General features: G+C 34.7%; 1 protein-coding gene across 1 annotated transcript; it reads right to left on the reverse strand.

The window, feature by feature from the left end:
- Nucleotides 1–37012: 37012 nt before the first annotated feature.
- Nucleotides 37013–43436, reverse strand: SLITRK6 (SLIT and NTRK like family member 6). Its single transcript, XM_010196220.2, has 2 exons — nt 43092–43436; nt 37013–39844 (listed from the first exon to the last, which is right to left on the reverse strand). The coding sequence occupies exon 2, from the start codon at nt 39827–39829 to the stop codon at nt 37307–37309; it is 2523 nt and encodes an 840-aa protein (XP_010194522.2). The 5' UTR covers nt 39830–39844; nt 43092–43436; the 3' UTR covers nt 37013–37306.
- Nucleotides 43437–72089: the final 28653 nt, after the last annotated feature.

The following is a 72089-nucleotide window of genomic DNA, read 5'->3' on the forward strand; positions in this document are numbered from 1 at the left end:
TTCAGGAGAAAAATCTGGTTGAGTGTGTACTCTCCAGAAGTCACATTTCCTTTAGGAAAGACTCAACTGCTCTTGCATGAATTCCTTTTAGTCTAGAAAATAGGAGACTGAGGAAGTATCTTATTAATATTTACAAATATCTAAATTCCTTGGAGGTCTTCAAGACCCACCTGAACATGTTCCTTTGCAACTTGATCTAGGTGGACCTGTTTCTGCAGGAGGATTGGTCCCTTCCAACTCCTACCATTCTACGATTCTAGAATTCCTCAACAGACTGTAGTGATTATCTTCTCCACTGTAAGCTCTTCCAAGTGTCTACCTGCTCTACTATATTCTTCTTCATAGGATGCATGGAAATATCTCCTCCACTGTGGTCCCCTCCACAAATGGCACGGAAATACTAGGTCTATTTCAGTTTCTCTCCATAGGTTACAGGGGAATCTCTGATCTGGGGCCTGAAGCACCTCCTCCCCCTACTTCGCCTCTTACCTTGATGTTTATAGGGTTGTTTCTTACTTTTATTTTCTCTCCTTTTCTCTCTTTGTGTTATATTCTGTCCTTTCTTAAATGTTCCTAGATGTGTCATCACCTTGGCTAAGGAACTGAACCATGCCCTGTGGTGGGTCACATGAACCTATCTGGAACTGTCTGTGTCTGGCACGGGGCAGCCCCAGCCTCCTTCTAAAAAGATCACTCCCATAGCATAACCCCTCCCCATCTGCCCTCCCCCTCCCTCCTAGCTTTGGCTTGTCAATCCAAAGTAGTAGTGTTTCTAATACAGCTCATAATAAACTTCACATTAAATAAACATAGAACAGCAATTCTTGTGACTTTTATTTCCTGAAAGGTCAGATTTGTAGGTCTTCCTACAAGTACTACATCAATATTTCAATTAATATTATGCCTTTAAATAAATGTATCCCACATTTTACAAAAGGCAATAAAAATCTAAGACTGTAGAGTGATAACTGTCTCCTTTTGGCTGTCATGAAAGAGTCACTTCTTATAGTTTGGAATCATTTTTCACAATACAGCTATTTCGAGAAAAACAGATTTGTTTGAAGAGACTTATAGAAAGTTAATTACATTAGCAATCTAAGACTTCACATTTAGAGAAGCATTCAGGCATCAAATTGTTTAGTGGTTTTCAAATAAATGGCAAATAAGAATGACATTAGTATGATGGAGAATGCTAAATAAATTTCAGTATCTCTGAAATTTAACATCTCTGGTGCTTACCTAAGGGGTAATGAAGAGCTGAGATGAACAAATCAGTGGGGCTGAAGATAAAGTATGATATCCAACAGTGAATTAATATAAAAATCACCAGGTATGGCATAGTGCCAGTTCTTCAGAGAGATTTAACTAATCTAATTAGGAGATAGAAGTGAGAGAATAAATTCAGTGACTGGCTATCAGCACCAAAAACAGAAAGAATATTGAGTAAAACAGCTGTAAACAAATACACTCAAGATCTTAAATGATAACCATATTGCACATACTGTCTGCTACTTTACCAGTACTGAAATTGGCTTTGATTTTCATATGAATTCAAAAGACATAATTCAGTAGACTTGAGATTTTACAATGAATTTAATGAAAGTGTATTTTATACAATGTATATAAATCACACATAAGACAGCCCAGACAGATGAGGAAAATGTAAGCAACTGATTGGAACTGCTTCTAAACTAATTCAATGATGTAATTTTTTTATGCTTGCTTCAAAAAAACAAAATGAAATCTTTTTTCTCTCATATATGTAACAGCAAAGTCAGAGTTAACTTTAAATTCACTGTCCCTTTTGAAACAGAAGTAAGTCTGTTAAAAGTCTTCATAACATTGACTGAATAAGATAGTAGAAAGCATTACCCTAAGGGATCAGAACAGAGTCTATGATAAAGAGAAGACGGAATAATCTTTTTATTGACTCATACTTTAAAAGACATGGAAAGCTAACTTTTCACTGATTTATGAACATTAGCATATAATGAATTTTCAATTACACAGTGCATATATGTATCCAGTTACAAAATACTATTAATATTCTGTTTTCTTCATACTTTTGTTTGTTTGAAGCTTATGTCAAAAATCATACGTACATACATATATACATACATACATCAAAAGAATTTTGTCATATTATTCAGGGGAAAAGTAATGAGTTTTGCACATATGAATACTTCAGAAACAGTTAGCTTCTAGAGTCCTATTCCTTCTAGTTCTAATGTATACAAAGTGGGTAGCCATTGTTGTGGCAGAATTAGGAAGTTGAGACTTCTGCTTTACCTGAAAAGCTTAGCTAAAGTGCAGCTTAGCACTGCATTTGTTGCATATCTGTGCCCATTAAAAGACTAAGACACATCTCACCCTCGAAGCTCACCCTTTTTGGTGTCTGGATGTTATTGAGGAGGAAAGAACCCAAGCTGAACTTCTGTTTTCTGTCACTTATCTGCAGAGTTAACTTTTGTCAGAAATAGTAGTAACAGTTCCATATGGATCTTTATCTATACATATTTAGCATTTAATTAACATACATTCTTTCAGTATAACAAATTCTTGTAGTTAATACCGTTACACATATATTAAGATGCAATACTTTCTTCATTCTGATCCATCTATAACATAGAATTTAATTCACCAAGTTCAAGTTAGTACAGAAACATATGTTTCCATATCTTGGTTTATGACTAGATTTTGGACAGTTTTACTATGTTTTCTTAATAATTCAATGATAAGAATGTAATGCTAATAACTTGTATTGATATAAATGCCTGAAAATGTATATACATACTTTGTGTATGAGAGGTCTTGGTAGGACCTGCATGAATAAATATAAAACACCTACAACTTCTGGTAACATTTGCTATTTAGACAGGAGTCCTCTGTGGCAGAAAAATAAAGATCAATAATATGTTAAAACATAGTTCCTGGCTAGCCCCCACATTTGTATTTGTGTTATGTCAGTGTCATCATAATTCAGCTGTGCTAACACGTTGCTCTTTTCTGGAAATTTGCAAGTGAGAGACAGTTTTAAACGTATTTTTAGCTACTTTATCCTGTCTAAATTCATGTTATAGTTGACTAAATAATGATTGTCAGAACTAGTTACCTGCAAGAAAAAACTAGCTAATAGTCATTTGTACAACTTCTTTTTATAGTTTTTCTTACATGATTTGTCTTGCTATAATGCAGACTTAATGATCTGCTTCACTTAATTGCTAGATTGTTACTATATGAGGAGATGGTAAACAGTAGCTTTCTAACCTACACAGTTGTTAATATTAACTCCATATTGAGACTGAGTCTAGAGATGGTTTTAGAACCTATGAAAATCATGAAAAGCAGTATACATTTTGCAAGTTTTCTTCTCATGTCTGCACCTGAGATTACTACTGAAAACTCAGTAGGATATTCATGCAAATACAGACCAAAGCTTAGTGATTTGTCTGTAAGATCACACAGTGCATTGCCAGGTGACCATTCCAACCAGCCAACGGTTTCTAGTGACTGGCCCTTTTAAAACATTACCCCTCTGTTTTCCTGCACTTGGTCCTCCTGAATCATATCTGTCTTTTCTTTTCCCCACATTTTGTAGGTCTAACATTTCTGTATAAATTAAACAATTAATTTTAAGATGAACAGTTAATATTCTAACTAGATAAGTGATACACTAGGGCCGAAACTCTTGTAGGTTTTACATAAAAGAAGTGATATTCATGCTGTCTATTTAATGCTTTGTTGAATAAGATGACACTTGTTAAACAAGTCTGTCACACTTTTTACATTGTTACAGCATGATTTTTTTATTGTAGAAATGTGATTATCATCAAAGGTGGCTTAAAATATATACATTTATGTCATGAAAAGTATCCTTATATCAGCATTCAAAATCACTTTCTTACCAATTATTACAAAATAGATTTGTTTTTAGATTACTTCAAGTTTTGGTTTAGTGTTTAAAAATATATTTGAAAATAATATCTTGGTTTTAACTTTTTTTAAAAAATATTCTGTGTTTTGTTTTTACTTCAAGTTCCTCTTAAAAATATGTAGGTTACATCAAATAGTTATTTTGTCTGTCAGACAAACTTGTATTAACTCAGTATTCTTCTTAACCCACTGTATAATTGTGAAAGTCTTTCACTCCACCAGTCACTGGTAGATGTAACACTGACCTTTCTTGTGAAATTTCTGGTGTCAGACAGCAAATGGAGTATCAGTGATGTTATGCTCCTTTTCCTCTTAATTATCATAACTTGAAATCTGCATAATTTTCTGAATATCGCAATTAGATTTAAACTCTTACTTAAGAAGAAAGTAAGAATTCCCTTTAGATATTTTTTTCTTTTTAATCCCTGCATTATATAAATATGACTAATGAATCTTACTTTTAATTTCCAGACATGGAAAGGTTTATGTGCCAAGAGTTTTTAAGACTGAGCAATACACCTATTAAAACACTTCTGCAAGACAGTCAAACTGCTCCACTGTTGTAGCTGCACAAGTCATTAAATTACCTCTAATAGTATCAATAACATTGGTATAAACCTGCAAAGTTTTATTCTTAGCTTTTTCCAAGAAGTATAATCTTGTCATGTTTTTTTTACACATCTGGAACAAAATTAATGGATTGAGGATTTCAATCTCTGCCTTAAAAAATGCACCACCCACTGGGATATTGTATATTCTCTGGAATGTTTTCTGTCACTCCTTCTGGACACATTTTGAATGTTAACACACATTCTTACACTCATTTGTGCTTGGCTTTCATATAGTATGCTTGTGTCTCTATAAAAGAAGACACCGTCCTAGAATCAGAGAGCCTTTTCTTAATTGGTGAGACTTTACTACAGGGTTTCTAGACATTTGGCCACATGATGAGAGAATAGATATTGGTCATCAAAAGTTTGTCTCTCAAGCATGATATTTCATGATAGCAACTAATTTCAAAAGGCAATTTCTTTGGAAGTTCATATTTCTCAACAAAACACCACTATTAAAAAAGAATCTAAGGCTGCTGACTGTCCCCTTGTTTGCCGGCATGTAATTCTATTTTAGACAATAATATTTAAAGACACTGTAGCATTTGTAAATATTTGGTATTTCAATTGTATTATGTCTTTAGAGGATAAAATGAAATATTTCCGAAGTGGCATTTTTTAATATATTACTTGCCCTTCCATTATTCCCATTCTGAGCATTTTAAAATAGGTATATTTATTGTTTCATGATTCATGATCATGTAGTATACCATATGAATATATGTATGAATAAAAAATACAGTGTATACAAACAACAAAAATTCAACTTAATGAGTTGTAGCTCAAATCTTGATACTGCTATCTTGAAGTACAATTCAGAGGTAACATGTATGATGTAGATCAAAGTGTACAACGTAGCTGAGAGTGAGTGATTTAAAGCCTTACAGGTCTAGCACACAAATTAAAAATGTCATCACATTCTACTGAGAAAGATTTGTTATTGTATTTTTAAAAGTTCCCTCAAATGTTATCATTCCTCCCAGCTAGGTGAAAGAGCAAGAACAGTACAGGAACTATAGTCTTTTTACAGTCTACTAATGACCTACTTATGAGTCACTACCAGTTTCTCTTTGGTAATTACAATTTTGAAATCATGTCTAATCATGTAGTAAAATAACACAGAAAATATTTATTGAGAAAGAAGACACATAATTAACTTGTTAGGAACAATTACATGAGTTTTATGAGATGAAGAAAAAACTAATGTAAAATTATATAGTCTGGAGAAAAATCTTAAGATAGCTAGATGAAGACTTAGAAATTTAGATTTTTATTTTTGCTGAGAGAAATGGTTTAGTGGTGGGCTTGAGAGTGCTAAGCTTGCAATTGTACTTGATGATCTTAAAGATCTTTTTTAGAACGTAAATGATTGGAATTGAATTTTTAATTAATCTGATTTGTACTGTAAGGCCACAAGCATCAAAAAAAAAAAAAGCCAGAAAGTAGATTACAAAGATTTTACAAATATAGAAATAAATTAATTCAACAAGAGGTAGTTCAAGGGAACAAATTAACTCTCACTGATTATTTATGTGTTTTTACTATTATTATGATGGCACAGAACAAATGCAGTTAAGTAAAATAGGAGCTCAAAAGTACAGTTAAAAGCAGAATCTTTCAAAAGTAAATTTCTTCACTTGTTAACTAGTAGTCAGTAACAACAAAAGCAAAATGAAACATTTTATCTTGTGAGAGATATGTTTCCATGGTTCTATACTATAGATGACTTTCTTCTATTTTACTTTTGTTAACTAATTCACCCTTAAACCATCTTATTTCTTGTGCCTTCCTAAAGTAACAAAGATTTTTCTACAAACGTAGTCACAGTCTAACAATATTGCCAGCAGTTGCTAAATATGAAGTCCAGAAGACTCATATTGAATGTATTATTACTAGCACTGGAAAATGCAAGTTGGCTTTCTTTTTCCTTTTGCCCCCTTTATTAACTTCTGTGTATACACAGATTGTGAATGTATGTGTAGAGGAGAGAGATATAAACCAAGCAGAATAATCATGCCTCTTTTTCTGCTTAAACAGTTCCTGACAATCCCACATCCTTGGTTTAGATGTTTTCATTAGCACTTCCACTTGTGACAACAGTATTGTTTTATGGTTTGTAAATTTAGCCTAAAACTATTTATACTTATAATTTAGTTGAAGTGAACTGTTGAAAAGTGATAAGACATGTTATATTGAATTTACTTGACAGCTACAAAAGACCAATACTTTATTTTGTGTGTAAACCGTGGCTTCTGGAAGAGTGACACACTCAATTTATTTATTTTTTTTTCTCCCTTGGATGAAGACAAGATTCTCTGTATCTGAAGGATGGGAGAAATCATAACGATTGGAATCTCAATTGTCATTACTACTGAGAAGTAGTAGTCTTTGCATTCACTGTGTACTCCCACAAAATCCTTCATGGAGTTGTCATGGATTTGTATTCCTGTATAACAGTGAAACCCCATCTTCCCACCTGTACCACCCATTGAAGGGAGTTTTAGAGATATATTACTTGTAGCGTTGTTGTAATGTGTTTCCACTTTGTCTGAGATGAAGGTAGGAAGTGAATCACTGTTAACCCCCCCATATACATATATATGTACATATATATATATATTTAAAGCCAGCCATTTTTGTCTTATAGAATCTGTACAGGGATCAAAATTTCTTTACATTATTTTCCACAAGCTATGATATAAAACAGGGAATAAAAACTAGCTAAAACAGGAACAAAAATATAGGACTGTTGAATAAAGGTTTAATTTTTTTCTTTAAAATGTAATTTTTAAACTGATATATATTCTGGTGATTAAGATGTGGGTCTAGGCTTCCCTGCTTTAGTGTTTACACACAAATACTTCATTACCTTTGGCCCAGAAACAAGTCTTTCTTACAATGCCTTTCTTCATATAGCCTGGAAGGATTGTGAAATAACTGATTCCTTGGACTATATCTGCAGCAGTAAATAAAGGATAGCCAATAAACAAGCTGAATCACTGTATTTCTGATCATTTTTACCACGTAAGTGATTAGACGTTTGCTGACTATGTACTGGACTCCTCCAGCCAGCTTTTTACAAGTCAGATACATAGAATCATAGAATTATAGGGATTGGAAGATCTACAATAAGTACTGCCTGAGCTACCTCTGAGCTATATGCACATGAGATAGTGTTGTTTGATGACAGATAGATCTCTTCCTAATTTTTAAGTAAAAGATTAGACATATCTCTAGCTTTAGCCATATTTTAGAATGAATTTTTTAAAGAAGTGCTGCCTTTTATCACATTTTTCTACACATTCTCTCATCTTCTAAAAACTACACACACTCATATGGCATACTCCTCAGCTCAAGAGGGACAGGGAACTTCTGGAGAGAGTCCAGTGCAGGGCCATCAAGATGACCAGGGGACTGGAACATCTTTCATACAAGGAAAGGCTGATGGAACTGAGGCTGTTTAGTCTAGACAAGAGGAGACTTGGGAGATGGGAGATCTTATTAACATTTATAAATATCTAAAAGATGGATGTCAGGAGGTTGGGACATCCCTTTTTTCTATAGTAGCTAGCAACAGGACAAGGGGTAATGGGATGAAGCTGGAACACAAAAAGTTCCACTTAAATATAAGAAAAAACTATTTCGCTGTGAGAGTGACGGAACAGTGGAACAGGCTGCCCAGAGGGCTGACAATTAGTCACCAGCAATGTCCTTCAGGGCTCAATACAAGGGCCAGTTCAATTAAATGTTTGGGTTTTTTTTGTTTTTCTATCAATGACCTTCATGTAGCAGTTGAATGCACCATTAGCCTGTTTGTTGATGATATTATATTGTGAGGTGCTGTAGACTGTCATGGGAGACAAGAGGTCTTACAGAGGGATCTAAACAGAATGGCTCACTGGGCAATCCAAATGTCAGATCCTGCACCTAAGACTGAGTAATTCTAAGCACAAGTATAAACTGGGAGAACTGTGACTGGAGAGTAGTCCTGCAGAAAGGGGTCTGAGCATGCTAGTTGACAGTAGTCTTCATACGAGCTAGCAGTGTGTCAGTCTGCCCTGGATGCCAAGAGGATAAACCACATCCTGGAGTGCCAGCTGGCCAAAAGAAGTGATTATACTACAGCATTTGGAGGGCCCTCCAAAATGATGAGATACCTCAAACATCTTTCCTCTGAAGAATGGCTGAGAGAGTTGGAGTTGTTCAGCCTAAAGAGCAAGCTCTAGGGAGATCTGATCGCTGTCTTTCAACACTCAAAGAGAGGTTACAGGAAAGGAAGGGAGAGACCCTACAAAGGCCTGTAGTATCAGTAGGAAGGACAACATTTTTTAAACTGTAAGAGAGTATTTTTAGACTGGACATGAGGAAGAAATGCTTTATGAGAAAAGTAGTGAGACACTGGAACAAGTTGTCCAGAGAAATTGTTGATACTCTGTCACTGGAAGTGTTCACAGCCACATTGGACAGGACTTTGAGCAATCTTGTCTAGTTAAAATTTGCAAGCACGTGTGGTTGGACTAGATGATCTTTAATGGTCCCTTCCTACCCAAATGATTCTATGACTCTATGATATCCTTAATACCAATTTGAAAAAAGTTACTAAACATCTCTCTAGAGCCTATAACCCAGTTTCATTTATATATCACAGGAAAAAACAATCAATAAATCAGAGATCTAGATAGATATTATGAAGGAAATTTTATTATAATAACTGTTACTCATATTCTACCTTTAAATCCTTTAAATCATTAATTAACTTCAATGGAGAGCAGTGAAATCATGTATGTGTATCTATATATGTATGTGTATGCATAACTCTCATTAGAAATTAGTCTCAGAAATTGACCACCGTTTGTATAAACAATCTTTAGTGTTGTAGCCCAGAAAATTATGAGGAAAATTTTAATACATTCAGCATTCTAAGAGTTAAAACAAGATAAAGATGAAACCTGAATTCTTCAAGCTATGAAAAGACAGATGTTAACCTCTCCTGAGTCCTCTTACAGCCACCTGCCCATCTCAGTACAAAAACCAACACAAAACATAACACACTTTCATATCTATAGAAAGCCTTTTTAAAGATTAAAGCTTTGCAGTATCTTTTCTTCATGAAAAAAAAAATCTTTTTACCTCAGTGAGATCTCCTTTTATAAGTGATTTCTATTGTGTGTTAGATTTCTTTTTAATGGCAGTGATTCAGCTTATGGTTTTTTTCTAACATTTTCCCCACAAATAAGAAGCAAAAGTTGTTAAAATTAAATAGAGGTGGCTACAAGCTGTCATCTGTGTCGATGTGAAGAACAAGGGCAAACTTTCCATGGCTCCCCTTTGAGAACAGAAGGACCTTTTTTTTTCCTGAAATTCTGAAAGAACTCTAAAGGATTACACATATAGTCTTTCTTTATAAATGAAAGATGAAAGTGCTGCAGCAAAAAGAATCAATGTCCTGTAAAAGAATAAATAAACAAGTTCTTATTTGAGAAAAGATTAATGACAAAAGCTAGAGCTATATATGCACGCCCAAAATACAATGTTCTATAGTATACTCCACTTTTGTATTTTTATATAGATGCTATGTACTTTTAAGTATCATTTTATCAGAAAGTAAATTTTGTGCATAGGTGCTGTGAGCATGAGTGCCACTTAAAAGTAGGAACTATTCTTATCTTTGTCATCTGAAAAAATAAAGTATATACTTTGAAGGTTGAATGTAGACTGAGAAATGTAACATTCTGTATGAGAACTCCATGAGTATGACTAAATCTGACTTTTAAGAACACACGCTAGGAGATTTGTGACAGATGAAGTTATAATTATGAAGAGATATTTTTCAGTAACACCATGAGAAAAGCTTTTTATTGATTGCAGACTATTAGGAAAATAATATTTTAGATAAGCTGTAGTTTGTTAATTTCTGAAACTTAAATTTGAAGTTATCATTTATTCTAATGCCCCAAGTAAAGACATGCAGTCACATCTCCTGCAAGATAGAATGTGTCATGTTTCGAATCTGTGTTAAACTTCTTTAATAAAAACTGTATGTCTGCAATGTTTTTTGCTATATCATCTTTCATCCAGAATCTATTCTCTAAGATTGTGAAAATGAATCCTGGGATCACTTCATAGATATTAAAGATGAAAGGTATCTGCTCTTTAACAGTATGTATTAGCACCACATCATAATTTCTAGCAGGTATGACAGAAGAATATTAAAATAACCATATACCAGAAGAAAAAAGAGTTTGGACAATGATGCTGTTTCATGTAAAAGTTCAAAACTGAAGTGTAAGGAACTATTCCATTAAAAACCAAAGTATTGTTATTGATATAAATATATATATTAATTTGCATTATTTTTACAAGAAAATTAACATTTGAAGAAATATCTAGCTTTGAGTACCACTAGACTAATTTTGCCTTGCAATGAAAATCTTGTCTTTGTATACATTTATTATGATTATTTTAATAGGAGAGCAAAATACTACATTATGAAAATTCTTTGACAATTAGAATCAAATTATTTGGAACTCACATTTGACACCTCAAAGTCTGACACTAAATCTAGTGAAGTTACCTCTGACTTTCATCACATTTATGTAAGAAGTCTGAGTACAATCATTCAGGTAATATTAGACACATTTTTTTCAGAACTAGAGAAGTTATCATGTAAATGTGCCTTTCACTTTTCCTTGTCTGCAAAGGAAGTCTTTGGGAATCAACTTAGAATCAGATATTCTAAAATTAAGGTAAATGGAACCTGCCCTAAGCATCCCTTTGAGGTCATTCTACTGGATATTGAATAGAACTTAGTCTTGGTTTAGAAATTTAGATGACATCACACCATAAAGAGTTTAGATTCTTACACAGAACAACAATTGCAATTACTTGATCTCACAACACGTTTGTACTTGCTTTATATACACTCATAATCCATTCAAGTTTTTACTTTTTGTGTTTAATCAGAAAAAAGTAATTGGATAGCCAGTGAATAGTGGTATTTTCTGATGTAAAAAAACCAAAACAAAACACGTTTATTGTGGTAAAATACAAAAAATGTATTTACTCAAGTGAATTATTTTTATTATATTATGTCAGTTTAGATTATGTCTTATTAGGTAGGCATATTGTAGCACTCTCACATACAAATCTTGTTCAATTGGAATATATGAGATGTATTTCTTATAAAAATATTTCTAGACAAATATCTCTTAAGGTAGAGTTTTTTTTAAAAAATAAGACTTTATTTTTTAAGAACAACCTAGAATCAGCATGTTAAATAAGTTGAAAATTATATGAAGGTATCCAAGTGAATTGCTATCTAATAGCTGGCCAATTGCAAGATGTTCAACAAGACCAAATGCTGGTTCCTATACTTGGGCCACAACAACCCCAGGCAAGGCTATAGGCTTGGGATATAGTGGCTGGAAAGCTGTCTGGAAGAAAAAGACCTGGGGATGTTGATCGACAGCCAGCTGAATAGGAGCCAGCAGTGTGCCCAGGTGGCCAAAAGGGCCAATGGCATTCTGGGCTGTACCAGAAATATAATGATCAGCAGGGCCAAGGAGGTCATTGTCCCCTTGTACTCAGCACTAGTGAGTCTGCACCTCGAATACTGTGTTCAATTTTGTGCCCCTCACTACAGGAAGAACAAAGGACAAAGAGATCCTGGAGCATGTCCAGAGATGGGCCATGAAGCTGGTGAAGGGTCTGGAGAACCAGTCTTATGAGGAGCACCTGAGAGAGTTGGGTATGCTTAGCTTGGAGAAGAGGAGACTGAAGAGGAGAGGAGAGGAGAGGAGAGGAGAGGAGAGGAGAGGAGAGGAGAGGAGAGGAGAGGAGAGGAGAGGAGAGGAGAGGAGAGGAGAGGAGAGGAGAGGAGAGGAGAGGAGAGGAGAGGAGAGGAGAGGAGAAAGGGAGTTACAGGAATCGATCTCTTCAGTACTGAATGATAGAACATGATGAAATGAATTCAAATTGCACCAGAGGAGGTTTCCAAATAATAGAAAATAGAGAATATACCAAAGCATTTAAAATATAAATACAAAATTAATTACTGTATTATAAGTGTTAAGACATAAAAAAAAGAGTTTGAGATATTTAATGCAAGAAAATCTTTGAGATAGTCATTCAGTGAGACAGAATTGTGATATCTGTGATTAACATTAATATAATTTGTATTATGATGACATCTAAGTCTATGGTACATATGTGATCATATCTCCTTTTAATAAATTCTGTACAAACTCCTACTATCTGAAAGAGGTAAAATAATTATCAGGAAAAGGAAGCGGGCAAAGGAGCAGGAAAGGGGAAATAGAAAGGGAAGGAAAGGAAATTTAAAGATCTAATAATGTTCCCATTTATCAAATAGGAATTCAAAGTATAATAAGTACTTTGCTCAAGCTCATACATATGTAGGAAAGTATTTTTTTATCTCCTAAATACTAGCATCATGAATTATCTAGAACTCATTATCATTTTTTACTAGAATACTTACCATTAAATTGTCACACTTGATTTTTTTTGTTTTGTTTTTTTGTTTTTTCTCTACATAGCTTTCCTCTTTTCCTGTATGTTGACTTTCAGAGAAATTGCTTTCTTGTTTCCTATCTCTTTCTATGGGTTGAAGGGAAGACCCAGGATTAAATCTTCTCTGACTCTCTCTCAAGCCAGATAGAAATGAAATTCTTCAAACCAAGGAAGCTCAAAGACTGCAAGAAATGGTGACACAGTTCAGCCATCATCACTCACATGTCTCTATGTCCCTACATCACAATCTTTCAATGGACTCAATTTGGCTTAGTATACTTTTGAATGTCTTCCAATATGTATGTATGTCTAACAACCACAATTCAACATTTTCAAAAAATCACAAACTATGAAAACCAAAATAAAACCAAGACCTTGTTCACTTCTTCCTGAGGCAAATGAAAGAGGAAATGCAATTAAACTTTAATGTGAACTGCATTTACTTTTAGAGTAAATGTTGTTTTCAAAAACAAAGCCTCCTTGGTGTGAAGTGGTAAAATTATGTAACTTTAAAAAGTCACAAATTCTCTTTACTCTTGAAGCTAGGTCACAGTTACTTTGGACATGGAAGAAAAGCTAGACAATAAGAGAGATTTAAAGAAAAAGTCGTTACTTAAATCTAAAACTGTAGTACCTACTCCTCTGCAAGGGAAGTGAAAGGAGTTCATACTAAATCAGGCCTTACAGTTACTATTAATATATTTTTCCAAGTTTGAAACCCTGAACAACTTAGCAGCTACCCAGTCAATACTGAAAAACCCAGCTTTAGAAATAATATAACACACAAAATGAAATTGTACTAGCTGTATAATTCTAAAATGCTTTTGATGAAAGATTGTGAAGTGCCTTTAAAGAAACCTGACAGGTTGAAGTACTATTTGTACAATGAAAATCTGAGCTTGAGTTTCCTTCCATGTATGAAAGATTGCAAATGCACATTTCTCATCCTCATGACAGTGACTTCAGCACTAAACTGGAGGCTGTCAGTTGGGTGTAAGAAAAGGTAGTAAAACTTTCCTTCTTTCTAAAGAACCTGTAGCATCAGCAGACTATGTCAAGATTTAATGGACTAGGAAATGAAAGGAAATGTGAATGTATCTTTTTAGTTTAGAGTTGTGACACAAGCAGAGATAAAAAAAAGCCCTTAATTTCCCATCCCTGTTAGATAAATTATTAAAAATTTTATTTTAAATTACTTTCAATATAAACAACTGTAAATAACACTACAAGCAAAGAAATAAAACTTGATAATTTCAAATCCCTTCCCCAAAACATCCTGCTGGCTTTTGAATATTCTCAATCAGGTAATTTTAAATTATTCACTGCTTAATGACCCGTCTTAGGCAGAAGGCGAATAAAGTGTGATAGAATTATAAAAAGTTTTAAATTTAGATCCTTAACACCTCTAAAAAGACAGCAAATGTGTCTGTGAATTCCCATAATAAATAAGATAAATTCAGCCTTGAATTTCTGTTTCACAGATGAGACCAGAGTTAACAAATTGTTTTCAAAAAGTACTAATGGTTTTTGAAACACTAGTTTCATGTATCTATTTTCAATCTAGTACTATGAATTACCAATGTGAGATCAGAAATAAGAGACATTCTGCTGCTCAGCACTTGACTACTGGCTGCATGATTGTACTGGTAACTGGAGATCATTTTCAGGTGTCTTCCTCACAATGTACACTATGTAGAGAGTCTTGATTTCTAACATAGTGTCATTAGTCGCCTTCCAAAAACACACCTGAGCACAGTCAACAAAATTCCTATTTATATCTAACTAATTTTTATGTACTGTACAAATACATATAGTTGCCACAGAATTTGCTAGAGAGAGCTGGATACAGTTGAGTGTGTGATCAAAAAAGGTAAATTTCATTTTACAATGTATAAGCCTTCAACAGAGACATAATATGTATATGTAACCCATTCCACTGTTAGAGAGTGTAGTAGAGGGCTGATCATTCTCCACTGACTTGGAAAATATCCAGGAAAGTTTATATAGGTTAAACAGATAGCTTTTATAGAGTTAATCCATTTCAAATTATGAGTCCATGTCCACAAGATGGTTAAGCCTTTCCTCTTAAATAAAGTGTGGCAATGCTTGTTCAAACTTGTTATGATCCAGAGTTTTTACCTTTTAAAGCTGAGTCTTTTGCAAGAATTATGTAAATTCATTAATTCAAATTCTAATACATAACTTCAACCCATAATTAAACTTTTTTCTTTTTATTCAATCATCTGGTAACTGTTAAAACAGAATGACCCCTGGCTTTTTGAAGCCCCTTAGGCAAATAACATTATTTATCTATAAAATAAAAGTGATGTAGTGATGCCTGTCACTAGAGAGATATTTGATAAAATGTACCACTATATATATATTTATATAAATATGTATTATATAACATTGGATAATTATGTATTCTACTATATTTATATAAATGCATATTTAAAATGTCGTAGACTTCAGGAATACCTATATCTAGGGTTGTGAATGCAAAAGAATATTGCCTGATAAAGTATACATTCTGTGAGTTGTTAACACTGACTGAACTTAAGTAACACATATATTGTGTAAATATAATTATTGTGCCTGTATATATAAAAGAGTAATGAATAAATTCTTTCCAAAAGTAAAATGCAGTACTTAGTTCGAAATAAGAACAACCATTGCAGTGACTGTTAGTGAAAAAGAGCATCACAGAACCATATAGACTAGAATATTCTGTTACAGAGGTTGTGAATATAGAAGGAGTGAAATATACAGATAGAAAGAAAAGGGTAGATGTAGCTCATGAATTATGTTAATTATAGTTATTTTTAAATGGAGGGGTTTTTGTAATTTTTGGGGGTTTGGTTTTGTTTTAGGGGTTTTTTGTTTGGGTGATTTGGGTTTTTTTTACCTTTTAAGCTACATTTGGTAAGGAATTCAGCTCTGGATAAAGGTAATCAATGCAGACACTAAAACTCAACCCATCCGAACAAATTCAGGTGATCAAAAGTTCATCCTATTTCAAAGCTTATATTCAAGACACTCAAGTCATTGGTCGGAGCAAGAATTTAAAGCTGAACTGCCCATTAATACTTCACTTCTATAGTTTCTTTCTCTCTCCATAACAATGTGGAGTTTATATTGGTCTGTTTGTCACTACAACATCCTTTGATCTATTTAAGGATTATTAACACATCTCTTCTTCAGTCTAAAGAATCCTGAGTCATTCCATCTTTCCTTCTGGAAATTCCCTCTAGGCTCGCTGCAATTATTCCTCAACCTTTCTGAAGAACAGTGTGAATTTTGTGAGTTTTTTCACAAAAAAACTTTTTTTTTTTTCCTCGTACTTGCTGCTGGAGTTGTTCTATGAGCAGAAGGGAAATGAAATTCAATGTAGCAAAGAACGAGAGACTCTGTAACTAGTAATCTAATAATGAGACAAAATAGATAAAGAAGGAATATCCTCATGAAAATTTTTCTTTTAGAACACACTATGATGACAATTCCAATGAGAGTTTTCTGTATTTCTCCACCCTTCACATTATATAAAATTGAACTATTTTCTGAGATTAGTTAAGATTCGATCCACATGTATTTATTGGTAACTGTTACAATATTTTCTTTGTTAGTAGCATCAGCGAATATACCATAAATGCCAGTCTGTATGCTTGAACTTGTGTATATCCCTAACATGAGTGTATGTCTGTAGACTGGAATATCTTGTATACTGTTAGTAGCTGAGTGGGTTTGTGTGGTCAGGTTTTGGTAGCAGAGGGGCTACAGGATTGGCTTCTGTGAAAAGCTGCTAAAACTTCGCCTGTAACTGACAGGGCTAATGCCAGGTGGCTCTAAGATGGACCCACTGCTGATCAAGGCCAAAACAATTAGTGATGGTGTTAACACCTCTGTGATTAACATATTTGAGAAGGGGAAGAAGTTGCTGCACAGATAGAAAAGCCAAGTTGATTCTGTCTTGCCCTTGATGGTAATTGCTGAGTGATTTCCCTGTCCCTTTTTAACTTATGAGCTTTTGTTATGTTTTCTCTCCCCTGTTCAGTTTAGAAGCAGGAGTGATAAAACAACTTTGGTGTTCTAGCCAGGGTTAAACCACCACAGTAATTTACTTATGGCATGAGACTATACATATAATTACTGTGAAACTTTATACTTACTTTTTCTTAGTACATAGCGGACCAGGAAAATAGTTTTGTTACCTCCACTGCGACTATGTTACAATTTTTTCTGACTTGAGTTTATTTGGAAATTAGCTCCTCCAAATGAGGAAGACATAAGTGTTTTGTCAATTGACAGACTTGCATAGAATCATTGTAAAGATAAAATTTTTAAAAATGTGTTGTTTGGGGTTTTTTTACTAAAATTTCCATGTTGTCACTGACAGATTTATCTAGTGCATGAATATAGAATTTTTTTACATTTATTATCTACACATTGTCCATCTATAGTCTCCTTTGTTCTGACTTTCAAGTTATCTGATAAAAAAGAGAAAAAAATAATACGTACTATGATTTATTCTTTTGTATGAAAAAAATTGTTTTGTTTTTTTAAGATGTAAAGTAAAGGTGTAAGACATCTGATAAAGTCTGGAGAAAGAAGCTTGCAAAAGCAAGATGTGAAGAGTGAAAGTCTATAGTTTAAATAGAATTATATAACATTTTAAAATATCTCAAATTGCTTTTTGAAGTTCCAAATGCCCTGCTCATTGAAGCACAGGCAATGTTATGTTTTATATTGTAGCTAGCAATGGGACAAGGGATAATGGGATGCAGCTGGAACACAAAAAGTTCCACTTAAATATAAGAAAAAACTATTTCACTGTGAGAGTGACGGAGCAGTGGCACAGGCTGCCCAGAGGGGTTGTGGAGTCTCCTTCCTTGGAGGTCTTCAAGACCTGCCTGGACATATTCCTATGTGACCTGATCTAGGCGAACCTGCTTTAGCAGGGGGATTAGGCTAGATGATCTCTAAAGGTTCCTTCCAACCCCTACCATTCTATGATTCTATGAATGTTATGATATGCAGAATGAATGTCCCTGTGTCATGCCCCACAGCCCACCTTCAGCCACTGAAGTATCAGTATCTTTGTTGGTTTTGGCTCACAGCCCCCAGTCTTTGCTTTGTGTTTTCACTTAGAAGAGAAGTTCAGATAATTTACTATAAATGTATAAAGCTCCAGGTGTCAATTACTATGTAATGGTTTGCCTATAGACGACTCACATCTTTGAGTGCAGGTACATACGGCATTTGGTATAGTTTTTTATTTTTTTCCTTCTAGTATTCTCCAGCTTACTTTTCCTCAACTGCCCTTACCCAGGGAACTGCTCTGAAGAATAAGAAATGTGATACTACATAAAGAAGAGAAAGCATATTCTTTACACACTTTTCCTCTCCATTCAGCTCACCTTACTTCTGTGGTTTTGCGTTTTGATCTTGCATAGACTAATCAAAGTGGTTACAACATTTTCAGTATAAGTGCAAAATTTACCCTGTTATGCAAGTATGATAGATTACATTCACTACATAGGTAGCTGAAATAGCAATATGCAATAAGGATAAGTTAGTACACCATTTCTAGTAAACACATACGTTCTATTTGTTCTTCATATGCTTGTTGTATGAGTAATTCCAAGCCTTTTTAGTAGCATTGCTACCTTTATCCTGTGTGCGTGTCCCACTTTTAATAGAAAAGTCTATTGTTTGGGGTTTTTTTTGTATTTTTTATAATGGTTAAACTAGAAGCAAATGTTATCAATTATATGTAATAAACCAGCTACATGAAATGTAGTGATGTAGCTTACTGAGAGATATGATAAAATGGAAGGTACCTATACATTTTTATCTGTCTCTAAAAGCTTGGAGTCCTATGCATATATACATACATTACTTCTCTCCAAAGCTATAATCATTTTGCAATGAAGTTAGTAAGACACTTAAAGCTTCAATACATAGTATTAGGTTTTATTATTCTTAAGATAAGTTCCATGAGTTAAGCCAATCTCAATAATTTAGATGAGCTTTACACATCAAGCCAATCTTAACTGCTTAACTTAGATTACAATTGTGAATTATTATATGCTATATTGTATTCATAAAAAGCATTTTATCTTATATTATTTTGTAAAAGTTGTAATGTATTATATTCAATATTTCAAAACCTAGGTTCAGCAAATGAACATTATTCTACAAACAAGACCTGAGTGACTTGCACTGAAGTCACTTTTCAAAACTTGAAAAAGACCTAGTGGTTGTCTGGGATGTTTCACTCATATGCAGCTTTAGGTAGCTATGATAAAGGTGCTTACATCACTGAGTAATCCATAGAAAAATCTTCATTTTTAAAGCAGATTTTTGTGATTTACTTTAAATGCCTACATAGTGAAGAGACAATGTAGCTCTCTCTCAGCCACTTAAGAGCCTGGGATGAATCTTATTTTACATCTCTTTTGCCAATTGTAAAATGAGTCCTGTCCTTCTTCTCACAGGATCATGAGATTTAAATCTGAAGAACAGAGTTTATAGATGAACATTTACCTTTGGATATTGAAATAGAGTTGATAAGTATAATTTTTAAAAAAATAATTCTGATATACAAACCACTAATGAATTACTCATAACATGAAGAATTATATAGCTCATAAAAGGACAGACAGAAATAGCAGATCTTTAGGGTCATGAAAATAAGGAACTTCAACCTGGATCTTAAAGGCAAGTGTGTCCTAAAGTCAGGCATACTTTAGCTCTTCTATAGAGAAATTTAAAGTAAAGATACAGAATTAAGACAATATTTTCAATGTTATACTACTATGGAAAAAGGCACAACACTCATGATGATAAATAAATGAATCCAAGATTTTATAAATATTTCACATATTATAGAAAAATAAGACTGGGAGCATAATAAAGTTTGAACAATAGTACTACTTTTTTGTTTTTCTTTTTCAACTTTAAATTTGCAGTGCCAGCAGTATGAAGTACACAATATTACTTTAACCTAGAACTGCTGAATTTTGATTCAGCTACTGAAAACAGTAGCTTTGAAGTTCTTTTCATTTTAAATGAGAATTTGATCTCTTTTTTTTTAAACTGATATCAATATAGACTTTATGTTCACCATCAAACCCATATGTTCTTTCTTCATTTGACTTATTTATTTTCAACAAAATATTACAAGTGATGGGCTTTTTCCTATGTAAAAAGGCAGTGGAGCGTAGTTTCTGTGTTTCCACTAGGAGACAAAAAATTAATTTGAACATTGTATTCCTTGCCATGGTTTATAATATAGATAGATTTACCTTTACAAAGAAATCACATTGCTACATAATCAAAGTGTTAAAAAGATTCCTAGGTTCCTTTAGAGAAAAAAAGTCACAGTGCTCTTACACTAAAATTTATATTCCCTTTGAACCAACAATAATATTTAAAAGAAGTAGGAAAAAAAAATAAAATCAAAAGACAAATATAGTTAATTCAGACAGTTTACCTGACATCTCAGGAATTATCTATAGGGAGACATTTACTCTTTGTTGTGAAACTGATGACAGGAAATTAGTAATGTTCTGAATATTTATCAGGGTAGTATATCACCCTGAAGAGAACTAGATATTCAGTTAAAAAAAAAAGCATTCAGTGAAAAAAGACAAGTACAGATCAACAAGATGTTAATAGGATATCTTACCTCTATGTAATTACTAGTATGTATATGTTTTGCAGGCTTTGATTACTAGTCCTTCTACCATGAATAAGTGTCTTCAGAATAGTTTAAGTGAACACTACCAACAAAATAATCACATGTCTTTACATATGAAAATATCTTGCACAACACCTATTTCAAATTAACTGTAGACAATAAGTAAAATACTCTTTGTTAGACTATATTAAAATAAGATCATCTGCACACTTAGGAAGGAGAATATAGAGGTAATGACAGGTGGACAAGACTAAATAATACTGTCAAGCCCAACACAGAAGCCGTCAACCCATCTCCACAAGCCCAAAGGAGCACAGGGAAGGCAGGAACTCAAGGAATTAGAGGAAAGTCTGTCCCAGTAGACCCACTGCACCAATGTCCAGATTTGGAACCCATCAAGAAGTCAAGGGGAGCAGTTCTCCAATACCACCTTGAGATTAAGGGTATTTACTGCATAGAAGTATGAGACATATTGTGAGATGTAGGTGAAGACCTTTTTGAGAATAAACAAGACTTACTATGGATTTCTGGGGGAAGAAGGTGAGGAAAGAGAGAGATGGAGGTGCCAATAACTGAAGTGAGACCTCAGACGATAAGGTCATCTGTGTCTGCGGTGCCAGGAACAGGAATAAGTGCAAGTATGTGAAGGAATATATGAGCACTAGTAAAGAACAACTTGATCTAGTCAGTGATCATGTGAAGTAGCCTGGGAGCTAAGGATATGTGCATGTCTCTAAGGGTGAGATGGCTGTTAAAGGGACCAGAAGTGTCCCATCCAGCTGATGGAGAGCCTCTGAGACCTAGGAGCTCAAGTTGGAGACATGTTTTTACCTAAATATTTTTTTTGTGTGTGTATGTAGGAATGTGGCACCTGCAGAGGATCCATAAAAAAATATGTCATTGACTGAATGTCCATGGTCAGCTATTGAGGTATCAGGCACATGTGTGGTTCTAAAACAGCAGTGGTCTCTGGGTCTGTTGTATCCAGATTGCGATTCAAAGTCAGCTACCGAGCAGACTGAGTGTCTGAGTTCTTGAAGGGAACTACATTGCATGTATGTAATCATGAACATAAGTATTTTCAGCTAACAGAACTTCACTCTAATCAGCCAAAGAAGGAAACAAGATGAGGACTTTGTCATTGGTGCATGTTTGTCAAAGTTCTGAGTGTAACCTGCTGTCAGGTCTGTGTATGTTTATGTACATGTATATATGTATATGTGTGTATAAACATATATGAGTTGTTTGTGTGCATCAGTGTGTGCTTGTGCCGACTAAGAATAGCTCATCCTTGGTACTTGACCTGGGAGCATGAGACTGTGGCAACCTCAATTCTATTGAGTTGCCAAATTCACGTCCTGCTCCCTTGAGCCCCAACAACCCTGAGAGTATTTGCAAAAGTTTCCATTAATTTCTTCCTCTCCTCACAAAGGATGATGATGACCATAATCTGAGGTTAGGAACTTTTCTTTAAACAGTTATCCCTAAATTTTGTCTGCGAAATAAAACAAAACATCAATGGGATAGATAATAATGTTATTTATAGAACATTGCATTGTGTACAAATGTAAAGTGACTGTAATAACCAGTAGATGTGAGCATTGAACTTCCTGTCCCTTTTCCGGTACTGTTTCCTAGGCCATGCAGCTGATTCTTGAGAGTGAGAAAGAACCAGAGAGAAGAAAAGCCTTGTCTGTCCAGTGGTCTGTATATTAACTGACTTCCTTCAATATATAAATCTTTAAATCCACAAAGTGGGGAGACTTATCTCAAACAAAAATGACAAGCTAATTTCTTTTTGAGGCATCACGGCAAATGGGCTTTTGAACATGACATCAAGGAAAACTGAGGTAAGGACTGTGGTATAGACATAATTTGTTTAAAAAGGCACAAGGGACAAAAAAGTGTATGGGCCTGTGTGTGTATGGATCTACACATGAATGCTTGTGCATATTTTCCACATTTTAGACATGTACAAATTTCTTTAAGTGTACTGTTCACTCATTTCCATTCAGAAAGACAAATGTTACAATAGCATTTACTTTGAAGGAGAAGGTCGGGTCCATCTGTCTGATATACTAGATGAGGTCTAAGCTAAAGAGATAACTTGTGGGATATTTTTATCTGCTTAACAGTATTGCTGTTCTGCAGTCATTACAATGAAAATGCGATGTGGAACAATACACAGAGAACATCTGCAAAAAAATAGATACGTTTTAAATGGTTTTGTGAATACATACCCTGTGGTTAGATACAGCTGTAGAATTGTGTTTGAATGAAACTCGAGGTGACAGTCGAGGGAGCATACTAATTTAATATCAGTTGATGAATTAAGAAACTGTATTATTTTTTAAAATCACTTAGGAAGTCTCCTCTCAATCCCCTTGGTTGCCTGGTTGATTCTTCTGGACAGTATGTCAAAAAAATTTGGAACCACGCACTCTATACAAACCACTGTGTCTGGTTTAGCCTCTTTTTCACTTTCTAAAGCAACTTAAATCAAAGCTTTATATTTCCATTCAAATAAGTATGTTCTCTGTGTGAATTTTCTTTTGGGGACAAAACAGTACTGATTATCACAAAATGTCTTCTAAATGGAATACACTACCTTTAGCATTTATCACTTTTAAATATATTTCCTTTCATAGAATATGCCAATGACATAAAGTTCAAGCATCCTTAATGGTGAAAGGATTGCATCAAATGGAATACAGTATACCTGCTAATTAATTTTCTTTCTTGCTTTTGGAAGTGATTGGAAGAATCAACAATGTCTAGAGTAATGTATTAGAACTCTTCTCCCTGAGAAAGATATGAATTCTCTCCTACTGCAATAGTAGTAATAGCACGCTATGCATATATAGTATTCAATCTATGATACTATACTTCCCTGTCCAGGCTTCAGAATTTAAGTTATATACATGTATATTTAGTCACAATGACTATAGGAAGATTTCTGCATGCCTTAAAACACAACAACAATTGTAACTTTTGGCTATATAAAAATAAATATGTCACCATCGATCTTACAATTCTACAGCTGAATTGAAGCCCTTGTTCAAACAATGTGTTAATTGTACTCACAATGTTCTTGACAGACACTTGTCCTTTAAAGACTCTCATAACAGAGATTTAACAGCCTCTCAGTGTATTTAAATGTTTTGATATCTTTATTAGAAAGTTCCATGGTGGTTTACTAGCTATATCTAACTTCATTGTCACCCATGAAACTGTAAGGCTATTGTTATTTTTGTATTTTACAAATTATTCCTTTTTAATCACACTATACTTTTAGGTATTAAAAAGAATGTTACCTTGCTCATTTCACAGTTTTATATTTGTTAAGATAAATAGTTTCAGTTCATTCAATCTTTTCATGGAAGTTGTATTATCTAGAAACAGACAATCTTTTTTTTTTTTTTTTTTACATCCTCTGGTCTTTTTCCAACTGTTCCAAATAATTCTTGAAGTATGGTTCAATAGGACTAGGAACAGACAATAGACAATAGGAATTTATCTGAGGCTTTTATAGTTTTGAGTAAATAGAAAGTATTGCTATTTGTTGCAAACCTGTTTGCTTTGCAAAAGTAGTCTTTAATCACAGTCAGTTCAAGAACCACTCACTCTGAAAATGCAAATTTTTACAAAATGTCTATCTAATAATTTTATTCTACTGGTATTTGGATATCCTATTGTTCTGCCTCAAAAAAAAAAAAAAAAAAGCTAACAATTCTGATAGTTAAAAGTATTTTGATTCCTTTTTTTCTTTTTTTTCCCCACTCTTTTTTTTCCTCCTCTCTTTTATATAAGCTGTAAGAATACTCCTCTGGAGATATTTAGAAAAAAAAAGAATGAACAGGGCTTTTACAGATTTGGTCATTTAGGTTAGATTTACCAAAGGGCCTTGGAAAATAAAGAAGAATCCACTGTAGGTTGCCCCTTTGTTTTCCCTATTCATCTCTGAAAGTCAATAAGAACAAGTATCAAAGCCAATTACTGGGTTTTTTTTCTTCTCTCCCCAATATTCATGCGGACACAGTCACTGTACAGAGGTGAAGGAAATCAAAGACACATGCTCCCATTTCAGAGACATTTTTATTCCATATAGATTAAAAAAAAATCCATTTTTCATAAAGCAATATTTGATAAAATACTTAGTTTTTAGAGGGATATCCAGTATCTACCAATGTCTTTGCTAGTATGAACGAATAAGACTGTGAGTAATGTTAGAGTAAAATATTGATAACCATGGAAACTTTGTAAATTTCTTACTTAAACCCTCAATGATTGTATTTCAGAAAGAGCAAATCTATAACATTTCTTTTTAATATATTAAAATAGTAGGCCCTCATCCTGCAGTTGCTCAAGTCCTATCCTCTGTAGGTTTTTATGATCAGTATAGTGCATCTATGTAGCACTATACACTAATACCTTGTATCCTATAATGTCTACAGAGTATTCAAATATTTCTGGGTGCTTTACAGACATTGAAGACATTTTAAACAAATTTTAAAAAAAAAAGTTAAAACTTGCCATTTAGGTCAAATTTCCAGAACAGAGACCCCTTAGGTATTTTCTCTTTCTTGTGATTTAACATTTTCATAGCTCCATTTAAGAAGAATTACCTTTGTTATTGTTATATCTCAACATGTATCAGGCACTCCACTGTATATATGATTAGAAGTAGCTCTTCATTGGAATAGTAAATGTAGATGAATGGTATAAACTATGGGGAAATACAGAATGTTTTATTTCTTAAATATCATCTTCATAACTTAAAAACAGGTGTATAATGGGGAAAGGATTTTTGCTCTGGAAAAAAATTGTAAATCATGAAATATGTATTCATTAAAAACATACTGTCAGTTTTGCTGATGAGAAATTGGTTAGTATAGTAGAAAAGTCTTCCTACACAAATGTTATCTTGGTGCTTAAACTTTACTGTTTGTTTCTATATTATATGTATTACTTAATTCTACTGATGTTTACCTGGCTCTCTGCTTCACCAGAAGATTTTCTCAGTTTCTACTCAAATGTTGCTATAGGCAAAAGAGAAGACATCATAAGCATGGAGCTGAGAATTTGTTACTCCAATTAACATTTAACTGTACAAAGGTCTAAATTATCTAATACAGAAAATCTTCACTAGTAACACAGGTTTTTATCAAATCAAGAAGGAGTCCTGGTGTCAGTGGCTGAAGAGAACATAGAACTCTGGATGTAGGGAGAGTCTATCAAACTCTGTAATAATTTAAGTAGTTCTGGGATTTTATCTTTGATAATATGCTTAACATGCACTACCAGTTGTGACAATAGTATTTGATAACTGTTATACACTTTTTTCAAGAAATAATCCAAACTTGTTACCTGTACTTGAGCTTCTTGAATTTGAAGGTTAATCTGTTGATGGGTGAGACAATTTGTGTATTCCAACACATGTTTTTTAGGAGCCAATAAACAATAGGAAGAATAGAAAAACTGATCCATCACTATATCCACAAGTTAAGAAAGAGTAATAAGTGAATAGGTAGAAAAACACACATACATCTGCTAGACAGATGCTAGCACAACAGCTTATTTTGTTTCCTATCAGATTTTTTTTTGTATTTTGGTGATGGTAGTAGGAAAGAGAATTCTCTTTAGTAAATGTCTCACTGGTAAAGCTGTAGACTAGGTCAGAGGATGATGTTCAGATGGAAATAAAGAAACAATTGTGTACCATTAATATGAGAAACAGCTCTTATATTCCACAGCAGTTGGTCTTTAAAAATATCATCCAAATCTAAGTATGCACAGCTTTGTGATTTTAATCTAATTCTCCATTCTGTTTTCTAAATGATATAGAAAGTACTAATATTCTCTAAAAGGGATGGGTATTAAAGTCTTTGTCAAGTTTCTAAATTATTTCCTTTTAGCTCTTTGAACTATCCTCTTGAGCAACGAATTTTTGCATTATTTGAAATCCCTTGACAACTGGACTAGTATATTGGTGACATGGTACTTCTATGATACAATATGCAAAATGAGCAGAAAGGATCCAAAATAACTTTGTACAAAAAGTCAATAACGAACTACAAAAAAATTATTGAATTTTCTTAATTCTTATTATTTCATATCACAGAAAACTACATAGCTGTTTTGACTTGGTACTTTACAAGTGGGATAAGAAAAAAACAATCAAATTCAAACCTACAAAAAAAAAATGAAGAAAAAGGAAAAGCCTTAACACATAGGCTGATTTTGTATTTGCCTAATTTAAAAAATTAGACATTTCTCAAAAGTAACCATTTATCTTTTTCTTGTGCTCAGTTTTCTCTGAACTAGTTAGAAGGGAATTACAGTGAAAGATTTTGATCCACCACTAGAAACTGTTCAAGGCTGTGAGAATCAATGGCCTAGATTTTTCAACTATCATGTGACCATTAAGTGCATACAGAAATTCATTTCCTTCATGATCTTCTTTAGTAAACTGGCATAATCTACCAACAATCACTGCAGAGTCTCACAGGTCTGATAGTCTGTTAGTAGGGGTGATCCTAATCAGCTGTGCATTTTAAGATTTACATACTATGAACATACAGTATGAACAGCTGGCTATGAACATATATATATGTTCGTAGTATGATGGCTATGAACAGCCATCCTAGGTTAAATTAAAGATCCTTTTAGTATCCAGTCCCCAAAAATGACTGAAATACATATCTGCAGAAAACTACATGAAAAAGCCAAATAGAATTGCCTGTATTTTTTCCTCTAAAACTATAAAGAAGTATCTGATTCCAGATAATACATAGCATACCATACAACAAATGTGACAAGTCTGATTACTCATTAACAGTAGTCTGAACAACTGCAGTTAGATCAGAGAGCGGTCTGATATTATTTCCACTGTTCAGCATTAATGTTGCCCATATTTCCTTTTCCTTAACAACACTCTGTAAGAAAACATAGAATTTGAAAGTTGAAGAAAAGATGCATAATCCATTTCCTGAAGTTCATTTGAAATCAAAGAGGTTTCCATTTGAGAAAGTATATGTGGATAAATAAGTCCTTTTAAGTAGTCGAATTGAAGGCTCACATCACATGTAAATGAATTAATATCTTTTTCAGTCATCATATTTCCTAAAAAAAAGCTTAGATTCTTAATTTCTAATTGGAAAAGAAAATCACACTTACAGTAATACCTTCTGTAGTTCATTACTCAAAAGTAGACAATTAGCTAATGTGATGATAATCAATATGTAATAAATTAACAATAAATATAACCACGATGATGTCTTTATTGGAAAAGAATTATATTTACTTCAATCACCAAACCCAAGAAATTTCATGTTGTTTAAAAATTCCATTGATAACAGCTGTAAATCATAGCTAAGTGATTTAAGCTGAAGAAGCATTAAAAAGCTGTGTGTACATTCAATATCACTCAGAGAATATAGTAAACAAATAGAAAAGATAATACTTTTAGGATAAATTGTTAGGTTTACTGATTTTAAATGCTACTTAATTGTACTTGGTATGGGATTTTTTTAGGAGTGCAAAAGTTCTTTATGAGATTACTGTTGCCAGAAGTGTCATAAGGAAATTAAAACACATCATCCTCAAATCCTTCACTGTAGAACTAAATAAATTGTCATGTGACTTTTAACAATTAAAAGATATTTATAGCAAATAAATCCTGATTTGATTAAATCAGAGAAATTTAAAAGAGCACCTTGCTCCATCTGCTGCTTCATAATTAGAAAGATTAAAAGTAGATTATGTTTTTGAGGAAGAGAGATTATCATTAACTTTGAAATATGTGAATTACACCACCAATATGTCAAGAAAGCAAGATTCATTCATTCAATTAATACAGAAATGGATTACTTGTCAATAGTTTCATATAATTTCAGCATTTTATTGAGAGATTTGAAATTACTTATCATGTAAAAAAAAAAACCAAAACACAAGACTTTTAACAGTAGACTTGAATAACCACAGTTCACATGTCTTCTGACTAACATCAGATAAGTATTATTTAATTTGATACAGCATTGATATTACTGTTTATCTGTATCTTATGGAAGTTAGATGAAGGGTTTTATTTCATTATGGTAAGTATTGCATTTTTTCTCAAATTCATATTCAGGAAGCCTCTGCATAAAAACATAAAGGCTCTTCTATTTTGACCTCAAACGTTTTTGGAAGAACCATATTAGAACCACAGATATTTTGACTAGAAGAGAACTCTGGAGATTGCCCAGTCCAGCTTCCTGCTTTGAGCAGGACTTTTCTTCCTCTAGACCAACTCTGACTTTATATGGCAAAGTTCCAAAAACCTCCTGAGGGTTGAGTTTCCAGGAATTCTTTGAATAACATATTTCAGCACTGCACTACCTCTCCCAGTAAAGGTTTTCTTATTATCCAAATATTCTTTACATTTTAGCTATTGATATTGACCTTTATAATCTATGTTGTGATCTTTACATACTAAGCTGTTAGAAAAAAAATGAGGCAAAAAAAAGACAAATTTAACTTCTTTTCAGGAGATAGTGTTATGGGAATCTGCAAGATAATTTTTGTAAAGTTGACTTGTGGTTTGTCCCTATAAAGAAAAATCACTTGTCTACTTCCTATACTTACTGGTTGGAAAAAGACTCAGTGCAGCAACATCTCTATGTTTTTGCACACATTTTTCTTCTGTATATATATATCTGTGCAGATAAAACCATAGACTTTTAGGATGTTAATGCATAATTCCAGATCCAAAACTTTGTTCACCAGTGCTAATAGCCCTTGCATAAGGATATGAACCAAAATATTGGGAGGCATGATTTTCTTATAAAATAATTATTTTATATAAGAAAATAATACAGCTTCTGTTTTTTGTGTAGTCATTTTTATGAATAAAAATAATAATGAAATCTGAGTCTTCAAGAAATCCAGTTGACTTTATATGACATCTCAGCGCTTGGAACAGTGATAGATTTCAGCCTATAATAAACATTGATACAACCAGCTCCATCTATACAACAAACTTTAGCTCTCATAATATTTTATATGACAGCCTGAAGATAGCCATCCTTAACACAACATTTCCCTTGAGGTAATCTGAATGAATGAGTAGTAATTAGACAGCAATACCAACTCATTCACTCCCTCCTGAAGTGATGTATTACTTAAAGATACTTGTATCACATAAGGAAGTTAAAAGATCTTTATCTTATTCTTCATTTCATGATATCTCATCAAGTCACAGAATCACATAGAATGGTAGAGATTGGAAGGGACCTCTAAAGGTCATTTAGTCCAACCCCTTTGACAAAACAGGTCTACCTAGATCAGGTCACTCAGGAGCACATCCAGGCAGATTTTCAAAACCTCCAGAGAAGGTTTCCACAACCTTCCTGGGCAGCCTGTGCCAGTGTTCTGTCACTCTCTCAGTAAAAGTTTTTCCTTAAGTGAAGCTTTTTGTGTTCCAGCTTTTATCCAGTACCCTTAGTCCTATCACTGGACAGCAAAGAAAAAAGTGTTGCCCCGTGCACTTGACATGTATCTTCAAAATACTTGTATTAATGAGATCCCTCCTCAGTCTCCTCCTATCTAGAATGAACAGCTCCAGTTCCCACATTCTTTCCTCATAAGGAAGGTGCTCCAGTCCCCTGATCATCTTGATGGCCCTGCCCTGGACTCTCTGCAAAAGTTCTCTGTCCCTCTTGAGCTGAGGAGACCAAAACTGGACACAGGACTCCAGATGAGGCCTCACCAGGTAAGAGTGAGAGGAGAATCTCCCTCAACCTGCCGGCCACTGATGTATCCCAGGATGCCACTGGCCTTCTTGGCCACAGGGGTACATTGCTGGCTCATCATATATTCAGTTTATTATCAGTCAGGACTCCCAGGTATCACTCTACAGAGCTACTCTCCAGCAGGTCAACCCCCAGCCTGTACTGGTGCATGGGATTGTTCTTTCCCAGGTGCAGGACTCTGCACTTGTCCTTGTTGAACCTCATGAGGTTCCTCTCTGCTCAACCCTCAAGCCAGTTGAGATCCCACTGAATGGCATCACAGCCTTCTGGGAATCAGTCAGTCCTCCCAGTTTGGTGTCATCAGCAAACTTGCTGAGGATACACTCTGTCTCCTCATCCAGGTCACTGATGAAGATGTTGAACAAGACTGGCCCCAGAACCAACCCCTGTGGAACCTCACTGGTCACAGGCCTCCAATTTGGCTCTGTTGATCATCATCTTCTGGGTTCTGTCATTGAAATAGTTCTTAATTCACCTCACTATCTTTTTAAATACAACAGCTCTGATTTATTGATATTTTTCAGTCATTTTTGAATCATATACAATGTTGCAGAATACGAAACACATCAGTCAGACAAGAAGAGAAATTAAAATCTTTAACTATTACTCAAAGACTCTTCCTCTGTAACACATGAACTTAGAGGTTTTTCACAGTCCTCTAAGTGCCCAGATATTTAAGATGTCTGGATGTCCAAAAACTAACCCAGAATTATCAGCTTAAAATGAAAGTTTCGTAAGGTTTTGAGAGATTTTTTTGGAGTCTAATCTAGCACATATGTTCAAACGATTGACACATAGGATCTTAAAAAGTGTAATTGTAGCAACCTCCCATTTACAAAAGAACATAATTGCATAGACTACTAGTTAGGCCAATCCCTTCTGTTAATGTCATGTATTTAATTATCTTAAGTCTAAACTTGTTAGATAATTACATCTCATACGAACTGCGTGAATCACAGGGATGAGAATTCATAACGCTCTAATCCCCAAAAAGTTGATATAACAAAGATACAAAATAATTCACCTTTTTTTAATCTTCATGTCCAGTTAATTTGCTTTTTTTTTTTTTTTTGCAAAGGACACTACACAGTTTTATCAGGGAAAGATGGAAAAAGTATCAGATTATATTTAACAGTATTTTTTTTAATACGTCTTAGTATGGAACCACTTAATAAGTATTTAAACTAAATCTATGTCACTTTAGAAGTGTTATGTTGTCTTTGAATTTAAAAAAAAGTAAAAATGCTCAAATGTCTCTTAATTTAATAATAAAAATAATGCTTTTATGAGCCAATAGAAAAAAACCTGTATATTTTAAAGTGAAAATTTATGCCAACATTCTCTATGATCTCTCAATATATGAAAGGTTACAGACTTCTTTCTGTGTGAACAATTATTTGTCTACTGTTTCGTAGTTTACTTAGTAATTAATTACAACTGAGATAATTCTAAAAAATTCTTAACATGTAAAACAATTTATCTTAAAATTAAATACTCTGGATGATCTAGAAAGGTGAACAGCTGAAGTTGCAATAAATAACATTTATCCTTGAAATATAAAACCAAATTGTTTTTATTTTCTATATTTCATCACTTCATTGAATGAACTAAAAGCAACTATGGAAGTAGTCCTTCCAATAGTAATAGGAGGAAAATATTGTGAATATTGTGAAGGTAATATCTTAAACGCAAAACTTTGGTAAATGTCTTATGAAATGTGCTGTGCACATGTACTTGCACTCCATCTTGGTAAAGCTGAATAAATATAATATTTTTTAAAAGAGATTCTTAGTCTTATCTTCCTTTCATAGAGCTGAACAGCATCTGATGCTTTACTTTTTCCTCGAGGATAGCTGCTTTCCATTAGATTGTAGCTCTTAAGAATTTGCTCATTAGTGTCAAAGAGCCAAACTTGACTGTTAGGAGATGTGTAGGAACGAAAATGTCATGTTATATCTTTTCAGTATAGCCATATTAGTTCCAGCTACATTTCACTTATGTTTCAAGGAACAAAAAGATTTGATATCAAGTCTTTAAATATGATCTAAAGTACCATAAACTTCAGAAAATCAAAAAGGAGTGGATCTTTTGATCAGTAATAGGTAGATTTTCACTTTCTTAAACTCATCTGGCACTAACAACAAGTGCCAGAGGATCTGACTGCTGAAGTCAACAAATACATTGAAAAACTTCTCCAAGGAGTAGGTTTCAATTTCAACAGTGGACAATACTGCCAGAGTATTGTCCACACATGAGCAGGAAATATATTAATGGAAATGAAGGTAGTCTCTGTTGGTGAGCACAAGGAAAAATAAAGGTGTCAATCTTAAGAAATTTTCTAAGTTGATCTTTTTCCCTTATTGTGATTTCACTGCATCTATGTAAAACTTATAGATTGTGTTGTTTTGACCGATAAAGTACATTGCTGTAGACAACGGCATTTTCAAAATGACTTCTGATGATACTTGTGATGGAAACTTCAGTGTCTGTTTTCCTTTGCCATTATGCTTTTTCCAGTGTAGTAGTATTTCTCTCATGGTAAATCCCCTTTTTATTAACACACCAAAAATGGATGTTTGTAAGGTGATTTGCCATACTAGACAATCATCTTTTCAGTTTAGCATAATAGACAATTAATAATCTCTATATAGGTAGGTAAAATAATATATTGTAAACATCTTCTATTTGTGGTCATATTGAAGACTTCTTTGTTATGCAAAGAAATGACAAAACTTGATACTCAGATTCCAATCAAAGAAACAATGATTACAGGTGAAAAAAGTTTTAAATTTGAATCTTGTAGTTTTGACACATAATTGAAAAATTATGCATTCACTTCTGGTCTGGAATTTGGTTAAAGAAAGGTGAATATGTAATTCTAATCAGAAAGAATATGTGAAAATATTGGACCATTTCTGAACTTTATGTGTGAATTTACAGATTTTCTTGGAAATAGTTTTTGGGTTCGGGATTAGGGTTTTTGTTCAAAACCTTGAAGAGGCATCACTGCAAGTATTATATTCAGTTGAAAAGTTTAAACAGTTTCAAATTTAAAAGAAAAAAAAGCAATAAATGTTTAAATATCTGTTTATTTAGGGAACAGGTTTATAGTGTTATTTAATATATTTCTTCACTCAAATGTGAGGGGAAAATGGTAGTGTTGGTTAGTTTGAAATATCCTAACAACAACAACAACATAGCTGCCATGTACACCAGTGTGACTGATAAAGCATTGTTCTCCCACTCAATTAAACTATCATGCTGATAGGAGAAAAATAGATCTACTCTGTTGCAGACTGTCAAATATGCTTTAACTTACAATCTCCATTATTCTAGCTAAGTGAAATCAAACTACTTAACTGGGCCTGTCACTGGGGATAATATAGTTTAAACAAAAAAGAATCTGAATAATACTCCCAAGTTTCCACAAATAATGATAACATTAAGGACACATTTCTAATTGTTGTAATAAATTGTTCCAAGAAACTTTTAGAAACAAATATTGCATCCTTCATTCTTTGTATGATACCTTACTTATGTCATGATAACGTTTTTATTAGATATTGATACTCAACATCTGAAGAAAAATCTTATAAAGCCAAATTCCTATTAATTTTTGTTATAGCAATATAAAGTTTCCTCATAGCTGGAAGACCACTGAGAATGTGATTAAGTGGTAAGGCTATAGGTAGACCCTTTTCTCCTCATCACACAAACTTTCCCTACATGGCAGTCCAGTAGGCACAGATGATGGGAAAGTGGTTGATATGTCACATTCTAGTGATTCCTGGGTACTACAAAACTACTGGTTGTGTTGCAGACTTCCACAGAGTACAGTTGCCCTTGTATAATGATGTGAATCTCCTTACTGAGGGAAAGATATAAGCTCTCTTTAATTCTGCTGAGTGATGCTCTGATACAGCTGTATAACTGTGTTGCTTTGACATAAATTTAGCTCACTTTTCTTTCTGATACTTTGAGACTGAAACCAAGAAGAACGTTTTGCCACACAGTTGTCCTCGACATTTTGCCAAGTAAATGTTAACAACTAAGCAAAGTGACATCTGTGCATGTGGCAATCGTCTTTAGTCTGAAGCTATCTCTCTTAGATCTAAGCCCGAGGGCTTGAATCATTTCCCTGCATCTTGCCAATTCCAGACATTATTTTTACACCCACTTTTTTTACTAATAGAAATAACTACTGAAATAAAAGAACCTCAGAAACCAAACTCTGTTATCAAGTACCATTTACATTTTTTCCTTTGTTTTTCTTCAGACTAATTTGAGATCTTTGAGAACTTAAAAAAGAACAATATTAGTGGATCTGTTTCAATACTCAGTTTTCCAGTGTCACTTCATTGACTAAGTTCAGTTTTTCATCGGATCTTAATAATTTCAAATAACTAAATTGGGGTTTTTTTTCCATGTGAAACTAAATAATTTAAAGTTAGCCATCTAGTATTATTGTGATGCTCTAAGCCCTCCCACCTTTGCTACAGTTGCTCAGCCATATTGGGGCATGGATTTCAATAATCTCTACTATTTGTCCATTCATATATCTTCGATATGCAAGGACAACTAAAATGACACTGGATACCCAAATTAATGTAAAGTTACTGTTGCTGCATTTTTGTCTTACTATTATTTGCACAGGAATAAACATAGAAATTAAATAAATATTGGTTGTCACCAGATTTACTTCTAAATTAAGATTTTCTGAATGAAAGGATTCTCAATTAAGAAAGATGAAATAAAACCTATTCTCAAATTACTAACATTTTGCTTGTTGAAAGCCAGTAAGTGTGACTTCAATAGCAAATTGATGGCACCTCAAAAACTTTTTTAAAAAGTTGATTTGTTAACAGAGACATGTAGTCAGATCCTCAGTTTACAGAAGTTAGTTTAGCACCATCAAAGTCATTCTCTCTGAAAGTATGAAAGAATTGAGAATCTGACTTTCATGTAAAATACAGGAAATTTTTCTGTCAGATACTTACATACAAAGATTATGAAGAGCTCATTTTGTATACACAAATAGGTAGGAACTAAAGAAGATATCTTTTTTTCTTTGAGATTATCGAGATTTCCATGACAAGTTTACATATGTAGACATAGTAATTAAGCTGGTCTTTTGATCTACAAATAGAAATTAGGGAAGAAATGTTGATGCATAGTTAGTTTACAAAATATTTGTTTAGAGGAAGATAAATGCAGGTCAAAATTTGTGTTTTGGCACCATGTCAGTCATGTACAGAAATTGAATGGCCTTACTGCATTCAGTCCATATGACAAGAGTAAGAAGTATTGTGTTTAATTCCCAAACAGCTCTAAATTAGTGCATGCAGAAATTGCTGCCTTTTTAAAAAGTGACTTTTAAGAAAAAAGACATTTTAAAAACTTTATTTCTTTTTCAATGATAGAGAGCATTTCCTTGGTTTATTTGAAAGGCAGCCAGGAATAAACTTTTTCCTTTTCTTGTGAGTTGAAAGAAAAATACAAATTTATACAGAATAAATAGTCAATATAAATCTAACTAGAATCCATTGTAAAAATAAACCTGCAGTGTTCTATTAGTTTTTTTACCTATTTTCCCACAGCACTTTATTTTCTTCCAATTTCAGAAAATATAATATATTTTTGTACAAAGAGCTAAATACTATTATTCTTCCTCCTGTATGTATTGTTGCTGTTAATTCTGTCTGGAAGTTACTTTTATGTATGGTGGGAAGGGACCTGTTTTTGCACATGGAAGTTCCTAGCCACAGCAAACTCATTTCCTCCAAGAATATTTAAAGCCAGCACAGAAGTTATTTATATATGTGTATATATACATCTATATATAAAAAGAAAACTTATTAAACATATTTACAGCTGATTCTCAGTAGCTTTTCAAATTGCTCAGGATTATGAGTCAAAACACCAGTGATGCACAACATTTTATAGCAGCAGCTCAAGAAGATTGTCCCAACTTAGGTAAAGCTATCAGATATGAAAAGTAGCAAAAAGGCTTGGATTTATCCTCTTTGAAGATGCTGGATTTCTTCTTCTATAATCTGGATAAACATAGTTACACAATGCACATGATGAAGTTCTGTGTAAAATACTTAAATATTTGCAGGCTCTGAGAGCATACACAAAAATCTTTTATTTTTTGTGCATTTTTTTACTGTTTGTTTTTTCTCTTTTTTTTTTTTTAACTGCCATTTAATATGGTGGTATTTCATCTCCCTAAACATTTATTGTAAGGATATGTTAGGTGTAGTTGTAGACAATGTTTATGTATGCAGTGCATGTACTAGCCTAACAAATACACTGTAAACTTTATAGCTATAAACACAAGTGGGTGTTTTTTTTTTTGTTTTTTGTTTTCTTTTAAATAAAAGAATCTAATTAAACTGAGGAGAAAAAGAAATTATAAATATAACATTTTTTTTTATCCATAGGTTGGGTACAAAATAGAGAGTGACATACACACCTTTTTAAAATGCTGAGGAATATTGCAATAAGCAATCTTCCTCCCACAGCTCAATCACTCAAAGCTCATGTTTAACTTGGGGTGAGACATATTGCCTGCACACAACTCCATGGCTTCCCACAGTGATCCCTGAGGTTTTTTTTGCTAGGATTACTGCTGTGCTTAAGTTCTGAATGCTGACATATTACTATAAGGCACTTTTATTTACAATTGTTCCAATTTAAAATAGAATTACATAAATTCAGCCCCAGCCCAAAATATTATCACTTCATGTTTGCTGCTCCAGGACTTCCAGGTAGTCAGGCTCAGCGTGTAAATTAGCCTTGAGTTCGAAATACTCATTTTTAGTTTGTTCTAGAAAAACCTTTCTTGGCCTGGAGTACATGAGTGTCTCCATTAGCTTCAGCTCCTCATGTGTTCCAGGATAATGAACTTCCATGTCTGGCTGGAACTGGACAATATTTTTTCTTAGGTACTCTGTGATTCCTAGTTGCTGCAGTTCTCTCTCTTTTTCAAGAAAGTTTCTATACAAACAACTGGCATCCTGAAAAGGCAGAAATTCGGCAGATTGATCTGTAGCTTTATATTTGATGTTTGAACCTGTAAGAGGTGAACTGTTCTCTCTTTCCAGGAGACTTTGTCGGAGATGTCTGGAATCATTAGCTTCCTTATCACTTCCCTCCTCCTGTTGCTCAGTATGTTTGGGGCTGAATGATGGGCTGCGATAAACCTGAACCATGGGAGTAACTATGCGTTGCTCATAGAGGGTTGCAGCTGGGCGCTCCATTGTGTGGTGTGTTGTTTTATGTCCATACATGCTGTACTGAAGGTGAACTGGGCTACTATCCCTCATTTGTTCGTCTGCTTGTTTCTTTTTCCATCTTCTTCGTCGATGCAGGACAAGAACAACTATTCCTGCTGCACAAAATACAATAGTTATAAACACAATCAGAAGTCCTAATATTAGAACAGAAAGTGGAACAGCATCTGTAAGGGACCGTAGGATGGTGTCTGCAGTGTTGGTAGTAGTAGAAGAAGTTGTCACAACTACAACACTGGCAAAGGTTGGTAGGGCAGGGCTGTTTATTAAACCTGGACACAAGACTTCACTGTTCAGGGATTTCAATTCCTTTTTTGCTAGGTGTCCTGGAGATTTACAAAAAATATCACCCATCATTGCATTCTTACTCAGTTTTTGTATCCATTTTTGCAGTCCAACTGAATCACAGGTACAGTCCCAGGGGTTGTCTTCAAGTTCAATTTGTACTAGCCTATGCAGCTCATCCAAGACATTGCTCACGGGCAAATGAGCAAATTGATTTGTTTTCAGGTTTAATCGGGCAAGTGGAATCCCTGAAAAGATATGAGGTGGCAAAGTCTGCAGAAGGTTGTTATTTAAGTAGAGGACCTTAAGTTTTGGCATTTCATTAAATGTCCCTGGCAAAACTTCTTTGATGGCATTATATTCAAGATACAGGTATTCAAGGTGCTGAAGTCCAAGAAAGAGATTCTGACTTAGCTTTGTAAGATGATTGCCATTGAGATATAATTTCTGCAGCCTAGTCAGATTCATAAAGGATCCTTCCTCTAGGATTTCAATGCGATTGTTCCCCAGGTGAAGCATTTCTAGGCTGGCATAATCCACCAGATCAGATTTCAGTAATGTCTGAATAATGTTTCCAGCTAGAATAAGCTTTTTAGGATTTGGAGGAGGAGGTCCTAAATCAGACAAGCTTTCAATATTTCGCTCCTGGCAGTGCATGAGTACTCCTGAGAGCATATGGCTGGTGCAATGGCAGGGTACAGGACAATAGATTCCTGGAAACTGAGTAGTAGGCTTTGAAGTATGAAGCATTAAACTTGGTTCTTTAGTAGGAGCTTTCAGGATAGGAATCACCTTAGTTGGTAAGTGACTATCACTGATAGAGGTGGTTACAACCAAGGGCAGTGACCCTGAGGGATCTTCAAGTTCATTGACAGGATGAGTGGGACAAAGTGATTCTTTTTTCAACCGGCTTAAGATGCTGCCTTTGATAAATGGAGGACTATTGCATACAACATCACCTATTATTGATTGAGGGGGCATGTTTTCTAGCCATATCTTCAGCTGCAGCAAATCACAGTTACAGGCCCATTTATTGTCTTCCAACTGAAGGTCTAATATTCTACCTATGTGTTCCAAAAAGCCAACATAGGGTAGTGTCTGTAACTGGTTTCCACGAAGATCTAAATGGGTCAACGGCACAAAGCGAAATATGTTTGGAGGAAGATACTCAATGGCATTATCATTCAAAATAAGCACTTTAAGTCTGTTGAGCTTGCTAAAGGCACTTGCATCTATCACTGTGATGAAATTGTTGTCTGCTTGAAGAAATTCCAAATTTTCCAATCCATTAAATGTATCCTCTTTAAGTGTTTCTAAGGAATTGTGATTGATATGAAGTTGCTTAAGAAGGCTGAGACCATTGAAAGCCCCAGGCTCAATATCTGCAATGTTATTAAAACCAAGATGAAGAGAGATAGCATTAACAAGGATAGCAAAGTCATTCACATGTAACATAGTCAGGCCATTGTTTAACAGATTAAGGTGGAAAGGCCGTGATGGTGGGACATTTATTTCTGAAATCATCTTGATGCCTCTTTCTTCACAGTTTATAATCATGATATCATCCTTTTCTTCACAGGAACACAAACTCTTACAAGATCCTCTCACTGACGAAAAAGAACTCTTTGACTGGAATGGATCAGATGCAACCACAACGGAATATAGAATAAGAATCCAGAATTTCATCTTGCCCAGAAGATTCTATTAAAAAAAGAAGGAAAAAAAAAAAAAAGGAAAAGTAATAGTCATGATTTCACATGATTGATTTTTTTTGTTCTGGGGTAGGGAGGAGCAATAATTATTCTTAGTACTTGTCATTGAGCTACCTCACTTTTCAAACAGCTATATATTGTGAAAAACATTTAAATGGTTTTTTAGGCAAAGAAAAATATATTTAATTTAATGCAATTAATCAATGAACACAATCATAATGGGAGTGCTTCAGTACTTTGATGCTGATACACTGAAGTAGGAGATAATCGGGAGTGTTTTGTCTTTATTTATATATCATATACAGCGTTTTGCCACTGGACAGCAGTGATAAGTTACTGCTCGAAAAAAGGTAGATCAAGGTTAATATGGTATTTTTAACTGCTGCTTTGTGACACCAAATAGCACTACAAATCTTAAGAGTACCTTGCTAAGCTCAATTTAATGTTATCAATCTGATAAAGAGAATAAATAAGATTTGCTTTTGTTCAATAATGTTTTGTGAGGAAAACTCCATTCAGTCAGGACACAGAGAATCTCTCCCTTGGTTCAGCATTATGCGTGTAAGTCAAAAGGTATTTCCTCTGCAATCTTTGTACTCTCAAACTGAAAAGGAGGTAGACAAAATAATTCTTTTACTATATGTTATAGTTTGTGAATATTTAGTGAAAACAGGAACACAGAACATGGTTATGAAAGGTATTTATATACAATAGGGACATAAAATAATTGTGTACACAATTAAAATAAAAGAGAGAACTGACAATGCAGTGTATGCCAGAAGAAATAGACAAAGGGTAAACATATTTTTTGATACTGATTTTGAGACTACTTCTAATTATTAAAATTATTATTGCCACAAAAGTTTTGAAATGTATAGGAATAACTGCTTTCTGAATTAAAAAGGAGCATCAGTATCATCTGTATGTTATGTAAAAAACTATCATCTGGCAAGCTGATTTTGAACTTTGCAATAGCTGATAAAGACATTATAAGGTACAACTATGTAATCAAAACCAAAATTGATATGGTAAAATCAAGAATTTGTTATCATTGATTTGAAGTAATTTATGCTACCCACCATTTGAAGATTCTCTTTTTCTTTCTACCTAGGCTGTTTAATTAACAAGAATAATGATAATTCTTGATATATGAAATGGAATGTAAACATTGTTTATAATATTTAATTAGATATTTCCACTCATATTAAAAACAAAACAAAAAAATCTTACAATGGAATGGATTATTTAAAATGTAAGAAGTTTTCTGGGATGTGCTATTTATTCCAAGACTGACCTCATCAGGTTTGTTCAGTAATTCATGTAATAAAAGGCACTTGATCTTTCAAAGTAAAATATTGAAATATGGAATAGAGACTACCATAACACAATTAACCATGTGAAGTGTTAATTGCTGAGAGATTAAAACATATTACATGAATCTATTCAATTACATGCATGAACATTCTTATAATGTGGTCATATGATTTGATATCTCTTCAATATGTACATTGATTATCATATATCTTTGTTACTAGCAACACCACTTCTCAAGACTGCTCTTAAAATAGATTGCAAAGATTTATGCATGTAGGTATTGAAGTGTTATTGTATGAGTATTACACATACACACAAAAAAGCAACAACAGTAAATGTGTGTACAGTGAATTGTGCTTTTCTTGATTAGCAGTTCCTTAAGTGGAAGTAGATGTATGAGTTTAAAGTAGGAAGTGCAATTCACAATGCAAGAAAAAGTATGCCTAAAAAGATGACTCTTTATCCTTGTTTCAGCAGAAGAAATAATTTTAGTTTTTCACAAAACACTCCTTGGATTCCAGTTGCCTGTGTTTAATATATATGTCTTTGTTTTCCCAAGCAATATTGGATAAGATACCAGATACCAAGATGTTATTTTGAAGTATGCAAATAATCCTAGAATCATACTATGGTAGAGATTTATTCTCATTTTACATGTATCAATATTATTTCCAGTGACCCAATGTAAAAAAATGCAGCCTCTTGATACAGATGCCAGCTTCAAACCGACTGTATGACTAATTAGACTTTATTTCTGTACACTTTTTCTCTGTAGGAATTCCAACTTCAATCTGCATCAAATTCAAATTGCACTTCTAATCTCCCTAAGGAAAAATAAATGAAAAATAATGAAAATCTAAAAAGCATGTTGCATTCTAGTGCATATTGAGAAATTAGGTTATAAAAATGAAAACCCTCCTCTCAGAGATGAAAGTAACAACATTTGTAACCAATTGGAAAACATTCCCATTTTAATCAGCGTCATACTTCTGTGGGCAGCACTGCCAGAACTCTCACACACACATATGAACACAACAATTAATAGAAGAGTTGTATTCTTTCTTCCTTTTTCCTTTTTTTTTTTTTTTGTCTGAACACTCAGTAACATGTAATGAAGATCTCAGTGGGCTACTGTTGTAAAATAAAAACTTCTTTCAAGTAACAGATGATCAACATTTAACTAAAAGACTTCACAATGAAATAAAATTTAATTTGAAAGATTGCAAAGCCAACCTTTTTCTCTTTCATTTGCTGAGTTTTTTCAGCACATTCTAGATGGTAACTTGTTTGTTCATTTAATCTGCTTTCATGTAAGTTGCTAATAACAGTATACTGTAACTAACCTTTTTGCAGTAGGAATTCTAAAGGAGTAAAAAAATATCACAGTCCTTTCTATAAGGCAAGGTTGAATACTTTCAGAGGTAATCACCTTACAGCAAAGGCATCACATGCTTTACAAGTAGTGAAAAAAGTCTTTTAAAACATTGAAATAGCTTATTTCCTTTTATTTGAGGTTTTGTTAAGTTCATTGTTTTAATGCAGCTATTTAAACAAGGCACGTTTAATAGTTTCAGAGCCTCAAACAAGAATAGGCAATTTCTAAAAGCCTTCATGATTTTTTAATAAATTCTGAAGGGAATCACAGTCAGATGATGCATTTAAGACCATTCTTGCACTTCAGAAAAAAAAAACAAACTCCCATTCCTCCCCCTTCAAGAGAACTGAAATCAGCATTTCCTTAATATATACTCTACACAGCTGGCAGTTTGAATAAAGGCACCTGGCAGGCTGTTTGAAATACAGTACAAACTACTATCATTTAACATAAAAGTTATACAAAGTCATGCAGAAAAAATACATTCAACTGGTATTGAGAAAAGAATTTATGACACACTAAGCTAATTAACTAGAATCTTTCTTACCTGTACAGCAGTAACAGTTCCAGAAATGCTCAGTAATTCTCAGTAAGACACAGTTGGAGCAGCTGTTCGAATGAGATGTAATATTTCCCTGTGTAAAATGTACACTTTCTTTTGAGTTTCACTTTACTGCAAGCTCCGATAATACTACAGCTCCATAAAGTTGAAATCCTTGTTCAGAGGACAAAGTACAAAGCATTCAATTGAAAATATCTTCCAGGCAGCATGCACATTAGACCATCCTGTAAGCAGCTGTCCTTTTTCCTCAATTAAAATTCACTGCATACTTCACAGCTATGCTGACTTTTCTGCATATAGTTAACTGTTTGCAAGCATTTGGATGTAGTAAACAAACAAGATGATCAGCAGAGCTTGACTTGATCACTTGGTTTGTCAGATTTTTAGATCCAAGCTGCTTCAGTGTTCTCTCTGCTCTTTCTAGTCTTTCTTGTTAGCTCAGTTTATTAGTCAGATTGCCAGGGGCTGGGAAGTAGGCGTAAATAAAGAGACTTCTTGGCTTTTGACTCAGCCTTTAAGCCCTTCCCCACCAGAGAGCTTTAATCTGCCAATGTCATTTAATACAAGATACAGCTCCACCTTGAGACAGATCAGCTCCTCCTCCTGCAATTTCTCTCACCTCCTTTTTTCCCCTTATCTAAGTGAAATTCAGCTAAATATCTTCTAGATTGCTTAAGTTCTGCGAGTGGCACATTTTGCAAAACAGTAAACATCCACTGCAGCTCTAGCAGTTTGTTCTCTTGGGCAGATCTTGAATTTAGTTTATATCTGCAAAAGCTTGCCTTAGAAACTGAAAGCATTCCAGCTCAAATACACTTCACAAAATACACTACAAGGGAAACCTTGTCCTCTGGAAACTATCACAATGAAGTGTAGCATTATTCAAATATATAAATGAGATGTTACAGCTCTCAATCCAACCCTCTCAGTGTAACTGGGATGAGGATGAGTATGTACAGTTGTACTTTATTTCTGAACAAAATTAAAAATTGTGGAATATTAACTCTTATGCTGTCACTATGATTGCTGTCCTTTTTAAAATTGCCTGTTTTGTTCTTCAGGAGGAAAAATGGGCTGATTTTACATCTTTTACAGATGATAGCATAGCGTATTGTTATCTGTCCATGTGAGATTTCATTTTATTTGCATAAAATGTTGCTTTGATAAAGACTGGTCTCATTTGAGGGAGGGGGAGGTATTCTTAAAGGCATATATCTCACTTAAGGTGGAGGAGTTTTTGTGCTTATACACGAGTAAGTTGTAGATACAGTAGGAATACAGGAAAATGTTTGTTCCATACAAGGAATGTTTGTTCCATCCTTCCTGCACAGTATGAGATGGTTTTACACTCTGTGAATTCTACTTCCTTATTCATCTCCCTGCCACAAAGCCACAAAACCTTCTGGTGAGCAACAATAGATCTGATGCTTCAGTGTATTTATCCTGTAGAGCATACCATTTCTGTTTTGTTCTTATTGTGTCTTGGGTTACTTTAAACATTGTTTACTACACCCTTAATACCAGTCAAATTCCAATAACTTCTTTTGTACTCTCCAGGCAGCCTCGTTGGCCTTGGAAGGGTTATGGTAACATACTGTTCCATGTGGTGAAGACTATCAAGATCTTGTTCTTTACATATGTATACACAAATATACATGTATTTTGATAGATTCATGGATATATAGATGCCTTAGCATATTGAGTGCTTTAGTGCTTAATATTCTACAGATAAAGTATGTAAATTAGTAAAAAAAAGACAAAATATTCCTAAAAAACAGCAACAATTTGATTTCCGTTCAGCACATCATTTATTCAATTGCATTTTGTTACTGTTAATGAACAATACAATATTTTGACTTGCAAACACGTCACTGTTACATCTCAAAGACTGTCAACTGTTTTCAGTCAAACAAATCATTATATCCTTTAATAAATTTGATGTTACAAATTGTAAGTCAAAATATTTATATTTTTTACTGAATATTTTAGAGATTCTCACACTTGTAGTTAGTTGAAATGGAGAATATCTGTATATATATAGATGCTCATATCACTTTTTTACTTTTTTGTTAACATCTACAAGAGCAAAACCTGATCATAAAAATATTTCCAGAAATCACCTACTAAAAATAGAATGTTTCCTAAACCATATATAATTAAAAAAACATTAAAAATACTTATCAATAATTTCTTATTCCACAAACTGTATACTTACCAGGTTCATAAAAACACATAAATACACAGCAAACAACAAAAAAACCCTAAAGCATATAATACGGCTTTGCTACAATTATGCAAACTACCAGCTCTTACTGTAAAGCCAACACAAAACCTTTCTCTCTCCTGAAAGAGGAAGGTAGAGAAAGTTTTCTTAAGCTATAAGGTCCAAGGCAGCCAAGTAAACAGGAAAGAAATAATGAAGACTGACATCAGGAAAGACAGGGTTTTATTTTTTAGGCATCTGTTATTTAATTCTGCAACAGAACATCTATTTCTCTCCCAGAACTATTGCACCTTTTTTATGCATGGAATAGGTCTTCTTCAAACTCTTTTTCTGTGTTGAACATACTGCGTGATTTTTGAAGTCAAGAACTCATTGCAATTATGTAAACAGTCAGAATTTCCCTCTAAAAGTAATATGCAAGCCTAGTGATTGGTTTAATTTTTATATGACCTTTATTGAGAAGCAATTATCTGAAAAATCTTCTGAAAAAATATTTACTACATAAACTTCTATATATAAAAACCAATGTACCTATGTATGCATAGCTAATATATGTGTATACGTACCTATGTATCATTGTATTCAATGATCATCATGCAAAAGTTCAGTGAAGTATTTTGAAGTATTTTGAAGAAAAGTTTATTGAAGGTAATGTTCTTTGTACTTCATTTTCAAGATAAAAAGTCATATGGTCCTTTAAATTTCCTACTGGAGTGAACAATATATTTTATCTTACTATCCTTAACACCATGACTCCTTACAAAATAATAGTGGCTTCTTAGCCATTTAATAAAATGTGATGTAGTGATTGTAAAGGGCCTTTATTTTGAAAATTAATGAAAGTAATTTCATTTCTGTGACAAGTTCTTTAGTAATCCTGCTTTATTGTATTATTAAGCTCATTGTAAATATATATACTCTTATTTAATTTGCAGTATTTCCTTCTGTGCAACAGATCTTGAATTATTTCTACATTTTGTTTGCTCACTGACAGAGAACTCACAATTCTACACAATATAGGAAGAGTTTAAATTAAAGTTAAAATCTCCTAACCTATTCTGATGTAATCCTTCATATTCATAGATTTTGGTTTTGGTTTTGGAGTGACAGATGTCAGTTGATCTGAATCCATGTCTTGGAACAAATATATTCTCTTATTTTCTCTTTTCTCATCTCCCTTCTCCTCCTGAGCTTGGCAATATTTGAACATCAATTCAACAAAATGCCTAGAGGTGACTGCTCTGTAGAGAACAGAAGTCACCTAAATGCTTGTGGTCTTCAGTTATGACAACTTTTTTAAAATGTACTCTGCTAACGACTCACGAACCAAAAAAAATATATATTGAGTCATGATTTGGCATTGTACAGCATGCTAGCAGCCTGAAAACCTCTCCACTAATCTACCTGTATTCCCTTTTCTTAGTCCCAGAAAAACTATTGTCCATTGATCTTACATTACTGTAAGTTTAGAGCAAAATGATCCTCTCCACTACCAAATAGTAACTTGAAACTTTTTTAAAGCCATATGAGATAAAGTACCTTTTGTCCATGGGGAAGGGAAAGCCCAATATGAACTTCAACATAATTCCCCTTGATGTCTTTGGGCTTTGACTTATTTTCTGATTACAGTGGACTTCCATTTGATATTATTCAAGATATATTAAAATAAAATTTAAATTTAAAAAGGCATTGTAAGTGTATACACTCTAGTTGTGGCCTATTGACTTTTTTTTTTCACAGCATAATATTTAGACAAGTACTTCTACAAATATTTCAATTGATGTATAGTCAGATTTTCTGTCTTTCATGTCTGACAGTAGCTGAAAGACCAATGCACATAAGACATTTGAAAAAACATTACTTAATACCAATAGTTGGTGTAACCCAAAGATGCGAGAATTGTGTAAAGCTTTTGAAATAAGTCATTGATGATTTCTATCCTCTATATCATTTTTTTTTATAAGCAAAATCACTTGGTCTTCTGTTTCAAAGTTGGATATTAAAGAAATACACATATGCATGTGCTGTACAACTTTGTAATGTTCTTATGGTGTTGTTTTTCAAATGACAACCTAAAATGTTCACAGTTCCAGATGAACTGCTAACCTTAGATTCACCTGTCAATAATTTAAAGATATTTCACTAGCATACAAAGATGTAAATGTGTGAATGTGTTATGAATATTTTAAAAGAAAGGGAAAAGGAGAAATAATCACTGTGTGTGCAGTAATTAATAAGCAAAACAAAGGCTATTACATCATTTAAGTATGCTTACATTTATTTTCTCAGTTTTAAAAAATTACTGTTCTTAGTCTTTTTCAATGAGTTTGAATAGGAAAATATGAAATTTTGAAACTACTGTGTAAAACAACGTGTTTTCCTTTTGTCTATGAATAATACATGGATATTTAACATTACTCTCCTGTTAAACACAGATGAGTTGTTACATGCTGACTATGCCTAAGCCTTTTCATGATAATGCATGCTTGTGCCTTCCTTAATTCTGTATTATATGCTATTACTGGTCGACAGAAGTCCAGATAACACAGATTATATCAGACAACTTGGCAAATCACCTGAAGAGTAAACTCTGCAATAAGTAGTCAGTTCAGTTTGGAATATCACTAGATTGTAAATAGACATAGTATTCAATTAATTTATCTTGAAGATACTACATACATACTTAGCACAATTCCCAGACCAAATAAAAGTCTAATGCACTAATGAATTAATATTTAAGCTCTACTTTGAAAACAATTTTTTCTTCTTCCCAATAATGCAAACCCTTTCCAGAGGCACCTAGTTGTCTTCTGGACTCCAGTTTCAAACACATAATATAGGGATACTGCTCAGAACACACTTTGGTTCTATAAAGTCATAGGTAGTGCCAGATGGAAACATGCCTTTCACCACTCTGACTTCCTAAAACAGGATTGCTGTGAGCTAATCTTCAGTGTAAAAGTTCATTAGTTAAGTAGAAGTTCATCAACCTATTGTCATTTTTCTAATGCATGGACAAATCACGGATAATTTATCTTGTCTTCCTTAAATCTTGGAATATGTTACCGTGGAAGTCTCTAGCATCTAGAGACGTGAAGCATCTAGAGTTTAGCTTAGATTTGGATAGATAATATTTAGGCATCTGCAATGGCTGATATAAATCCTATCCTAAATAGTTTTCTGAGGTTGGTAGCTAACAGTATATACTGTATCTGGCTGGGATGGAGTTGATTTTCTTCACATCAGTCTATCTGGTGCTGAGTTTGGATTTTTTACTTAAACAGTGTTGCTGTCATACCAGTGTTTTGACTATTGCTGAGCAGCACTTCTACAGTGTAAAGGCTTCCTATTTTTTCCAATTCTGCTCCATCAGGTCAGAGTTGAGGATGGGTAAGAAGCTAGGAAGGGACTTAACCAATATAGCTGGCCCAAACTAACCGAAGGGATATTACATGTCTTGAAGCATGATAGTCAACAAGAAGAACAGAGACGTTTTTGGAAAAGATGTTGCTCAGAGGCAAGATAGACATTCGTCTACTTGTGTGAAGTAATGAATGATCACCTTTGCACTTTCTAAAAGAAAATTGTTTGGTTTTGTTTTATTTCTTTCCTCTTTACTTAATTTATTCAACTATCTGTGTCTCGACTCCAGAGGGTTTTTACTTTTACTCTTTCTATTCTCTCCCCTCTCCTACTGTGAGTACGAGCGACCAAGCAACTGTGTGGTGCTTAACTGTCTACAGGGTTAACGCACAACATGGAGGTTCAATGAAGTACTCTGCCTCTAAATTTACAAGGGCCTTGTTCCACTTTTGCACAATATTTGAATAGTCATGTTTTTCAGGAAGTTGTAGAATTGAACAAAAGTTCTCCTTATTCTGACATTTCTCTGTTTCCCAAAAGACTGAAGGTAAATCTCCATTTTCAGTTGTAGTTGCCTGTAGGAAAGAATAAAGACTGCAAGAGAATTGGGTTCTAATGGGAAGCACACAAGCTATAATAAATCTGACTATTCCTGTCTACATACGCAACTCAGGAAAGGTGTGACAGATCTGTTGTCCATATGGAAAACTTTTGTTTCTTTAAAAATTTACAAAAAGGAAAATAATGTATGTAGTAGGCTAGTGTTAATCCCTGCACTGAAATCCTCAGACTCTCATATGAGCAGCTACCTACTTGAACATATTTTCCTAGCTTTACATACTGCTGCACAGTCAGACTCCTCATCTCTATTCACACTATTATCACCACACAAATAGAGCCCACTAAAGAAATTAAATCTACCAGATTTAGAACCCACTTCCTCCTTTCTGCCAAAATGGGAAGAACACGCATACCCACATCTGCCAGTGATTTCATTTTTGGCTTCTATTTTCAAATAACCATTTCTTTTTAGAAAGTAACTCTAAAAAAATGTCAGGGTCATATTAGTCACTATGGAAAACAACACATTAGGTAGAAGCAAAATGCAATAGACAAGAGTAAAAAGTATACAATTTCCTGAATTACAAAAATATTATTTTAAAAGTTCCTAGGGGAATTCTATTGAAGAAAGTGCCTAATTGTACCTAAACCTATTTTTGCAGAAGAAACGCCATATTTCTTCTTAGAAATGTATGTATTAGGTGCATAATAGGTGTTGAAAAGCATTTAAAGGTTATTTTTTTGGTCAGTTCAACATGTTATAATAAAAACCTAGCTTGTAAATTTGATGGCACACCTTTGGCTCTAATATCAGACTCATTAGACTAAGTTCTGATTTATGTCCAAAATAGCAATAGGTTGATATCGCTTTCTGTAATATTAATTTTTATTTAGGCAGATGTGGACTCCTACTTTGTTTTTATGCAGTCAGTGCATATCAAATTAATATTTGAGCTCATCTTTGAAGTGAGAGTCAAAATTTTTATCCATATGTAACAGACAGCACCTTATCATGTCCTTTGTGGTTCAGATCTTGTGAATCTGGGTTTCTTACATGGACTAGAAAGAAAGTCCAGCAAAATCAGACTTTTCCTCTCTGTAAGAGGGAAGAAAATCCTCTTTAGGACGGAGAAAGAAAAATTCAATTTAATGTCCTCGGGGGTGAAGGATGAGGACAAGAGTGTGAATATTTCCAGTAGAGAAAAAAGCAAAAAGTAGGTCAGAAAGAGTGAACTTTCTGTTCTTTCTACTATTGAAGGAGATGAGAAGAGGAGAGTGACTTTATTGAGAGAGAACATCTCTCCAGCTGTGATCACATTGTTGCACATTCTTACCTTTCCTCAGTGACAATGACAGATACAATAGGCAAGAACTTTAACATTATTTCTACTTGCAAAAATTTATTATCCTAGACACTGTCTGATATGCACCTTGCCCACACAATAAAATCATTTATGAACACTTAAACCCTTGCAATTAAATTAACTTAATTTTCACATGGGATTTTATAGATAAAGTATATTTGTTTAGAACCTTCAGTAAGAACATATTTAGATCTTTATCTGACTTATCTAAAAATCTAACTACAATTGACCATCTACAGGCAACTATGCAAAGCCTCAGATTTCCTATTTCACTGAGTCACAGACCATGAAAATGCATGTGCTTCAATGCAGGGCAGCTACTGAGGCAGTAATAGGGACTGGGCTTCACGACATAAAGGATGGATTTTTTCATCAAAATCACCTGCAGTTGGTAGTTGCTATCTCAGTGAAATTAGTAATTGCTGTGATTTAACCACAGAGAGCAACTACCACACAGCTGCTCATTTACTCCTTCCCCTCCCAGAGTGATGAGGAGAATTGGAAAACACCAGTAAAGCTCATGGATTGATTAAAAAAAAGGTAAATAAATAAAATAAATAAAATAATATAATAACGATAATTAACAATAACAATAAATGTAATGAGAGAGAAGTAAAACCTAAAAAAAGAGAAATGAAGCACAATACAATTACTTGCACCTACTGACTGATTCTCAATTGGTGATTCACCCATCCCCATCAACTCTCCCCAGTTTATATATTGAGCTCGACATTCTACGATATGGATTATCTCTTTGGCTATTTCAGATCAGATGTCCTGTCTTCTTATATGCCTGCTTGCTCATAGAGTATGGGAAACTGAAAAAGCCACTGCTCATAAGATTTATGCTTCAGCAACTTTGTTGCCTGTCTCCAGACACTCGCAGCATCTAAGTCTTTCTGTATTGCGGGTTCCAAAACTGAACATAGTATTCAAAGTGCAGCATCGCCAGTGCCTTTATTACATATTATCTGACTTAATTAGAAAATTAAATGTCTGTCTTTAGTCCTTAAAATAGTTTTCCTGTTTGGAGTCTCTTTTATTTAGATGATGATAATACGTTTGCCAAAAATGATTTTTTTGTTAATCGATATTTTGAATCTGTCAGAAGTAAACTATGCATATAGTTGACATGAGTATACTACACATAATAAACCAGTGCAGCAAACACTAAAATATTTTTCAGTTTTCTACAGCATGATTTTCTTCTCTATGCTTCAGACTAATAGCCTATTTTAAAGCCACATAGCAAAAAAACCCCAACCAGAATCTTTTTATATTTTGAGACCTTCCTTATTTTATCAACAAGAATGTAAAACTATAATCTTCTTTGCAGTCTGTCTTACAATTTTATATACTAAAAGACATAGCAAACATTTTTCAAACATATACCTAGATATAATTTTATAACATATTTAGCTCCAATTCTTTCCTTGCTATGTGCATCAGAGAAAATGAAAGGATAATATGTAAAATTATTACTTCCCAATATTAATCTCCTTTCAAGACATCATAATAAATACTTTCTGTTAAGACTGAGGTGGAGATATGAATCACAGAATCACAGAATGTTAGGAGTTGTAAGGGACCTTTAGAGATCATCTAGTCCAACCCCCCTGCAGAGGCAGGTCCATCTAGGTCAGGTCACATAGGAATGTGTCCAGGAGGGTCTTAAAGACATGTCCACAACCTTCCTGGGCAGCCTGTCCAGGTGCTCCATCATCCTCACAGTGAATTAGTTTTTTCTTATAGGTAAATGGAATTTTTTATGTTCTAGCTTTATCCCACTACCCCTTGTCCTGTTGCTAGATACCACTAGATATGAACTATACAGAGTAAAGTTATGACTCATCTTGGATTCATATGTGGTCTGGGGTAACACAGTTGAAAGTAATTACTTTGACTTTGAAAGTTAACATTGTAAGAAAAAAGATATATCATGAATGTTACTTTATTTTTCTTGTTTCAATCTACCAAACATATAATCAAAGATACTGGCATATTAGTTCATATTAGAAGTTCTGAACACTTTGATGAACTGCTAGGTGATATGTGAACTAACATAAATCCAAACAAAATCTATTTGTTCTAACTTGAAGATCACAGTTTTTCTGCCTAAAATAGATCATTTGGATTCCATTATCAATTTACTTATTGATTCTAAAATAATGAGGCAAAATTATATTGTTTAATGTGTCTAAACCACAAAACAGACAAACATTGACAAACAATGAGCTGATGCCAGTACACTAATTATCGAGGTATTGCTCATCTTAGCAGTTCAGGGTAAACACATGCATTCCTTAAATAATTGTTAATTTAAATCTCAAATAGATAGTATTTCATTAAAATACATTTCACTAGCCTATTAAAAAAACACATTTAGGCTCAGTCATTCTCTGTTGTCCATGTTTCTGCAAGTAGGAAAACAGTATATTTTTCCATCTGCAATGCTGCCACAATTTGTTTTCTAACTTCTATATTAGCTGTTTTAGCTTCACTTAACTTTTTTTTAAATTCCTTTGAAATTGTCAGCATTATACTAACCTTTTCATTTTATCTAAATACACATTACATTTCATAGCTGGTGTTTAAATGCATGTCATTTTTTTATTGTGGAAGTATCAGCTATTCAAGAGCTTGAATATTAATGTAGTAATTTATTATAGACAGTAAATAAATCATAGTAGATAACCACAAATGTCTGAAATTGAACCTAAAGATGATGAGAAAAACAATGAAATGTGGATAATTAAAATCAGTCATATATACAGGCTATTGTATACATAGGTATGTCCATATGATTGTACATTAGAGTGTGTTGGTTACGTGTTATCTTGTAGTCTGGTTGTGTGCCATTTTTTCCTACATGGATTAAGAGTCAACTGCTGAAGGTCAGTACGACTAAGACTGAAGAAAACAGTAAAACCACCTTTTGATTTCTACTAAAGATTTTCCTTACTCAGCTATTAGAAATGCAACAATTTATTAGGATTTTTTAATAACTAATGTTATATAAACAAGTCATTGACCTATTAGTGTTAGCTAAAGTGATATCACTAAACATACTCTTATCTTTCCCAGCACTAATTTGCAATTTTAATATCATTTTCTTCTTCAATTCTGTAAAATTTAACCTAATAAAGAATAATAATTAAAAAAAAAAGCTGTAAAACACTGATAATTAATTTTGTGAATGATATTATAAGATATTTGGAGTATATGAAACTTGCTTTTGTCATCTAGTGTAATGTATTTCTACTCATTAACCTGCATCATGAAGATAATATATGGAGGAGCGGTTTTTAAGAACAGATCAATGAGATTTGAATGTAAATTCAGAAAAAAAAAAAAAATCTCTTTCTTCATTAGTAAGGAGAGTACTGAGCAACCAGTACAAGGCTGCTAGCAGATCCTCTGCATTAATTTCCTGGATTTAAAAAACAGTATAGTTGACTTGAGAGTCAGGTGATTATAAAGATGTCTTGTGGCTATGACCATGATTTCATGTAACAGATTACCACTTTACCAAATAAAGTATGAGGGGTTGCTAAGTAATACAGTAATAACACTGTTTTCTTATTTGCCTGATTATATGAAAAAGCTGCCCTTCCAAGAATGTACATAGACTGTATTTGAAACTTTTGCATTGACTTTATGTTTTTTAAACTATTTGTGAAAACTGAAGGATTTGTAATCTTTCTTGTGCAAAATAATGTATATAGATTCAAGTGAAGTCTGAATGTAAAAGTGGAGATAGTGATTGCATTAGATTTATAGTTCAACATCACCCTCTCCTGGCAGCATGCAAGAACTAAAATTTAGTAAATTGATATTTTTTGATTTTTACAAGCCTTTTTATTTATAAATGTAAACATCACTTTTAACAAGTAAAACAAAATACTTAACTTTTTGTAGAAGTTAAAAACTTTAGTCTTCCAAAGATAAACTTCTTGGTGTATATTCCTCAATTTTAAACTCTTCTATTTTAGATTCATTTAAATGTGTACAAACTTGACTAGCCTTCAGACAGTTCCTAATTCATGTTTAGTTAACAGTGTTCTATTTTAACCACTTGGAAAAACATGGGGTTTGTCCCTTCTGTTGATTAATCTAGGGTATGAAAATGTTAGGGAAAAAGTTTCATCAAATAAAAGATCAGAAACTCATTTCAGTTCAAATATAACATGATAAAGTGAAGAAAATACCACTAGAAATGCTTATAAGAGCAATAAGTAATATATTTGGCTTTCCAATTTGTTTTATACATTGCTGAAGAATAGCTGCTTTTCCTTTTCATTGTTTACCTTGTTTACTCCTTCATTGTTTACTCTTTAGAACAACTTCTTATACATTTGCATGTTTCCTATCACAATCAGTTTCCAATACTGACTGTGTCTTTGGCAGAATTTCAACAAGTATCTGAAGTAATACACTGCTACTGCGAAAACAGCAAAATCTATCCAGTCATGACAAGACTAAGAAGAGAGCTGTGTTAAGGTCATGTAAAATCAATTCCTGTTAACATCTTAATTTTTAGTGGATCCAAAAATAATAAGCATGTGAATGTGTAAATTGAAAATAGATGACCTCTGACATGAACAGCAAGGCTGAATTTGTTTTCAGGGCTCAACATCTTTTTCACTGCATCTAAATGACAAGCTTTTGACTGACTTTGAGCTTGATATAAATATCTGAATTTACTGACACTCTTTACAATTTTAAGTTATAATCATATTTCATTAAATAACGTAGCCTTTGAAATATATCTACATATTTTTATGCAACTATTTAGCACAGTTTAGAATGTTTTCACATTTGAGCCTATTGAAATGATTGGAAATTTTACCATTCACTTCACTGAATCAACAGTTTAATTTTGTTTTTTAATTTAATTTTGATTATTTTTTAAGAACTATGGTAATGCAATGAAGTAGTAGTCTGGCAATATTTGCTAAAAGTATTGCATCCAGTTACCAGGTGTTAGTATTATTTTGCAAAAAAAAACCCCTTTATTTCTGAAGATTAAATAACAAATTTGAAATATTAAAAATACCCTCCCAGGAATGAGTATGACAATGATGAAAGTTAGAGTTGATTACAATTAAAGCAATTTCAATGATTATTCTCTGTATTTATTTTTACACAAGCAACAAAGGAACCCTTTCTGCCTTGTGTGTTAACAGTGAAGTGGGAAAAAATCAGCTTAGATGTTACCAATAGTTAATTATACCTTTGACTGCAAAACATGACCATCCAAAGAGATAAATGACCATATGTAAAAAATAAGATTATTTAACTAATCTGGAAAAAAAAATAAACAAAAAACCAAAACAGAAATAAAGTAAGATCATTAAGGTCTTTCTGCATTCCCTGTAGTTTTAGAACAAGGCTATCATTGACGCCCTTGTTAAACTATCAGTTTACCATTTATCTGTCCAGGGACAGTAAAAGCTTAATTTCTTGAATTCATGGAAAAGAACAAAGTTCTGTGTACCTGAATCAGAAAGCTCTTTTCTTGCTTCTGTTAGACTTGTTGGCTTCCTAGGAAGTAAGGTTATCTGCAAGGTGTTAGTTACTTTAATGAAAGGTGTCCCATGTAGAAGAAATAAGGTACTGGGTTTAAAAAGGAGAGGGAATTGCTCACAGTCAACATTTAGTGACATTATACAAAATTACTTTTTTCTTCATCTTTGATTTTAAAACATCACTTTGTATTTAAACAAAGATTTGCATTTTGGTTTGCAGATTTTTGCTAGGAACTTATCAAGCACATTATATATTTAATTTTTTTGCAATAATATGTATACTTCTGAATTATTTGAAAATTCAAACTTTATATAAATAGATGTCATTATATATGAAATAGAATTATTTTATTTCTATTAATGAACAGAAATTTATTCAATTTAGAATGTGGATGAACAGAAAAAATACTCTTACTGCTTCAATGAATTATTTTTACCAGCTGCATGTTCTCAGACAAAAACAGAAGATATTTCTATACATCTATCTAGATGGTATTTATTATTACTCTTTTTTTTTTAATCTTTGCACTTCAGAACTTGGAGTCCACAAAAATTGTGGTCTTTTTTTGCCTTGACTAACACATGATGTGATCTGGGCTGTAATAGCTGTATTTTCTTAACTGGGACCACTCATTCTTCTATTCTGTGATTCTTATCCTGGGAAAAGCATTCAGAAACGATGCATTCACAACAACGATCTCAGTTTATCCATTCTGCAATGTAGTTACCAGTTGATGGTCTTGAGGATCACATGGTCTGCTTTATTCTTAACTTGCTGTTATATTTCTTGAAACTCAATGACTATTTCTTCTTTACTTTGCAGGGGACAGAAACAAGACTCATTCAATTTAATCAGCCTCCTGAAATTTAACTTGTGATTGCTTTTAAAAATTGTAAAAGTAGATACATATTTATTTAAGAGGTATTTTCTCCCTAGAACTCTTGTAGATTCACTTTTAGATTCTTTTGTATATCACAGAGTTATAGAATGAATCATATGAATCATAGAATCATAGATCCACTCAGACAAATGCACACAGTCCAGGAGGTTCCTACAGAATGTTGATGACAACTTCCTGTCACAAGTGGTTGAGGAAAAAATGAGGAGGGATGTGCTGCTGGACTTTGTGCTAGCAAATAATGAGGGTCTGCTTGTGGATGTAAAAGTTGGAGGCAACCTTATCTGCAGTGACCATGAGACAGTGGAGCTCAAGAACCTATATGGAAGAAGTAGGACAACAAACAAAACTGTTACCCTGGATTTCAGGCAAGCTGACTTTGGCCTTTTCAGACTTGCTTGGAGGGATCTGATGGGATAAGATCCTAGAAGTGTCCAATAGAGCTGGTTCATCTTCGCGCATCACTTTCTCCAAGCCCAGGATCAGCGTGTCCCCACATGTAGAAAAGGAGGAAAAGGAGGCAGGAAGCGTCCATGAAAGAACAAAGATCTGCTGGGACAAGTCAGGGAGAAAGCAGCCATCTATGAGAGGTGGAAACAGAGACTGAATTCACCAAGGGGAAATCCTGTTAGGCCAATCTGATAGCCTTCTATTAGGGCATAACCGACTGGCTATATAAGGTTAGAGAAGCAGATGTCATCTACTTTGACTTCAGCAAGGCTTTTAACATTGTCTCCCATAACATCTTCATCAGAAAGCTCAAGCAGTGTGGCTTGGATGAGTAGATAGTGAGGTGGATTGAGAGCTGGCTGAATGACAGAGCCCAGAGAGTGGTGATCAATGGCATTGAATCAAATTGGAGGCCTGTGGCCAGTGGAGCTCCACAGGGATCGGTTCTGGAGCCAGTCTTGTTCAATATCTTCATCACCGACCTGGATGAGGGGACAGAGCATACCCTCAGCAAGTTGGCTGATGACACCAAACTGGGAGGACTGGCTGATTCCCCAAAAGTCTGTGCTGCCATTCAGTAGGATCTCGACTGGCTTGAGAGTTGGGCAGAGAGGAACCTCATGAGGTTCAACAAGGATAAAGGCAGAGTCCTACATCTGAGGAGTAATAACCCCATGCACCAGTATAGGCTGGGGGTTGAAGTGCTGCAGAGCAGCTCTGCAGCGAGAGACCTTGGAGTCCTGATTGATAATAAACTGAACATGAGCCAGCAATGTGCCCTCAAGGCCAAGAAGATCAATGACATCCTGGGATACATCAAGAAGAGCGTGGCCAGCAGGTCAAGTGAGGTTCTACTCCCCTTCTATTCTGCCCTGATGAGGCCTCATCTGAAGCAGTGTGTCCAGCTCTGGGCTCCCCAGCTCAAGAGGAACAGAGAACTTCTGGAGAGAGTCCAAAAATTTTTATTCTTTTTTTTCCTGCCAATAAGGTCATCCTTACAGCATTTCTCTTTTTCCTAGTGTAATTGGCTTCATTGTTGCTAAAGAAAGATTAAGGTGCTTCATTAGTGTCCTGAATTCTTCACTGTGTAGAGTTGAGACTGATGTCAAGGGTCCCTTCCTCCTTTGACTTGCTTCTGCTTGGGGTTATTTTTATGTTTTCTTAGTACAAAAAGTACTTATTTACCCTGTAGCCAGTGGCTGCTGTGTGAAGTTTTAATGTCTTCAACTGCCAGCTATTATTTAAATTTACACAATAGTTTCCCGAGGCCAAATAAGCACAAAAGGCTAATATTTGTTATTCAGTGACCATATAGACTTGTTTGACCTTTACTACATAATACAGTATTCATCAAGCTAATCTAGAACTAGTTAGATCACACTCCACAGTCCACTAACTGCTACACAATTGCTATCTCAACTAAACAAATAAAACTAGCTCAGACTGAGAAGCTCAAATCCATCCTGAGACCCTGCAGTGTCAAGTAAATACAGCCTTTCAGTAGAAATGGCAAAATCATACAAAACCTGTTTCTTTGGAAACAAATTCCAAAAGGTTATCCTCTGCAATGTTTGCATGGGCAGAGGTGCAGCTGACTGACTTGCAATTCTCTAAATATTAATTATTTCTCACCTTTGTTAGAGACAAACATAACATTTGGGGTTTTTTTCCATTCATAAATCTTCATCCAGCCACTATAGTTTTTCTATACTTCATTTCATTTTTGTAATCACATCAGCTTGCTTTTTCAGTAACCGTGGATTAATTCCATCCAGCCTTGAAGACATGAATACACCCAGCTAATCTTCCAGCCAAGAAAAGAGAATTTTTATTACAGCTGACAGAAGACAGTAGACTTTCTAATAAACTGACAGTGCATAGTACCAGGAATTGGCAGTGCTTGCCTTCACATCAGATTATTTAGATTCTTATTAAAATTATCTAATGTCATAGTTTTCCAGGGAAAATGTGAGTCCCTTTAATAGATGAGAGAGACAGATAAGTGATGGAGTCACTTAGGATAGTGTGCTCAGTGCTTTTTTTTTTCTTCTTCATTTTTCTTCACAATTTAAGACTATGAAAGCAAAAATAGTTTGGGTAAAAAAGAGAAATTAAATTCTGGGGGAAATGTGGTTCCGTTCTGGAACTATCCATTCCAAAGCAGTCTAAATGTCCTTGTGCTAGAGCAAATAGCCAACAATGAGGATAAGATAGACTTGACTTTGTTGTGCTAAAATCTTTTTGCTGCTTATGGTTCTTTTATTAGTTAATTTCCTCTCTGTTTCTTTCTCATGAGTTCCCAGTAGAAGCAAGAATGACTGAGCTCAATCTTATTTAAGGTAAAGGCTATTGCTTGTTACACCACAGCTACTTAGGTTTGTAAGATCTACACTGTATATAAAATATGTAGAGCCTAAGCTAAAATAGGTCACTGCAGTCACTGACATTAGCCACCTTAAAATTAGATGACATTATAAGAAATATTAAATTTAATTACTACTTAGAAAGCATTTTAGAAAACAATGTAACCCTTCTCCGATGTTTCTGCTGACTATCCATTTGCCATTATAACAGCTTAGGTAGAAAATTACCCCTACTTTGAAATCAATACACATTTGATAAATAATGGAAGAGTTTTTGTAACTAGAGTGATATACTTAGTACATGGAGAAAATAGTCACAAAACTTTTAGCTCACCTATTTTTCTCTGCTAAACTAATCTAATGATAATGAAAAGAAGGTGTACACATTTGTCATGGTTTAACATGACAGCCTTTTCTGGTAAGGGGGAAGGGGCTGTAAAGATGGCTCATGTAAGAAGTTGCTCAAAACTCTCTCCAGCTCTGAGCCAGACTCACTTCTGGGGCTGAGCCAATTAGACACCTCCATGATCATTTTTTAAGAAGAAGCTGAAAGAGGAGACATCTTCCTGTTTCTTCCTTCTTCTTTCCCTTCTTCTTTTCTGGCTGGTGGTGATGCATGGAGTGGGAAGAGAAACAACCATGCAGACTCCAAGGTCAGTGATGAAAGAGAGGAGGAGATGTGCTGGAGCAGAGACTCCCCTGCATTCTATGGAGAGGACTGTTGAAGTTGAGATTTGTTTACATTTCTTTAAAGACCCCGCATCAGCGGCAGACACTTATTGTAATAATGACCCCATGTCAGGGTCAGAAACCCTGAATCAGGGGTAGTAACTCATTTTTCTAAGAAGCCCGTGCCAGGGGCATTGACTACGGCCAGAGAAGGCCGTGTTCTGTGGAAAGGACCAAATCACTTTGTTACAGACCCTGAGCCAGGGACGGTGATTCTCTTCATTATAGCCATGATCAGAGGAGGCTGTGTGCCATGGAAGGGACCCAATGTTCACAGAAGCTGTAACTGTGGGGAAGAACCCATCATAAAGAAGCTTATTAAACTTATGCCCAGAAGAGACCATATCCCAAGGGAGGGGCCCTGTATCTGCAGAAGCTGCAATCGTGGCGAAGAATCCACACTAGAGATATTCAACAAGGACTGCATCTCATGTGAGGGATCCTTTATTGGTAGAAGCCACAGCTGCTGGGAAGAACCCACACCAGAGAAATTAGTTAAGGATAGTGTCTCATGGGAGGGACTCCGTATCAGAGCAGGGGAAGAATGCAAGGAGTCATCCTTCTCTGAAGAGAGAGAAGCGGCAGAGCCCATCTGTGAGAGACTGACCACATCCTCCATTCCCTCCCCATTCCTAGCCATTGAGGGGAGAGAAGGTAGAGATATCGGGAGCAGTGAGCTGGGCCTGGGAAGAAAGGAGAGATAGCAGATGGAGATCTTAAAGTGCTGATTGTAATAGTCTTATCATCCTACTCCCTTTTTGCTTTTATTCCGTTCTGTTTCTTGTAGGTAATAGAATAAAATTTCCTACTTTCCTTTCTAAGTCGAGTAGTGGAGTCTGTTTTGCCCAGAACCATAATTGGCAGAGAGCCCTCCCTGCCCTTGTCTTAATCCACAACAACCTTGTTTATCTTTTTACTCCCATTTTGCTGGGGCCTCTGCCATCCTAACAAGAGTGGAAGTGAATGGGAGGCATTGAGCAAGAGACTGTAGTGCTTCTTTGCTAGCAGGGCCAAATCACCACGTTTCACTAATTACATCAGGAAATCCTTTAACTATTCTACAGTATTTCCCTTGGAAATCATAGTTTACTTACAGTTGAAAAAGATCTTTAAGACCATCAAGTCCAAATGAAATGAGGTGCTCACTGTTTTCATCAAAATCATTCTGATTACAATTTTGCACATCAGCTTTCAAAACAAAAGCTGGTTATGAAAAAAAAAAATTCCATTAAGTACTCTTAACCTATTCCCATTTGTCATAGTTTTGCCCAGCCCGTCATGAAGCACGATGAGAGTCTCTTGCTTGATGCCCCCCATTCACCCCCACCCTCGTTAGGATGACAGATGTCCCAGTAAGATGGGAGGAAAAATTATAAGCAAGGATTGAAATAAGGGCAGGGAGGGCTTGCTGCCAGTTACAGTAGAGGATAGTAGAGATAGTTTATTCTACTACCTACAAGAAACAGGACAGAAAAAAAAGCAAAAAGAGAGTAGGATGACTGAGAAAATCACAACTAGCACTTTAAGATCTCCATCTCCCATCCCTCCTTTCTTCCCAGGCCCAGTTCACTGCTCCTGATATCTCTACTTCCTTCCCCCTCAATGGCTCAGAAGGGGACAGGGAATGGGGGATATGATTAGTCTCTCACAGATGGGCTTTGTCATTTCTCTCTTCTCAGATGAAAATGACTCCTTGCATTCTTCTCCTGCTCTGATAAAGGGTCCCTCCCACAGGACATTATCCTTAAACTTCTCTGATGTGGGTTCTCCCAGCACCTACGGCTTCTGCCAATACAGGGTCACTCACATAGGAACACAGTCTTTAGTGAATATCTCTGGCGTGGGTTCTTCCTCATAGTTACAGCTTCTTTGAATTTGAGGCCCCTCAAACAGTACATGGCTTCCTCTGACCATATTCACTGCCCCTGGCACAGAGTCTTTAATGAAGAGAATCACTGCCCCTGATGCGAGGTCTTTAACGAACTGCAAACAAATCCCTGTTTCACCAGTTCTCTCCACAGGACACAGGGGAGTCTCTGCTCCAGCACACCTCCTCCACTCTTCTCTCTCTGACTTTGGAGTCCTTATGGTTGTTTCTTGCTCTGTTCAAACTCCTTGTACTGCCACTAACTGGAAAAAAAGAAGGGACAGAAGAAGGAAGAAACAGGAAGAAGCCTTCTCTTCCAGCTTCTTCTTAAAAAGTGATTGTGGAGACGTCTAATTGGCTCAGCTCCAGAAGTGGATCTGGCTCAGATCTGGGGAGAGTTGTGAGCAACTTCTTACATGAGCCATCTTTACAGCCCCTTCCCCCTTATCAGAAATGACTGTCATGTCAAATAATGATACTGTTAAAGTGGGAATGCATGCACGTTGGATATAGTCAAATTGAAACTGAAATAAATTGCAGTATTCAAGGCCTTGTGACACATTTTTGCTGCAAGTCTCTGGTTACACCTGTGTAGCTACAACAGGCGTGCAATGACTAGACACAGTTTCAAAATATCGATGATAATTTCAGACCTCACCATGTATCCTAGAGTGCAATGACTATTTTAAAATCACTGGCATTAATTTCACATAAGGACTTTTATTTTCAACATAGAGAGAAAATTCCTCTGACAGGATCTTTTTGAAAAGCTAGTTGTTCCCTTTCAAATTTTATGCTTCTGGAAAATTAGGCACATACTGAATTAGATTTTCTGGGTGATGTGCAGTAACACTGTAACACAAAATGCCCTGTTACAAAGGAGCTGGTAATTTAAATTCATTCATCCATCTCAACAAACTCATTAGATTACCATTTTGGGTCAGTAGATCTCTCTGTTGAATGGAGGATGTAGACTAGCATTTGATTAGTGAAAGCAATTGAGCTATACATTTTAACCTACCAGCCTCAGAAATATTAGAGAGGTACATAATGAAAAAAAGGGCATGATTGTTAAAAACGCTAAATAAAAGAGAAGTTATATTATGGTGGTTAAAACTTCACTATTTGCAGTCACTCATCTCTTTATGACATAGGAAACTGGTTTAAATGTTATATTTCTGGTTACCTTTTTAATGATGGAAAGTGTAAACCACGAGGGATTAAAAATGATGATCCTAACTTTTGTGACAATTTGTTTCTACAAAGAAATCAAATCATACAAAGAGGAGTAAAAAGATTTAGATAACTTAATGAAAATTAAGAGTTTAGAACAATGTTCAATGAAGGCCTAGGCAGGAGGGCCTAGGACTAGGGTAGTGTAATCATGATATCTACTTTTCCCATGTATCTTTCGTGTATATATTCATATATATATATGTATATATGTAACTGCCTTTGTCTTTAGGAGTGCCTTCAGAGTGAAATACTTTTTAAAGGCACTGGAGACTACAAATAATTTTAACAGAGAGATGGCAACATGAAAGACATTAATATACTATAACTTACATCAGAATAGATATTTGAGTAGGGAGGATAGCTACTGTCTATGCATGAATGAAATAGTCAAGAAAAAGCTAAATCTATACTATGTAGTAGAATCAAAATAGGAGTTAGGAAACCACACCACACATTATTATCTATTTGACTGGAAATGTTTTCTTCATTAAAAAAAAAAAAAAAGAAAATTTAAACAAAATTCTGTCTTAGAAAACTTTGTAAAAAATATGCAACACAATATGGAGCACAATATGCTACCTTGACTATGATCAAATGACTCAAGTGTCTCAAATCTGACTGCTGCTGCAGAACCTAGAGGGTTGATAAATCCCTCTGAAATCATAAAAGAGAGTTGTCTGGACTGTCAGGTGGTATTTGAGATATTACTATAAAGTGTGCACATGTGTAAGAACAGGACTTATAGGAGGTATGCACCATACAAGAACAGCAACTGAAGCCAAGTGGCAATACTAAGGGCATCTCAAATGTCATTAGGCATCAATTTTGAGAAATCTGAAGTGAGGTCCTACATTTAATTAACTGTAAACCTGACAAGCTTTACAGATTTTATTGACTGATGAAGTCGTATAGAACAGTAATATGATGCATGCTTGTTGCTACTAACATGCCATAAAATTTATAGCGAGTTTACAAGTCCTCAGATTTGTCAGGCCTTTCTCAACTTCATGGACCCTTTTGCAGCTTTTTTTACCTAATTTAGCTCTGACAGCAAGTTCTCTCATCGACCAGATTCCTGAGCCTAATTTATTGTGCCTTTGTTTGTGTCATAGAATCATAGAATCATAGAATGGTAGGGGTTGGAAGGGACCTTTAGAGATCATCTAGTCCAACTCCCCTGCAGAAGCAAGTTCATCTAAATCAGGTTGCATAGGAACATGTCCAGGTGGGTCTTGAAGACCTCCAAGGAAGGAGACTCCACAACCCCTCTGGGCAGCCTGTGCCAGCTTTCCATTACCCTCACAGTGAAATAGGTTTTTTCTTATATTTAAGTGGGGTTTTTTGTGTTCCAGCTTCATCCCATTACCCCTTGTCCTGTTCTGTGCAGATAGTAGTAAAAAGTACTTTTCCTATGTAGAATGAGATGATGGGATGGCAGAGGCCTTTAGAAGCACAATATAGTGTAGAGGAGCTCAGGCACATGATGGAGCATAGGCTTGGCACTGGAGAACTCACAACTATTAACAACTCACCCATAGTTAATTAAAGAAAGGCAGATAAGCAGTTGGGGAAAATAGTTAGGAGTACCTAAGATAACAAAGTGACCTTATCTAAACTAGGTAAAAGACACCGTTACATAGTATATTTGGAAGGAATACAGTACTGCACACCAAGGAGGAAGAGTAAAGATGTAAAAATGTGTCAGCAAGCATGTGAGAAACCCAACTGGATCCTAGAGAAAGAAATAAGGAATCATCAGCATGAACATCATATTCTTCTTGACAAAGGACTCCAGAGCCTGAAAATTGTGATGTTCTCTTGCATATCACCTGAACGAAGCCACCAGCCTGAGGACTCAAAGGTGCAGGGGAAGGCTGAGCATAACACCAGCAAGAGTGATATAGAAGAAGAGGGTGTATAACAGTTTTAACTATATCATTATCCTTCCTGAAGAACTAATGTGGACCAAAAATTATTAGACTTTAATGATTTTATGTGTATTATAAATAAATTCTTGATCATATGTATCTGAAAGCTATGCTTCCTCTTTACACATAAAGAAGATTTTTAGTATAACACTGGGGGCTGTCGTGTTGGTGCATAGATGCACACGTTTACCCAACCTATCGTCCATGGGCTCCAAGTGCCTTCTTAAAAAGGTTGAGATCTCTTGTAGTCAGTCATAGTCACCAAACCCTCCAGATCTCTCAGATAGTCTAAGGTGTCTCATACAATATTGAGAGTTTGTATTTAGGTAACTGAATTAAACCTCAGTCCTCCACTGAGTATTGAAATGGGGGTTAGGATATTTTAATGTTTTAATCCTTGAGCTGAATTTCAGCCAACAAATGACTGCTTAGCAATGTATAACTATTAGTGCAGAAAAATATTCATACATTTACTATTACATAATACAATTAAGCATTGTGTCATATATTTTTCTAGATACTTTATAAAAGACATCAGTGGGCTAACAGAATGCATTTTTAAATGCAATTAAAAGGTTACATTCCTCTCAGTACAGCATCTGAAAAAAGAATATAATGAAAACAAAAAGATACAATGTTAAACATATAGGCATTTTGTACTTAACAAGAGTAAGAGATGAAAACTTTGTATATTAACTTCTTAAAAATATCTCTATTTACTGTGTTACCTTGGAAAATTTGAAATAAACATCAGTTTCTTAATAATTATCTTTTATAAGATTAGTATAACTAATACAGAGTAAAATCATCTTAGGATATTTGGAAGGATATGCTGTATGAAAGTAATTAGTTTGATAAATTCTGTAAAAAGCTTTGAAATAAATCACATCTAAATCATTCCATGTAAAACACTGTATTTTATTTCAGAAAGTTTAACAATCTGAAACAATACTTTTTTCTTTTTTTCTCTAGAACATTGGGAAATACTTCTCTTTTTCATAATAATTGTTATGTTTTACTATCACAATTACTTTATCATGCTCCTAAGTTTTTCTTCTCAACATCTTGTCACATTACTGATCACATCTCATCAGTAATTTTGCAATTATTTTAGGTGATGTTCTTAGTAATTATTTTAAATTATTTTGATTCACGTACCTTCATTAATGGTATTTAAATGAATGTTTGGACTTGGATTTTTCAATCCTTTGTAGTCTCTAACTATCCCAGGAATTCATTACCAGTCCAAAATTTCTAAGTTGTAACAAAATAAATGATTGTAGAAGGACTTAGGCTTAAAGTCATTTAAAAACTATCCACTACTGCTCTCTAGTGGTCACATCTTTTACCATTGACAGTTGAAGAGAAAATTAAAGAAATACAACTTGAGAACTATAGTCCTTATTGGTTTTATCTTATTTTGCTTTAGATTGCAAATTTGAGTCAACTTGTGTGTAAGAACTAGTTTTGTGTGACATGTCTTTCAACTCATGGTTTCAAAATAAAACATAAACCAAAACAAAACAGTTGTAAACCTCCAAATAAGGTTATTTCCATGTCAACTGTGATATACAGTAGTATGCTATTATATTGCAAAGCATATTCATTGAATCCTTTTAAGAGATTTTCAGTTTTGAAGCACTGCAGCATGGGAGATCATATCACAACTCATTCAGAGTTCCTTGAAATTTCTCTAATTTTTCCTTAAACTCTAAAAAGGTTAAAAAAAAAAAGTAAACAAAACATTGTACTGTAATTATTATTTTAACAAATATAATAACAGTGGTTTATACTTTAAGCCTGTATAATTTATTCTTTAAACTTTTTCCAAACTACTGGTTTAATATTACTGAGACTCTTCCCTACCTGCAGTGTCTTTTCCAGTAGATTCCTGTTTCTAGGATTGATGTCAACAGAAAGAGCGACTTACTCGCTGGCAGCAAACTCTAAAAATCCTGTTTTGGCCCTAGGAAGTTTTATTTTCCCACACCACTAAGGCCTGTCTGACAGTTCATTAATTCTCTCAGCATCTCTGTTTGGGATGCAGGTGTCAGCTTCATCTGCTGCACGTCTGTTAATTCTGTCTACTTCAGACTGTTGACTCTTCTCTCCAAGCATTTAATCTTAGTAGAAAGGGGCACCCTCCCCATTTGTTAAGGCTCACTCGACTCTCATTTGCATAGAATCATAAAATAATTCCAGTTGGGAGACGTAAATACCATCAATTCAAATCCCACCAAAAAAAAACCCCAAAACAGGGTTTCTTTCAAATCTGAATGTTTTGTTGCTCACATGGATGAGTAATAAGAGGTATATGTCCAAGGCCTCAGAATTGTCTCCTTACATTCTGGATATGAGATCCTGAGGAACAACATCTGTTACATAGTCAAGTTGGTGAACAGATGGTGCCTTCACCATCACCCACTCTCGTCCTGCCAGAGTGAAGTTTCTAACAATAACACAGAATAGTCTGTAGGTCAGTGCATGGATCATACTTGGGTGTCTCAGATGTCTTTCCTGGGAAGATCTGTTCATTCTCATCTGTTACTGGGGCTCCATCGCTCTTCTGTAAGGGCACATCTGCAAGAGGAGAAAAACTTTCTTACAGTTGCCAGAAAAGCACAGCTTTCACTTTGCCACAGCCTGATAGTCTCCAAGCTTTACTGATTTAAGCAGTCTTAGCTCTCTTTCTCTAGCAAAATGGGGCTGGGGCTGTTGCAGTTTCAGAGTCTCCGTGAAGAATGTATCAATCTTTCTGTTCAGCCCCACTCTGATGTTCTGCCTTTCCTGCAGCCCTTTCATGGAGAGATTCAGTGTATAGCTGGAAGGTAGGTGTCACAACCAGCCCAGTCCAGTCCCAAGGAGGATTCCGGCATTCCCTGCAACCTAGCACTGGGAAATTGTGCCCTTTCACAGGACTTAGCAGGGAAAAGCTTTCTGATATGCCCTTGGAAGTCAATGGCCCACGTCATCCAGGACTGTGTCCAGTGGTGTGTTACAGCTATGGTTGCACCAACATTAACAATCCCATTATATCTCAAACAGTGCCTTCAGGATCTCTATCCTGACAAGTTGACTGCCAAATCCTTTTTTTTGCTGCCCATGGTTGTTGTTATTCCTAGCAACAGTTGCCCATGGTTGCACAGGAGCTCCCTATGAAGGAAAGACTTGAAGCTGTAGGTCCTCCTTAATCAGGAAAAAGGAAACTGACACAGAAGCCTATATATTTGAACAACAGATAGCTGCTGTGCCAACAGTTCAAGTTTACCAGCATTGTTTAGTCTTCTCAATTTAAAGTAATAAATAGTGGGAAAATAATCTTGTGCAATTTTTCACAGTTTCCAGGCTGAAAGCAAGCTAGGAACAAATGATCAGCCTGCAAGGACATGAAAGGTAAATGATCTTTTCTGGTTTATTCTTGTGTCCTCTGAGTTTCCTCTGCTTTTAAAAGTTACTTGTTCTACCATACACTAAATTATTTTTTTTTTTTAAGGTTACCAAAACAACAATTTTTTGACACACACTTTTTAAAAAAGTGGGCAAATTAGGTTTGTACCATAATTCTCCAAGCATTTTCTACTTGTTTCAATAGCAGGAGTAACAGACATTGTGTTTCAAATGTGGTCTTATAGAGTAAATTCTGTACTTCAGGTATGCAAGTTTGTTCTTTCTCCACAGACATTAGCAGAAGGCTGCCCATTGGTGAAGATAAACTACTCAACATTATTGCAGCTGTTTGTTTTATCCTAATGAAACTTCATTCATTGAAAAAATTAATCTATACTTTTTAATCAGTTTCTGTTGCTAGTCTACACTTTAGAAGATCTTCCTTCAAAGGATCCAGATATCCCCACATGGTGACAGTAAGAATTTTTTATGCTTTGCATGGCTTTTCAACACTTTCATTTCTGTGACCTAAAAACATGCTGGGTTTTTTTAGACAATGTTAGATGACTTTCATACTGTTTTTCTCATGACTGTCTGATCTGCATTCCTATTACACAGTTTCTAGGTTTGTAGCTTGGCACATTTTTTCATGTTTGGCTTATGCACATTTTATTAATATCATATTTAATTAATATCAATTGTATCATCACCATGCTCTGTTCTGTCATTAATATAAAGAAAAGATGGTCAACAGTGGTGTGGCGGAAGACCATAGCATCACTAGTGGGATAGTATCACAGTTACTTAGCACTGATTTATATAATGTAAAATTTCAATGTTTTTTCATCTTCATATTTTTTGTTACTATTATGAGAATGCAGTGAAGCATTGGCTTTTGCATGCACCCCAGATCTTATCACTTGCTGTCTTTGTTTTTCACCTGACTAAGAGAATCAAAGCCTCTCACAGGAACTTGAAACAAGAGACACAGAAAAATAACAGAAATGAGATTTTAGTATGTTAGAGTTTATTTTAAGGTTTTTTTCAGGTTTTTTTCACTTCCCTTAAACTTTATCTCCAACTGTTTCTTATATTGAGGTCATTAAGCCTTGGGTGGGTGCCAAGGTGCCCATTAAATCTTTCTATTACTCAGTCTTCTAAAATGGACAGAGGAGAGAGAAATATAACAAGAGGTTCTTGAGATAAGGACAGGGAAATCACTCAGTAATTAGTGTCACGGGCCAAACAGACTCAACTTGGGGACAAAAGGTTTAATTTATTAATGAGCAATCAAAACAGAGTCAGGAAAATGAGAAATAACACCAAGTCTTAAAATATTTCACCCTTACCCTCCTCCTTCCTGGGACTCTCCCTTCTTGTTGTCTAGTGGCACAGGGGAAGAGGAGAAGGAGGTTACAGTCAGTTCATTGCAGATGGACTTTGCTGCTGCTTCTTGTCAAGGGGAGGCTTCCTCACACTTCCTCCTGTGGGGGATAGTCCTCCACAAACTTCTCAAACTTTGGTCTTTCCCATGGGCTACAGTTCTTCACAAACTGCTCTGGCATGGGGCCTCCCATGGGGGCAACTCTTCACACATTGCTCCAAGGTGAGTCATCCACAGGGAGAACAGTCCTTCAGGTACCAGCTGCTCCAGTGTGAGTCCCTCATAGGATCACAAGTCCTGCCAGCAAACCTGTTTTGGCTTGGACTCCTTGTGTTCTAAGGTTCTGCTCCAGGGTGTGCTTCCCATGGAGTGTCAGCCTTCTTCAGGCATCCACCCACTACGGTATGGGGTCCTCTGCCAGCTGTGTGTGGATCTCTTCTCCTTCATGGATCTCCACAGACTGCGGAGGAACAACCTGCCTCACCATGGTCATCACCACAGGTCACAAGGGAATCTTTCTTCCAGTGTCTGGACATTTCCTCCACCCCCTCTCCACTGATCTTGGTTTCTGCAGAGATGTTTTCTTCACATTCTCACTCCCTGTTGATGCTGCTGCAGTTTAACAACTGTGCAGCAGCTTATTCCCCTTGTGAAATACGTTATTCACAGAGACGTTGCTTCAGTCACTAACTGGCCAGGACTTGGTCAACTGTGGGTCCATCTTAGAATTGACTAGCAATGACACCCTGTCAGGGGAAGCTTCTAGCGGCTCTTTGTTTAAAGAAGCCAGCCCTGTAGCCTCCCTACTACCAAAACCTGAAAACCAGAAAAAAATGCTACACATATAAATTTGAACCAGAGAGGAGGATAGATGTTAACACATGTAGTCACCTTGATTATTCATTCTTACTCTTCTTCAAAACTCAGAACTTGAAGAGCTGTCCTTAAAGTCTTCTTTGCATCAAGATTGTGTAAGCTAAGATTCTTGATGAATTTTTTTAGGTTTTTTGTTTTTTTCAGACCAGTTCAAATATAAAATATATAAATACTTTTTATTCTAAACCAAGACCTTCATGTTCCTTAGTAGCTGTGAAAAAAAGATTGTACAATGTACATTTGCAGTGATAAAGAGTTTTCTTCTCTATAGGACCTCATTTCATTTTGTCAAGTATTCCAGATTGATTTGTTTCTATGCTGTTTGAGTGCTTTCTCTGGGATGGACTTTTTATGTCCACTCTAGGTAGGACTTGACATAGATCTTCTCTGAGTGTCACATAGTATATCTGTGGAATTTATAATGATCTATTATTATGCTTAGTTTGGGGAGACGTAATAGTGAAAAAAAATTAAATGGTATTGAAAGCAATATCCCAGCCCTGACTACTGTTTAAATAGTGTGATCCCAAGAGTTTATGATAGTATTTGATACAAAGGTAACTAAGATTGACTGAAGTGCAAAGTCTTCAAAACAATGTTGGAGACTTATATGGAGTAGAGGTAAACAAATGCTGTCAGGAAGAAAATTCCCTGAAATGTTGTTTGGAGAGTATTACTTTTTTGTAGAGAAGAGATATTCCTTGAGAAACTAGAACAGACATAGGAGACGTTCAGGAGTCCACAACCCCAGGAAGACCTGTATAGTTAATTGGGTATGTTGCTGCACCAACATAGTCTTTCACATAGTCCAATATCATAATCAT

Source organism: Colius striatus, chromosome 1 (genome assembly GCF_028858725.1).
Source record: "Colius striatus isolate bColStr4 chromosome 1, bColStr4.1.hap1, whole genome shotgun sequence".
NCBI lineage: Eukaryota > Metazoa > Chordata > Aves > Coliiformes > Coliidae > Colius > Colius striatus.

Coding starts and splice junctions, on each gene's coding strand:
- SLITRK6 (XM_010196220.2), bottom strand. CDS start 39,829: ATGAAATTCTGGATTCTTATTCTATATTCCGTTGTGGTTGCATCTGAT.